Source organism: Trichomycterus rosablanca, chromosome 18 (genome assembly GCF_030014385.1).
Source record: "Trichomycterus rosablanca isolate fTriRos1 chromosome 18, fTriRos1.hap1, whole genome shotgun sequence".
Lineage (NCBI taxonomy): Eukaryota > Metazoa > Chordata > Actinopteri > Siluriformes > Trichomycteridae > Trichomycterus > Trichomycterus rosablanca.
In genome coordinates, this window is record NC_086005.1 from 9,735,912 (window position 1) to 9,795,869 (window position 59,958).

The window sequence follows — 59,958 nt, forward strand, 5'->3', positions numbered from 1 at the left end:
AACCTAGTGAGTTCTCTACATTGACAGCTTTTCACATCATCCTACACGCACTCCCGAGAAGAAGGCTGTCTAAATTCTTAGATACCTTATTCTTAGCGATATTCTGCCTCAACTGCGAGGGCAATCCCAGCAGGCTTAAACTTTCTCATAATATGACGGACAAAAAAAAAAGCAGCGAGTGGAGTCATTTTCAGATGCAATTAATTCTCATTACATTTTATTTAAGTGTCATTTATTTGCAATTTTGGGGTTTAGATTGGTCAATAACAGGGCTGGCACCAATCCGATACTCTGCATCAATCCGATATTGGCCCAAATCACTGGATCAGATATCGGAAGGAAAGAAATGTATAATCTGATACTGTTGCTTAATGTAAATAACACTTAATGTAAATAAGGCCATTGTTTGTATGTAAAGCAAATAACACACGAAGATACACTTCAACAATGCGCCGTTTATTGCCACTCACTCTGCAACTGCCGTAACAAGGTGCATCTTGATGACGATGACTCATCTGCAAGAGCCATTCACAAATTAAAACACACTGATCTACTTAAACCTTTAGCATTGTAAAAAAAAATCATCTACTACTGCCACATCTAAAAACACTGTTTAAACACAATAAAAATCACTTTATAAATGATAAATCACTCACCTGAGATAAAGAAAACCTATCTTCTCACATCCTCAACGATTAATCCATCAGTGTTATGAAATAAAACAAACGACACCATTTCCCGTTTAGTCACAGATGTCCTCTTCAAAATACAGCAGGGTTTAATCTAAAAATGTGACAGAACTTTAACAGAAAATCTCAACCAAACTCTGCGTCAATTCTATTTGGTCCATCATGTTTGACAACATCTTCCAATTGTAGACACTTTGGATGACACGCCGTAAAGCGAAGTGTGTCACGTGAACAACAGCTCGAACGTAAGTGAAACCAAAAATGCTGCTAAATGTTGTGTGTAAAAGTGAAAATAAGAACAGCTGTTTTACATAAGTGTGATGTTGTAGGTTCTGTATTTATTTCTTTAAAATATTTGCTTCACAGTCTGAGCATTGTTATTTAGATAGCTAGTTTAACCATGGTGCATTGAGACATGTATTATTACTGCTTAGTTGTTTGAGAGAAGAAATGACTATCACATTGGTATCGGTATGGGCAGATACTCAGCTGCAGTATTGGTATTGGACATAAAGTGGTATCGAGCCAGCCCTAGTCAGTAACAATGTAACAATTTCCACACACGGTGGTGTGATAGAGCAGAGGTCCACAACCACCGGACTTGGGTCATTTATTACCGGGCCGCACAGAAAGAATACAGAATTAGAGATCGCTACATCAGCAATGAAAACACTGCTTTTATTTCCAACACATGGGCGTTTATCATCTCATATCACCCCCAGGTGAAAGCAGCGTCTCGTTACAGCGAAAAAAGCTCATTTGTGAGCAGTACAGTTATTCTATTTTAAGTCCGTGGAATAATATTTTATATGAAACCGGTCCGTGGTGCAAAAAAGATTGAGAAGCGCTGTGCTAGAGGGTTGTGTGGCCTTGGCCTATTGGTTTAAATGGCCTGAGGCTAACTCTGTTAGCTTGGTATGATAACACTGTGGCGCTTGACAGGGACAGCTGATGACATAATTGCTGTCTGGGTAGCACATCTAAATTATGTATTCATTCATACACTGCCTATTTGACCACCATTTCATCTCACACAGGGTCACAGTGGGTACAATTTACTAGGCAAAAGGTAGGAAACACCACAGACAAAATGCCAGTCCATGACAGGGCAGCATCTAAATACTGCCTAAAGTTTGATGTCAGTTAGAACCCTTTTAGGCAGTAGGCAGCAAGGCAGCTCAGTTGGTTTTCAGACAGACTTCATGGTATGACAAGTGTGGTGTGGTGGAACACCAGCAGCCTTCAACTTTACCCCACAGAACGTTTTTGAAATGGAATTTCCAACCAGCCAGTGACAGGTGTCCACATACTTTTAAACATCGAGGATACAGTTTTGAATTTCATTGAAATGTAGAAGGTAGCCACTCACTTACAGAGCACATGCTGACAGATGGTAAATAAAGACACTTAATAAAGATATTCAGTGTTTATTAGACTTTAGGGACGATGGCAGGTAATGCGTGTTACACCTTCATAAATCCTTAATGTTCTGTCAACACATTTACATCCCTTGTCAAAGAATAACGCACACACACACACACAAACACCAGATGGTGTGTCAGTTCCCAGATACACTGCATCTTTGACTGGGAGCATCACAGCAGCATTCAGGCTTAAACGTTTAAAAGAAAAAAAGAAGAAGAAGAAGAAGAAGGCAGGTTGTCTTCAGAGTCAATCCCACAATTCTGTTTCGAAATCCAACCCCCTCACTGTGTACCCATACCTTGACCCCTGGATCTCCATCACTCCGCTATATCCACTCAATCCTCGGCTCCTTTCTTCAGCACTCTCTTAGCCTGCATCACTCCTTTGTAAGCATTGATTTGTGCACCGCTCCTGAAAAGCCCATTTTCTCTGAGTTCACTTATTCTAACCCACATGGTTCCTGGGTCAGATCCCTCACACATGCTCCTGTGTATCTCTAAGCAGTACAGGAATAGTTCCATAACACCCAGGTGTTCAACGGGGGCAAATCTGACGTGACACTACACCTCTCACGCTGTCTACAATCTGGACTAACTTAAATTAGTTTGACCTTCAACTGCACTGCCATATAAATAAGAAATATATATAATAAAAAAAGATTGTAATAAAATCTCAATGCAATAACTTTAATAAAATGTGTTTAAATAATAATAATGTAGTTTTATCCATATTTTAGGTAGTTGTGCAAATGACCAATTTTCTTTTAATCTTAGTTAAAGAATCAGTTGAGTTTATTTGTTTTTATTAAGGTTATTGTATTATTTCTTGTAACGTGGTAGCTTTGCCATTTTGAACAGCTTTTACTGAATAAATCTCTCCAGATTCCCTGAATCTTTTCACAGTATTATAAACAGTAGATGGAGACAGACTAAATTATTTGGCAATTCTGAGGTTTGACACAAGGTGGTGTGCCACAACCCATCATTGCTTGCATCCTTAGGTGGATCCTCCTTTTGAACCCGATCCCGATTCCCTCAACTGCTACCAATTTATCTGCTTACTGGAACGCTGTATGTTGCAGATTTGTGTTTCTATTTACAAACTACAATGAAGTTGATCTGTAAAAGCACAGACTGAGGCAGGGTTGGGATACCAATTTTAGCCACAGTAATGTTATTTTAACTGGCTTGTGATAAAGTACTAAAGCTTAAACAACAAAACAATGTTGAATGCATTTTAGTTTTTGTAAATTTGGCTAATTGTGTACCCTGGGCAGGGGGAACTTATATTCCACTGAATTTAGGTAAACATCATTATAAAAAGAAAAAAGAAAATCTGTAACATACATGAACTTTGGATTGCACCTCAAATACACTGATGAGCCGAAAGACTATGACCACCTGCCTAATACGCTGATAAAACAGCTCTGATCCTCAAAGGCATGGAATCAACAAAAACTCTGAAAGTGTCATTACCAGTAGGCATTACCCGTAGATCCTTTTTTTTCTCCTGTATGCTGTGATGTTGATCGTTCTACAGTGCCTCCTGGTGTCATCTATCCTCTGGATAAACGATGCAGATCCGCCCTTCTGACCACATAATGTAGTAAAAAAAATGAGAAACATTTGACCAGGTGACTTTTTTGCATGCATTGCTCCAACATTGAGTTTTGGTACTATCTTTCCCATTGTAGGCACTAGGTTAGGTTACGTTGGGCACTTTTACTGGAAAGAACTATACACAGAAGGGTTCAATGCACTACATTACATGTGTCAAATTTAGGCCTGCCACATCATTTTATGTAGCCCGCGAGAGCTTAAAAGACGTATGATGGCTGTAAAATACACCGTAAAATCATTTATAAACTGCATCTCTCATAATGCATGCTGATTTTTGACCCACAAAGTGACTGCATCCCGCCACTAGATGCCAGTGTTTCCACATCAGCATTTAACTGAAACGGTTTTGTTGTGAAATATTTACAATCCCAAAATGTACAAGAAGAGAAAATTGAAGCAGAAAAAAGAGAATTTAATGAAAGATGGGAAAGTGAATACAAGTTTGTGCTTCAAGAAGAGAAACCGGCACGTCTCTTGTGTTATGAGGCCGTGTCTGTGGTAAAGGAGTACAATATAAATGTACATTTTTGGCATTTAGGTGATGCTTTTATTCAAAGCGACCTACAGAACTGTGATGGTATATTATCTAAGCAATTGAGGGTTAAAGGCCTTGCTCAAGGGCCAAACAATGGCAACCTGGCAGGGGTGACGTTTGAACCAGCAACCTTTCGATTACTAATCCAGTACCATATATATACATTGATATACAGTGATATACATTATAAATATACAGTATGAATTTGGCATTCTGACACCAAACACAGAATTTAGCCTCCAAGAAAAACAAATTGTCCAAGACTTAAAAGGCAGACTGCAATCACAGCAGGATACTTTACAATCGGCCCTTTGAGGGCCACCATAATGCAGATGTGGCCCTCAGTGAAAATGAGTTTGACACCCCCCTGCACTATGTTGTACCACATGCACATCATTACCAGTATTAAAAGTATCTACAGTCGACTAGCTTTTGGTTAGTCCATACTACCAAACGACATGGCCTTTTTTAACTCCTGGCATCAGTGAGTCTTTGCCACCCAACACCCTGTTAGCAGAATGTTGTTCCTGCTATTCTAATGTCAGAATACCAAAGTCTTTCTAATACTCTTATAGAAACCCGTCCCCAAATGGTAAAGGCTGTTTTAGATACAAATGAGAGGGGGGAGATCTCAATGTTAATGCCTATGCTTTTGAAATGTGGTGTCCAACAAGCTCATAGACAGGTGTCTATATACTTTTGGTTGTATTGTGTATTATATTGTGCAGTTCTCAATGGTATTTAGATTTCTTATTTAGCTTTCTAAATAAGCCTGTGTGGTGATGAACCAAGGAATTCCAGGCTTCCCCTTTAGAAATGAGTATAACCTCTTCTGTCTGGTGGAAAATTATACAAACCTGTGAGCTGTGTTCTCATTACATCTCATTACTGCTACTCTCACAGGACTACCGAGCGCCAGAACAATACACAGGAACACATCCTGCCATGATTCCTACTAGTTCTGGACATTCAGAATGGATTTAACTGAACCGTGGCTATGTCTAGAATATCACGGGCCAAAAATTGTATATTATAAAACATTAATTTAATAAATGGCTGTACCACCGTATACTTTGAACAATAAACACCAAATCGGAAAAGCGTTTGCTTGGCGTTGTTTTCTACAATACTAGGGAAGAACTTTTGCTTGTTTGATCAGACACAGATTTAGAGACATGAACTGCTTGTGTCAGGTCTTGTCACATCATCTCTATCAGGTTCAAGTCAGGATTTTGACAAGGCAATTACAACTTTTTTTTTCAGCCATTCCGATGTACACTACCTTCTTGTTTCTACACTCACTGTCCATTTTATCAGCTCCACTTACCATATAAAAGCACTTAGTAGTTCTACAATTACTGACTGTAGTCCATCTGTTTCTCTGCATGCTTTGTTAGCCCTCTTTCATGCTGTTCTTCAATGGTCAGGACCCCCACAGAGTAGATATTATTTGGGTGGTGGATCATTCTCAGCACTGCAGTGACACTGACATGGTGGTGGTGTTAGTGTGTGTTGTGCTGGTATGAGTGGATCAGACACAGCAGCGCTGCTGGAGTTTTAAAGTACCGTGTCCACTCACTGTCCACTCTATTAGACACTCCTACCTAGTTGGACCACCTTGTAGATGTAAAGTCAGAGACAATCGCTCATCTATTGCTGCTGTTCGAGTTGGTCACCTTTGAGACCTTCATCAGTGGTCACAGGACGCTGCCAACGGGGCGCTGTTGGCTGAATATTTTTGGTTGGTGGACTATTCTCAGTCCAGCAGTGACAGCGCTGCTGTGTCTGATCCACTCATACCAGCACAACACACACTAACACACCACCACCAGGTCAGTGTAATTTCCGTTGCTGAGAATGACCCACCATCCAAATAACACCTACTCTGTAGTGGTCCTGTGGGGGTCCTGACCATTGAAGAACAGATGGACAGATGGAAACAGATGGACTACAGTCAGTAATTGTAGAACTACAAAGTGCTTCTGTATGGTAAGCGGAGCTGATAAAATAAACAGAAACAAGGAGGTGGTTTTAATGTTATGGTTGATCGGTGTATACCTGCTTTTTCAAACAACTTTACCTCAGTTTAATCTTTTGGACAGATGACCTTATATTTTCACAAAAATTCATTCAGGTCCTATCGTCGGACTAGCACCTCGATGTCTGCTGGAATAATGTTCCAACCATGCATGCTGTATTTGTTGTTGTCACACAAAATGATACCTGTATTGTCCATGTAGTATGGAAGGTATAGAAATCAGTAGTGTTTTTTTTATTATGTAAATGTCAGACAAGCACTAATATTTTTCCTACAAGTGGTTTTCTTCTTTTCAACTCCTCTGCTTTGCCAAGTGTCTTTCATATTGTGGAGTCATAATAAATGACCTTAGAAGAAGATATAGGTGTCTGCAGTTCTTCAGACGTTCTTTCTGTGATTTACAGGACTCCTGGGGAAATTATAGACAGCTCCAATTAAGAAAGTTTCTCTCACTGAAGATAATGCCGCTCACAATGGTGCGATGAAATCCATAAGTCTTTGGCATCCCTGCATCCTTAACAGAGTCCTTAAAGAGTGTTTTCCTAAGTATGTTTCAACTTGCTTTAGTTTTTCCGAAACCGAAATGCTCCTGTTTTGACTTGTAATTGGTTCAGACATAGATTCAATGTTATTTCTTTTTTAATCTTTATACCCGAGTCAGCTATCAGATCCATCCGAGCAAGGGAGCTCAATCCTGGACATCCGATACGTCTTTAATTTCGTACAGAATTTCAACATGTATTCTTCATTTCTTTGCACAGTCTTTTTTATTTCCAATTTCACCTCTCCTACCTAAAGTGCTTCAGAAGTTACATGCATCTTAAAAAGCTTTGGCCTTCTTCTGTGTAGTAATTGCTCAAAAGGCTAATTGGACTGCGAACGCGATCTGCTGTAATGCAATTGGGATTTCCCCACAGTCTTGAGTCGAAAATAACAAGCAAAAAAAAAAAAAAAAAAAAAGTAAAAATAAAAGCTTTTAAATTCCAATTGCCACTAGACATCTGAATGGCCTTGGCCTGAATGCATTTCCATAATTAATACAAAAAGTCCCGAGGAAGGTGCCTTTCCTTGATTGAAAGGTTTTTATGCATTTTTCCAGCTAAATATATGCACCGTTAACTTGGCATGCAGGGAGGACAACATTTGGAAAAGGAAAAAAAACAAAAAACTGCTATTTTCATTTAAATTCAAAGTACAGCTCTATTTTGGTGCCTTTCTGTTTTGTACACAGAAAAGCACCATATAAATAAAAGTGATGCCTTTTCATGGGTTTCCAATACTTCTTTTGTTTTGAACATACAGCCTCTGAGTCAATGTAGTGCCCAAAACACCCAAAAGCACATTGAAAAATAATGATATATAAATGCTTTTTGACTGCATGAGCAAACAATTCTTTTGAAAGCCTTTCCAGAAAAGTGGAGACTTTTATAGACACAAAAAGTGGAGAAGTGGGATTGCAACTCTATATTCATTTCTATGGATTTACAATATATTGTCCAACATGCTCAAACTCATGTGTCCACATTCTATCTTGAGAGTTTCTCACTTGTAAATCAGACGTTGTTCATTTGAGTGCTGTCGTCCAGTTTATAAGAACAGCATATACATTACAGCAGTGGTCCCCAACCACCGGGCCACTGACCGGTACCGGTCCATGGGTCATTCATTAACGGGCCGCACAGAAAGAATAAATAATTAAAAAATGCTATGAGCAATTATATTTCCAGTACTCTTGGGGTTTTAGTGTCTCTAATCACCAGTAGGTAGGAGCAGCGTCTCGTTGCAGTGAAAAAAGCTCAGGGTTCCCACCGATTTTCCATTCTACAGTTCTTCTATTTAAAGTCCACGCGCCCCCGCCGGTCCGTGAAATTATATCTTTATATCTACAAGCCATAGCCTAGTGGTTAAGGTACTGGACTAGTAATCAGAAGGTCGCTGGTTCAAGACCTTACCACCACCTCCAGGTTGCTGCTGTTGGGCCCTTGAGCAAGGCCCTTAACCCTCAGTTGCTCAGACCGTATACTGTAACTAATGTAGGTCGCTTTGGATAAAGGCGTCTGCTAAATGCCGAAAATGTAAATGTAAATGTAAATATATCTTATATGAAACCGGTCCGTGGTGCAAAAAAGGTTGGGAAGCGATGCATTATAGTGCATCTGTCTAATATGTACACCAGCCACACAGATGAAGTTTGTGGGTACACAGTTACAGACTGTAGCCCATCTGTTACTCTGTATACCTCCGGTACCCTATTTACCCCATTTACTAGGGGCCTTTATACAACTTCACAGGACCTCTGTTGGCCTTGCAGCATTGACACTGAGGCGTTTAAAGCACTGCTGCACCTGCTCCACTCATACAAGTACAACACAAACTTTCATGTTGTAGTTGTGACCATGTTGGCGCCATTGCAGTGCTGAGAATGGTACGCCACCCAAATATCTGGCCCTTGGGTGTCCTATAGGTGGCAAGAGATTTATAAATAGTAAAAATAGTAATTAAAGCCGCTCAGATGGTGCAGCGGTAAAAACACATGCTGGAACACCAGAGCTGGGATCTCGAATACATCGTATCGAGTCTCAGCTCTGCCTGCCGGCTGGGCTGAACGGCCACATGAACAACGATTGGCCTGTTGTTCAGATAGGTGTGGGAGATTAAAAGCCAGATAGGGACTCTCTCAGGACTAATGCAATTACGACCTCTGCTGGTTGATTGACGGCGCCTGCACAGAGACAGGAAAAAAACAGTGCTGTCAGGGTGTGTCTCACCGTACACAGTGCTGATCTGCATTGCACTCATCATAGTGTAGGTGACAAGATGCATACGGCTGCTGCCCACGTGTCGGAGGAGGCGTGGGTTGGCTTTTTTCTCCTCAATCAGAGTGGGGATCAGCATTGGTGGAGAGGAAGCATGACTAAATCGGGCAATTGGACGTGCTCAAAGGGAGCAAAAGGGGGAAAAAAATGCATAAATAAATTTTTTTTTTTAAAGTAGTATTTAAAAATGGATAGAAAAACTAGGAAACATCTGATGCAATAATATTTCGGGCAATTTTTTAAATATGTACAGATTGTTGAATAAATTATTAGGGTCACATTGTCTGAAAAGATGGTTCAACCATCTTTCAAAATCTAAAATATAATTGACTGACATGGCCTGACTTGCAAATTCTAGCTCATCCCAAAGACGTTTAATGTGATTGAGATCAAAGCTTTGCGCAGACCACTTGAACCTCATATGATGTAATAATAGCTTATTAACATTTACAAGGGAGGTTATTAGAATGTGTGAGTGAACAATGCATCCACTTTCAGCTGGTCTGTCTGATAAACTGTCCAGAGATTGGGCTGCATTAAGTGCAAGGTTGCCTTCAAAGTCTCTGGTGGATGCAGCCCAGGTCTTGGATTTTATCAGCAATGACGTGCTGATAGAGGACACAGACAGACTGGTCATGTCTGGCCACAGAGCTCCCACTGAGCTTTCTCAACACCAGCTCTGATTAAAGCAAATACCAAGAAATAAGATGCCCAAATTTCCTCCTGTGCCTGGTTGCCTGGTTCTTGAACCTTGTGGGACCTGCTTGTTCCTGGAATTGACTGACTGGCTTTGTTTGTAATTACCTATCAAGCTACACAGTCTGAGGAAAGAGAAAATAAATAAGTATTTAACCCTTTTAGTATTCTGGAATGTAATATAGTTACAGTGTAAGTATTTACTTCAAATTAAAGCACATATCGTCTCAACTTTATTAAGAGTAACATAAACAATATTTATATAAAAGCCCTAACCAGAATAGATAAATAGTAAACAAGAAGAGAATTATTATTATTACATCATCATCATACACTATATTGCCAAAAGTATTCACTCACCCATCTAAATCATTGAATTCAGGTGTTCCAATCACTTCCATGGCCACCAGCGTACAAAACCAATCACCTAGGCATGCAGACTGCTTCAACAAACATTAGTGAAAGAATGGGTCGCTCTCAGGAGCTCAGTGAATTTCACTGTGGCACCGTGATAGGATGCCACCTGTGCAACAAGTCCAGTCGTGAAGTGGTAGGCCACGTAAAATGACAGAGCGGGGTCAGCAGATGACAGACCTACAGACCTCCAAACTTCATGTGGCCCTCAGATTAGCTCAAGAACAGTGCGTACAGAGCTTCATGAAATGGGTTTCCATGGCCGTGCAGCAATGCAAAGCGTCGGATGCAGTGGTGTAAAGCACGCCGCCACTGGACTCTAGAGCAGTGGAGACGTGTTCTCTGGAGTCACGAATCACGTTTCTCCGTCTGGCAATCCGATGGACGAGTCTGGGTTTGGCGGTTGCCAGGAGAACGGTACTTGTCTGACTGCAAGTGTAAAGTTTGGTGGTGGTGGGGGTGGGGGTTATGGTGTGGGGTTGTTTTTCAGGAGTTTGGCTCGGCCCCTTAGTTCCAGTGAAAGGAACTCAATGCTTCAGCATACCAAGAGATTTTGGACAATTTCATGCTCCCAACTTTGTGAGAACAGTTTGGGGATGGTCCCTTCCTGTTCCAACATGACTGCGCACCATATTAATAAAAATACTTCATAATATTATTCATTTCACTGTCATGTTTTACCACTGATATATCCTGACTAGGGTTGTGGCGGGTCTAGTGTCATCAGAATCACTCGGCATGATGCAGTAATACAACTGATGAAAGTGGAATGTAAGAAAAAATAAGTACAATAATAATTATATATTAATATACACTTTTTATTTTATTGGCAAAAGTTGTGCTATCCTGGTCAGGGTCGTGACAAGACAGGGAGCAAGGCGGTAATACCCTAAACAGGATGGCAATCAATCTCAGAGCTTTGGTCCTCCCTTCACCTCTGACATAACCTGTACAGAAGCCTGGCCGACCAATAGCACTGCTGAGATTCAACCTGCATCTAGGCTAGCATAATGTACCACTGTGCCACCTATGAATAAAAATACTTCATAATACATTTCATTGTCATGTTTTACCACTGATATATCCTGACTAGGGTTGTGGTGGGTCTAGTGTCATCAGAATCACTCGGCATGATGCAGTAATACATCATGGACAGGACGCCAATCCATCGCAGGGCCTCGGGCATTCCCCCAGACACTGCCAATCAGGTCTGTATTTTGATGCTCAACTGGCTAATAGCACCAGTGGATATTTAAACCCTGGATTCCAGCAACAATGAGCTTGTGGATTTTTCTGCTGTGCCACAACGTTATAATAATTATTGTTAATGTTGCTATTACTATTATGATTTAATTACTATATATATATATATTTATTTATTATTTTTTTTTTTTTGGCTGCTTCAATAATTCAGAGTTGGCACAGCAGGACTTGGCAGTTCATAGACCAGGCGCCTGACAGAGCCCTTTCTATTTTTATCCGGGCTTGGGACCAGCACTAAGAGCACACCAATAAGTTCATCTTCCAATGTGTAAGCCGTTTCAGCCTCCACCTGCACCGATCAGCCATAACATTAAAACCACCTCTTTGTTTCTACACTCACTGTCCATTTTTTCAGTTCCGGTCCTAAAATCTGATTGGCTGAGCCGCGTTCGAAGCCGTTGTAAAATCCCCGATAAACGCACACCTATGACCACCTCACATCATTCCATATTAATACGCCACTGAATAGAAAAAGTGAATGTTATTTTCGCCCTCATGTTGCCTAGCAACACTGTTAATCGAACTACCTGGCGTCGCGGAAGAATGCTTTATTGTAAGTTTATACACAATAAATACATTTATGAATGAAACATTGTTGTATTTATTATATTTTATGTTGACCGCCGTTTTATAAAAGCAATAAGCCACTCGAGACCGTGCGTTACTGCTATGATTTTAGCACGGGGAAAGAAGTTTTAGGCACTCCGCTTCGCGTCGTGCCAAAAACGTCATCCCCGTGCTAAAATCACAGTAATGCACGGCCTCTCGTGGCTTATTGCTTTATGGAGTACTTTGAGAGAAGCTCATGACTGATATAGTGGCCATTGCTGGCAAGATGAACTCTAGATGAAGCCGACTGTGATCCTGCAGCTCCAGAGGCTCCTCAAATAACACGAGAGGTTTCCTTTCATGCTGCTGTTTACCTTCAGGCTAATCCATGTACTACAGTCCCATATTTGATCTGGTAGATTTCATAAATCCCATTCAATCAGGTTAAGTGTCATTTAGGATGCCGACGCTCAGCGCTGCTTCTTAACCGAGGGCATTGTTGATGCATTATTCAGGTGAGATCTGGGAGCTGCTTAATGGACGAGAATGTAAATGATTTAGTTTGCAGAGACTCATTAGAACAACCACCTTCATGGTGGAGCTTCTTTAGGCAGATAGTCTCCGACCGGACTCATTCATCCATGCAAAATCTGAATTTGTAAATGAAGCGAATATTTTAAAATGTAGTTGTGAGCACTTGGAGGCATTTTAGATACTCATCAACAATTACTGGTTCATAAACAGTTCATGATGGAAGGTGGTTGGGGGGGAGGGGCTGTAACAGGACTCGTCTCAATTTACTAAAGGTTTGTGCATCTTAAAAAAAAAAAAAAAAAAAAAAAAAAAAAAATATATATATATATATATATATTAGGGCTGTCAAACGATTAAAACTTTTAATCGCGATTAATCTCAGAATTTCATATAGTTAATCGCGATTAATCGCATTAAAAAAAAATCTGTGTAAATGTTATAGAAAACAAGGATTTTTAAGTGAAATGTTACAATTAAAATGGTGAACACATTTTATGCTAAATGTACTGATGTTAAACGGTGACATGTCCGACATTAAAACGTTGGTTCTACCAGTCAAGTCTCAACATGAACTAGAATTTGCGTTAATGGCACTATTTATCTTAATCGCGTTAAATTGAGATTGCGTTAATGCGTTATTATCGCGTTAACTTCGACAGCCCTAATATATATATACATACAGGGGTTGGACAAAATAACTGAAACACCTGGTTTTAGACCACAATAATTTATTAGTATGGTGTAGGGCCTCCTTTTGCGGCCAATACAGCGTCAATTCGTCTTGGAAATGACATATACAAGTCCTGCACAGTGGTCAGAGGGATTTTAAGCCATTCTTCTTGCAGGATAGTGGCCAGGTCACTACGTGATGCTGGTGGAGGAAAACGTTTCCTGACTCGCTTCTCCAAAACACCCCAAAGTGGCTCAATAATATTTAGATCTGGTGACTGTGCAGGCCATGGGAGATGTTCAACTTCACTTTCATGTTCATCAAACCAATCTTTCACCAGTCTTGCTGTGTGTATTGGTGCATTGTCATCCTGATACACGGCACCGCCATTGGATGCACATGGTCCTCCAGAATGGTTCGGTAGTCCTTGGCAGTGACGCGCCCATCTAGCACAAGTATTGGGCCAAGGGAATGCCATGATATGGCAGCCCAAACCATCACTGATCCACCCCCATGCTTCACTCTGGGCATGCAACAGTCTGGGTGGTACGCTTCTTTGGGGCTTCTCCACACCGTAACTCTCCCGGATGTGGGGAAAACAGTAAAGGTGGACTCATCAGAGAACAATACATGTTTCACATTGTCCACAGCCCAAGATTTGCGCTCCTTGCACCATTGAAACCGACGTTTGGCATTGGCACGAGTGACCAAAGGTTTGGCTATAGCAGCCCGGCCGTGTATATTGACCCTGTGGAGCTCCCGACGGACAGTTCTGGTGGAAACAGGAGAGTCGAGGTGCACATTTAATTCTGCCGTGATTTGGGCAGCCGTGGTTTTATGTTTTTTGGATACAATCCAGGTTAGCACCCGAACATCCCTTTCAGACAGCTTCCTCTTGCGTCCACAGTTAATCCTGTTGGATGTGGTTTGTCCTTCTTGGTGGTATGCTGACATTACCCTGGATACCGTGGCTCTTGATACATCACAAAGACTTGCTGTCTTGGTCACAGATGCGCCAGCAAGACGTGCACCAACAATTTGTCCTCTTTTGAACTCTGGTATGTCACCCATAATGTTGTGTGCATTGCAATATTTTGAGCAAAACTGTGCTCTTACCCTGCTAATTGAACCTTCACACTCTGCTCTTACTGGTGCAATGTGCAATTAATGAAGATTGGCCACCAGACTGGTCCAATTTAGCCATGAAACCTCCCACACTAAAATGACAGGTGTTTCAGTTATTTTGTCCAACCCCTGTATATATACACACATATACACCAATTAGGCATAACATTTAGGCATAACATTATGACCACCTCTTTGTTACTACATACACTGTCTATGTTATCAGCTCCACTTACCATATAGGAGCACTTTGTAGTTCTACAACTACTGACTGTAGTCTGTAGACTGTGTATTTGGGGGTTGGATCATTCTCAGCACTGCAGTGACACTGACATGGTGGTGGTGTGGTAGTGTGTGTTGTGCTGGTATGAGTGGATAAGACACAGAAATGTTGGAGTTTTTAAACACCTCACCATCACTGCTGGACTGAGAATAGTCCACCAACCAAAAATATCCAGCCAACAGCACCCCATGGGCAGTGTCCTGTGACCACTGATGAAGGTCTAGAAGATGACCAACTCAAACAGCAGCAATAGATGAGCGATCGTCTCTGACTTTACATCTACAAGGTGGACCAACTAGGTAGTAGTGTCTAAAAGAGTGGACAGTGAGTGGACACGGTATTTAAAAACTCCAGCAGCGCTGCTGTGTCTGATCCACTCATACCAGCACAACACACACTAACACACCACCACCATGTCAGTGTCACTGCAGTGCTGAGAATGATTCACCACCTAAGTATTACCTGCTCTGTGGTGGACCATTGAAGAACAGGGTGAAAGCAGGCTAAAAAGGTATGTAGAGAAATGGATGGACTACAGTCAGTAATTGTAGCACTACAAAGTGCTTCTATATGGAAAGTGGAGCTAATAAAATGGACAGTGAGCGTAGAAACAAGAAGGTGGTGTTAATGTTATGGCTGATCGGTGTATATATCAAATGTAATATTTGCAAAATGTTTAAAATTACATCATTATAGAATCTACGGAGGCGGTACAGCTTATAGAGCTGGTGCTGCACAATTACAGGAACTGGAGACCCAGTTTTAATCCTTACCTCTGAGTCACTGTCTGTATAAGAAGTGTGTCGGCTTTTAGTTCCCCATTTCTGCGTTAGCTGGGTGATTTAGTTTCCTCCCACCTCACAAAGAACATGCATGTTAAAAAGACATCCAGCATGTTGTGCAGCACCTACGTCAACTACATCTGACCTCACATTTCTGTACTACGGTGGTACATTAAAACTGGACATCAATTGGTTCTGCGAGTGGCGTTGAGTTTAAAAGATTTCAAGGTATTTTTCCCATAAGGATGTTTGGGAAACCTGTTAATGTGTTCCATGATCCTGTGGAACTGCATACATTTTAGGCTAATGTAAAATAATGGGGTTGTTTTTGACACTTATACACTGAAAATAACACAAATATAATATATAGAAACAGTTAAATACAATAAAACCTGCTCTTTACCTTTACTTGTCTCCTAATCGTGGAGATGCTTGATCTTGGAATATCGTAGTCCATTTAGTAAAGGCAGTGCCGTTATTTCCTATGGAGTGTGGCACTGCACAAAGCTTAACGTGACGAGGAATTTTATTAGTGGGAGAACTTATTAGTAGTAATAATTAAGAGAGGTTTAGTGTTCTTGTGTCATTCTTTTAATACATGAAGTTATGTAAAGCTTTTTTAATGATAAGCATTTTAGACAATTTCTTAGAACCCTGAGCTGTAACAAGTTTAAAAGTGAAACAGTGAGGAAAAAACATCTAAACACAGATACATGTGGATGCTTTCAGACTGGATTTGACGGTTATTCCACCCACACAAATGCAGATTCGTCTCATATTCGCACTTTGATGAGGTTTTACCACACTGCTCAAGCCAAGCGCTGAACAAAACGGCAGTCACACACACGTCAGGTTTAAGGGAAACGTCGAGTTTAAGGATATGAATTTCTCAACAAAGGGCATCAAGGTTTAAAGACTGAGTTTAGGAAACGTTGAGTTACAAGGTACCACTGTATTTTGATTTACAATCTCAGATCTTGTCATGGCTGTTCAAAAAAATGCTTTAAAATACTACGAAATATGTATTCAAAAATAATTTCACAACAAGTAAACATCTTTTAATTTTGGATCAGACCTGAGTGTTGAGTCTGGTTGTGATAAGCGTAGGAGATAAAAAAAAAAAAAATACTGCATCACATCTGAGCAATAAAATCTCCGGTTTAAATTTAGTTTGGTGTTTAAATAGTTATTTTTCACAGCTTGTGTTCCGACCCACATTGACGAAATGAAGGGTTTGTGTTGTACATATAATTTTAGAACATGAATATCTGCTTGCCTTTAGACTTCATTTCCAATTTGGCTCAGCATGTGTTTTGTCTTTACTCGTAACAGAGAAACACTCTAGTTTTTTTTTTTTTTTGCTCTATTTTCTCAGATGCATTTTTGCCATGTAGGAGAGAGAAATGAAGCGAGAGCGAATGTCATAATGTGTTGATTTTCAACATGTGAAACGGTGCGACTTTATGAAACATTGATGTCACCCTCATTTCTTTGGCAAAGAGCTTGGAGTGGTAATAATGTGTTTCCTTCGACGGCGGTATGCCGGACCAACGACAGCACGACTGCAGGCCATAATTATCCTGTTTGTTTGGAAGCTAATGCTTTTTTATTATTTAAATCTCTTTGGGGCGCAGAGAGAGCAGGGAGGCGCGGCCCAGTGCTATTTTCTTGTCATGTCACGTACATCAGCGTTAATGCACCCAATCTGTAATTTGTTGCTGTTTTGTCTGCTATATTCTGGTCCTGAATAAGAGCAGAAAAGACTTCACTCGTGAGAAAAACATGGACCGACAGCGTGCTAAAACACTTTAAACAAATTCAAACCTCACACAATATTCACCACGAAAAAATTAACTTAAATTGTACTGATATTTATGATTATTTATTCATTTTTTACATGCACTTATCTTTAATGGCTGCTTTTCTTTGGTCTGGAGTCCTAACAGAAAAAAAAAAAAAAATCACTAAATCTGCTAAAAGCATCACTCACACACACTTACACTCACTCATATCTAGAGAAAATTTAAAGCAACCACAGTTCTTGGTTCCATCACACCCTTTTCCAGAGTGAACTAGCGTTCTAATCTGGCACCACAGAATACTTGGTTTTTCAGCGTGAACTGTGACATCATCTGTGGGCGTTTCACAGGGTAGAGGTTTGGACACTTCACATGAGACATTATAACATTATATAGAATTTAAACCACCTTCATCTTTTAAAGTTCACCTGATTACATTCTGAGCCAGTTTGCCGCTGATTTTCGCTGATATTTTTGAAGCGATTAACTGTGTTATATGACGTGGTAAAAGTGACCCGGACAGTATGAACAACGCTTAACGTGAAAAATAAAGCGCAACGTGGCTTGTTGTACTAAAACAATGACCGATGAATTTGGGCAGTACAGATCACTTATAACCAGTAATAACAAAGCCAAGTTTAGTATTTCTGTTTAGTACTTTTAGTACATTCAGCCACGTTACGCTTTATTTAGGTGAAGCTTTTAGCAGATTCAGAACCCCGAGCTGCAGAACCACCACACGTGAAGTTAATACGGCTAAACCAAGACACGTGTTGTATTTTAGACTGGGTTTGATGGTTATTTCACACAAATGGATGTTCGTGTCATGGAACTTTAGTTATGTTTTTATCGCTCATGTCGAGCACTGAGCAAATCAGCTATTTGTGCCGAGGGTTGCGAAACGCAAAACGCTTCTCACGTCAATGAACTAAAGAAAAAACAACTGCGACAAACACGTCTACGTCTTCTTATCACCAACAGCTAAACGATGCTTTTTGCATAAAAACGAACATCTGTAACAACAGCACAAATGCTCGCAGGTAATCTACACGCTCCGCCATCATGTTACTACTCTTTACTTTCGTTGTGACGCAGGCTTGGTTCCCAAAAACTGGTGGAAACGTGGGTCGGTTCTCTACAAAACACCAAGGTTTGAAAAAAACCTGAACAGAACCGGTTCAAGAGTTCTTTTGGTGGAAAAGCACTAATAGACATGGGGAGAACATGGCATACTTCTTACCCACAGTAACCACGAGGACTGAACCCAATTCACCAGGACACTGGAGTCCACAGTACAAATGAAACCAACATGGAAAAAGGGGGCCAGTGATAGCTCAGTGGTTAAGGTACTGGACTAGTAAACAGAAGGTTGCCGGTTCAAGCCCCACCACCACTAAGTTGCCACTGTTGGGTCCCTGAGCAAGGCCCTTAACCCTCAATTGCTCATCGTGTTCCGCTCATCGTGTAAGTCGCTTTGGATAAAAGCGTCTGCTAAATGCTGAAAATGTAAATGTAAGGCTAATAAACACCCAGTTAGATCTGTTTCAGGTCTCACCACAGCATCGCTATTAGATTGATTTTCAGATGTTGATGTGGTCAGTAAAACTATACATTTTACTTTGACATTTAGCAGATGCTTTTATCCAAAGCGAATTACAGAACTGTGACAGTATATTGTCTAAGCAATCAAGGGTTAAGGGCCTTTCTCAAGGGCCCAACAGTGGCAACATGGCAGTGGTCGGACTTGAATCAACAACCTTTCGATTACTAGTCCAGTACCTTATCCACTAGGCTAAAACTGCCCTCTTCAGCTTTCTTCTTACAGACAGATAACAGAATTTTTAGAGAGTGTAGAATACATGGTTTGCTTATTCATGGCAACTTACTCTAGTTCTGAAAGCACCATGTCACTTTTGGTGTGATGTTCTTGCCATGAAATGCTGCGCTTGCTTTTTACCAAACATAATGAGATCCTTGTTGTCCAGTGTACTGTAATTTTTCATCTGTCAATAGAACAGAATCCCAAAAAGTTTGAGGATCATCCAGGTGCTTTTAGCAGACACTTTAATTCAAAGTGACTTGCACTACTGTGACAGTATAATGTCTAAGCAATTGCGGGTTGAGGGCCTTGTCAAGGGCCCAACAGTGGCAACCTGGCAGTGGTGAGGCTTGAACCAGCGACCTTTCAATTGCTAGTCCAGTACCTTAACCACTAGGCTACAACTATGTTTCTCTTTCAGTATTAGCGATTTCCTTTTAGCTACCAGCCCATGAATCCTATGGGGCTTCCGTAGTGCATGGAATAGCGTGCTTGACTCTAGCTGTCCGCTATTCGGTACCGTAACAGAAGAAGTTAATAAAGTGTTCTGCTCCCGACAATATGTGAATATACCGTGTATTTATTTCTTTATTAAACGAGTGCATCACTACGTTGTTTTGTAAACCGGAGTGATCCTTGACTCACACACCATATAAACAGTAAAATTGTACAGTAATGAACGCAGCTCTGCTCCCACCGCCTCGTGAAATGCTCACATTGCAGACATTACACGTCGCTGTTGGACTTGTTTCACTTAAACAAAAGATCGGGATTACGATCGGGTTTAGTAAAGCCGATTCCGATCAGTTAAAAAATGCCTTGATCGGCCCCGATCCCGATCTTTGAGATCGGATCATCCCTAGTTTGAACTGGTAACAGTTCTGAGCAGCTTTGGATAAGCACAACTGCTAAATGCCACAAATGTAATATTGTAAATTTTTGCATGCTGACTTTATCTGAGGCTAAAACATCAGCATTTTAAAACGTTTTAATGTCTGCTTTTCTTTGGTCTGGAGCCCAACCAGAAAAAAAAAAAACAATTTAGGAACAATTTTTTCAACAACCGGTTAGAGCTGTTTCAGTATATGACAGTATATTGCCTAAGCAATTGAGGGTTGAGGGTCTTGCTGGTTCATGCCCCACCACTACCAGGTTGCCACTTTTGAGCCATCAGTTGTTTGATTTGGTCACAGATTGTAAGCCACCTTGGATAAGCACGAATGCTAAATGGGACAAACGTAACTATTGTAAATTTTTGCATTTCGACTTTAACTGAGGCTAAAATATCAGCAGTTCTTTAAATGTTTTGTTTAGGATCTCTTGTACCCTCCTGAAATAAGTTCTCGGAGAGATCTCAGCAGGATGACTCAAATACTCTGTTGGGCCCAAATTCCCATGGAGAGGATTCAAAATCATGCAGAAAGACTTTAAAGAAAAGTGCTGTGGGCTGGTGTCCATTCTAATTCTCAGCGGTTTATAATAGAACGTTTAACAAGTTCACAGCCAGATGTTTTGACCATACAGGGAATTTTTGGCTATAAATACATGAACTGTTTTGCAGAATTTTGACAGGTCATGATGTTTTGTGTTGTGTTTCCTGTTAAGGAAATGAATTTGAAGAATGTTGCTCATTAATAGCTGATGTCCAGAGCAGGTCCAGCAGAGGGGAATTGTGGGAAACCCAGCAGAGTGAGGCATTGTTGTAGCTGTACTCTATTAGAAAACTCATCTCAGACTGCTAAAGCCTTTTGCTTGTGTAATACACACTGTCCATTTCGGGCCCGTCCCACTGGTACCCCTGTACTGCTCAGCATGCTCCATCTTATTGAGCTCCTCTGATCATTAGGACTTGTGTAGGTCCATTGATTCTTCCCAAATACATCTGGCTTGGTTTTAAATTGCGGTCTTTACCCCCGTTTGGTCACCGAGTTTATGGATTATTGGTGGTGTGTGGTGTGAATGAATGAATTCTCTGCGGACGGGTACACACTATGCAGAGCAGCACTACCGTGAAGCCTTGGGGTTTTGCTGAAACAACAGGATCAGTGTGAAATTCCCTTTTGTATTTGCATTCTGATATGAACATTAGAGTGTGCAAGGTAAAAGATGAAAATGCACTTCAATATTTATTGCAGCGCTATCAGCGTTTGTTGCTAGGAAACTAGCTGTCTATAGGAAGTGGAATTTTAATGATTGCTGGAAAACTGGAAGCCTCATGAATTACAGTGGAATTAAGTATTCAAGCCTCTTTGGTCTTTAATTTACCTCCAGTGCATACATCCACTTCAAACGTACACATAATATTTAGAAGCGTATACAGAAATTGTTTTATTAACCAAATCGCTATGAGTATTCCATTAGTAATTTAGACATGTCCACTTCCTTTCTCACTGCATGTTTAACCTCATCCATGCTGGCCAAGAACAACCTCAGAATGGCGAACATGTACTTGCCCTCTGACTTTTATGTAGAATAAACACGCTACACTTTAAATATTTCTCTACTATTAGTGCCAGAACCACAACCAGACAGTAGAAGCCCGTGTTTGTTTGTTTATTAGGATTTTAACATCATGTTTTACACTTTGGTTACATTCATGACAGGAACGGTAGTTACTCATTACACAAGATTCATCAGTTCACAAGGTTATATCAAACAGTCATGGACAATTTTGTGTCTCCAATTCACCTCACTTGCATGTCTTTAGACTGTGGGAGGAAACCGGAGCACCCGGAGGAAACCCATGCGGACATGGGGAGAACATGCAAACTCCACACAGAAAGGACCCGGATCCTGGATCCTGAGGATCGAACCCAGGACCGTCTTGCTGTGAGGCGACAGTGCTACCCACTTAGCCACCGTGCCGCCCAGAAGCCCTTGTTGCAATGACGACAAAGCTTACCTATCCAACTTCCTGACTGCATCTGACAAGCATCTGACCAGGCCGGTAGCACAGCTAAGACTCCAACCAAGGTCTCAGTGGTGGTGGGCTAGCGCAACACTGTTCCACACAAATGCTTTCAGACACTCTATTAAAATACATGCACGATTATTATGATGAACATTGAGAAGCTTCATAAAATTTTTAGGTACAAAATTATGTATCAACACAAGTAGAACTGAATTTAAACGTTCTTGCCAGTAGAACTGGTTCTATATTCAACAAGTAAAACGTTAATGAATGCACAAATCAACACACATGATACAGTGTGCTGTCAGACTATTTATCAGCAAAGTAAGAGAGAAGCCAGCAGTCCATAGCAGTACGTCTTAAAAATGATTGCAGTGCAGTTTATTGCTTATTGTTTACTTTGTAACTGTTGCTCCTGCTACTTTTATTTTGACATCCAACAAAATGAAAACAATACTACTAAGAAATACACTTATCAACCATAGCATTAAAACCACCTCCTCGTTTCTACAATTACTGACTGTAGTCCATCCGTTTCTCTACATACCTTTATAGCATGCTTTCACCCTGTTCTTCCATGGTCAGGACTCTCCCAGGACCACCACAGAGCAGGTATTATTTAAGTGGTGGACCATTATCAGCACTGCAATGACACTGACATGGTGGTGGTGTGTTAGTGTGTGTTGCGCTGGTATGAGTGGATAAGACACAGCAGCGCTGCTGGTGAGTTTTTAAACACCTCACTGTCACTGCTGGACTGAAAATAGTCCACCAACCAAAAATATATCCAGCCAACAGCGCCCCATGGGCAGCATCCTGTGACCACTGATGAAGGTCTAGAAGATGACCAACTCAAACAGCAGCAATAGATGAGCGATCGCCTCTGACTTTACATCTACAAGGTGGACCAACTAGGTTGGAGTGTCTAATAGAGTGGACAGTGAGTGGACACGGTATTTAAAAACTCCAGCAGCAGTTGGGCTGGTGTGAACTATGTAGTGACTTTGATAAGGGCGTTCGTTAAAGGCAGATGACCCCAAATGATTCCTGTTCTCTTCCTAATCACTTGGACAGCGCTCGAATTCACTGTAGTATGATCCACCTCACAGGTTACCAAAGTCAAATAACCTGCTGGTAATGTGGTAGTTTTCAATCCTAGCTTTTTATGTGTATTGGCTAACACTACTGTCATGTAACTGTATGCCACTCAAACGACTTTGATGACCTGGGACCGACCAGCCATCTCCCTCTTGATCACATTTGAGAAGTTTTCACTGAGGTTCAGAACTAAAGCCTGGCCATTTACACTTTGATTGAGCTCGCTGTGTGGCATGGACCATTGTCCTGCTGGAGAAACCAATCCTCAGACTTAAGGAAACATTGTCAGAGCAGAAGAAAGCAATCTTTATTTGAGCATAACCTTGTAACTGGCTTGATTCATGCGTCCTTCACAATGGCAAATCTGCCCAATTATTGCTGATACAACCTTAGATCATCACAATAACTTCACCAAATTTCATAATGGGTGCAGGATGCATGGCTTGTAGGCCTCTTCAGGTCTCTTTCTAACCAGTAGATGAGAGGGTGTTTGGCCAAGCTGAAAATTGGACTCGTCAGAGAAGACGACCTTACTGCAAGTCCTTTACGGTCCAATTCTTATGGTCTTTTGCAAACTTCAGCCTGGTTCGTCTTTGCTTTTCTGGGATAAAGGGCTTTTTTAATGGCTTTACTTCAGCCCTGCCACTAGGAGCCGGTTTTAAACCTTCCTTGTCTGGCACTTTACTCTACCAGCTGTTCTTTTTGTAGGTCACTTAATGCTACAGTTGTTAAGTGACATTCAAATGGGTTGATCATCCTGGTCAGTGCAATATCTGTAGCTTTGTTTTCCCAGTGTCTGCTGTTTAAACTTGTTCTTAAAATCAGTCCTCTTGAAAAAAAATTAAGGATGGAAACAAACTGACACTATTTGTTAGCAAAGCTGAAATTAAACTTTTATTGTCCCCACACCAAAATGGCTTTAAATGCAATTTACCACCAGTCCACACTATCACCCATAACTGTGAATTGCTAAAATATTTATTTATATTTAAAAATTCATTAAAAAGAATGAGTACAATCTCATTGTTATTATTATAAACTCATCTATTCATTCCTTCATTCATTGATTAGAAAAGCGCTTCTCTAACGTCAATAACAGAAGCAATAACCTCTGAGGTCCAACATCCACCACGTTAAAAAAAACTCATTACAGCTACAGATCCTAATAACACTTTACTCTTTGACCTGTCCTGCCAAACAAAGCTGTGATTAGATGTACTGAGCTCATAACCGCAGCAGCTCCTCCTGCATAAGAACTTCAATCCAGCAATATGTTCCACATGGATTAGTCTAAAGTATTGATCCCCAGTCATCACCTACACATCATTCCTGCAATATAGACCTGGAGGCGGCTACGATTCCTCCTAATTATCTTACCATGGTGCTTAAACAGTACCAGTGTTTGAGAGAAATGAAGGTTCCTTAGTAAAGTGGGTATTTTGCTTGACTAAAAAGACTGAAATGTATCTAATCCATCTTCCTCCTTTAACTAATATCATTCAGCTAGGGTTTTGAAAGTAATGCATGAGTAAATAACCATGCAGCAAAGCTACTTCAGTACATTAGACTTTGAGAAGACCTAATAATCATAAGCTAAGCTGCATTGTAGCTTTTTAATTTGGTGAACAATCAGATTTCCGTCTGTTTAAGATCTGCGTTTGCTTTGTATTGATCTTGTAAAATGTTCAATTAAGTGCATGTTATAGACACACATTTGCACCACCATATCTAAGCCTACATATTCCTCTTTATTATTTTCATTCTTTTATTTATACCTATATGTAGATCAGTAATAATCCATATTATTATTATCTACACCGATCAGCCATAACATTAAAACCACCTCCATGTTTCTACACTCACTGTCCATTTTATCAGCTCCACTTACCATATAGAAGCACTTTGTAGTTCTGACTGTAATTACTGACTGTAGTCCACCTGTTTCTCTACATACTTTTTTAACCTGCTTGCACCCTGTTCTTCAATAGTTGTGACCCCCACAGGACCACTACAGAGTGGGGTGACAATGACATGGTGGTGGTTGAGTTGGTCATCTTCTAGACCAGACCTGGGCATTGTACGGCCCGTGGGCCACATCCGGCCCGCGAGACATCCCTAACCGGCCCGCATGAGGTTCGTGGCAATTAAAAATTAGACGTAAATAAATGTACAGTACATCACACATACAATATAACAGGATTGATTTTGACGAGAGCGCGGTGTCTTTAAATATCCTCAAGTTTCGTTTTACGTGTGTGAGCGAGTGTATCGGGCTTCACCGTTCACCGAGTTTTTAACAAGACACGAACTTCTGAAGTATTTATTTACTGAAGTCAGGTGTAACGCTGGTTAACGATCACAATTTAGGCTCTAAATCGCTGTTATGGTACTAAACTCAGAAATACATGAAGCTTCACTAACTAAACTGCAAAAGCAACAAGGATAAAGTTTAACACATCCAGAACTGAAGCAGTCAGGACCAGCTTTGTGATTTTAATAAGAATATTCAACAATAACAAAGGACTGAAAAACAGCAAATGAGGTGATTATACTAAAAAAAAATAGTGTAAAGTTTAAAAACCTGCACATTTTGTTCACATTTGTTTTCTTTGTTTGTTTTTTTTGCATTTGTTTGTTTAAATAGTAAAATAACGTAACAAGCCGTAGCCTAGTGGTTAGGGTACTGGACTAGTAATCAGAAGGTCGCTGGTTCAAGCCCCACCACTGCCTGGTTGCTGCTGGCCCTTAACCCTCAATTGCTCAGACTGTATACTGTAACTTTATTGTAAGTCACTTTGGATAAAGGCGTCTGCTAAATGCTGAAAATGTAAATAAAGAGATAAAATTAATATTGAGCAGAATTAAGTTCACCTTATTGGTCCGGCCCTTCACAACAGTCCCAGTTTCTTATGTGGCCCCTTCGAAAATTTTATTGCCCACCCCTGTTCTAGACCTTCATCAGTGGTCACAGGACGCTGCCCACGGGGCACTGTTGACTGGATATTTTTGGTTGGTGGACTATTCTTAGTCCAGCAGTGACAGTGAAGTGTTTAAAAACTCCATCAGCGCTGCTGTGTCTTATCCACTCATACCAGCACAACACACACTAACACACCACCACCATGTCAGTGTCACTGCAGTGCTGAGAATGATCCACCACCTAAATAGTACCTACTCCGTGGTGGTCCTGGGAGAGTCCTGACCATTGAAGAACAGCATAAAAGGGGGCTAACAAAGCATGCAGAGAAACAGAGGGACTACAGTCAGTAATTGTAGAACTACACAGTGCTTCTATATGGCAAGTGGAGCTGATAAAATGGACAGTGTGTAGAAACAAGGAGGTGGTCATAAAGTTATGCCTGATCGGTGCATATGCACATTGTACATACGCTACAACATACTTTATTTGTATTAGTTCTTTTTCTTTTGTTTGTTCATCTACTGGGGGCCAATATTTCCCTCGGGATAAATACAGTATCTATCTATCTATCTATCTATCTATCTATCTATCTATCTATCTATCTATCTATCTACTTATCTATCTATCTATCTATCTATCTATCTATCTATCTATCTATCTATCTATCTATCTATCTACTTATCTATCTATCTATCTATCTATCTATCTATCTATCTACTTATCTATCTATCTATCTATCTATCTATCTATCTATCTATCTATCTATCTATCTATCTACATATACAGTGCCTTGCAAAAGTATTCAGCCCCCTTGAACTTTTCAACCTTTTGCCACATTTCAGGCTTTAAACATAACGATATGAAATTGTAATTTTTTGTGAAGAATCAACAACAAGTGGGACACAATCCTGAAGTGGAACGAAATTTATTGTATATTTTAAACTTTTTTTTAGAAATAAAAACCTGAAAAGTGGGGCGTGCAATATTATTCAGCCCCTTTACTTTCAGTGCAGCAAACTCACTCCAGAAGTTCAGTGAGGATCTCTGAATGATCCAATGTTGACCTAAATGACTGATGGTGATAAATAGAATCCACCTGTGTGTAATCAAGTCTCCGTATAAATGCACCTGCGCTGTGATAGTCTCAGAGTTCTGTTTAAAGCGCAGAGAGCATCATGAAGACCAAGGAACACACCAGGCAGGTCCGAGATACTGTTGTGGAGAAGTTTAAAGCCGAATTTGGATACAAAAAGATTTCCCAAGCTTTAAACATCTCAAGGAGCACTGTGCAAGCGATCATATTGAAATGGAAGGAGTATCAGACCACTGCAAATCTACCAAGACCCGGCCGTCCCTCTAAACTTTCAGCTCAAACAAGGAGAAGACTGATCAGAGATGCAGCCAAGAGGCCCATGATCACTCTGAATGAACTGCAGAGATCTACAGCTGAGGTGGGAGACTCTGTCCATAGGACACAATCAGTCGTACACTGCACAAATCTGGCCTTTATGGAAGAGTGGCAAGAAGAAAGCCATTTCTCAAAGATATCCATAAAAAGTCACCTGGGAGACACACCAAACATGTGGAAGAAGGTGCTCTGGTCAGATGAAACCAAAATCGAACTTTTTGGCCACATGCAAAACGTTATGTTTGGCGTAAAAGCAACACAGCTCATCACCCTGAACACACCATCCCCACTGTCAAACATGGTGGTGGCAGCATCATGGTTTGGGCCTGCTTTTCTTCAGCAGGGACAGGGAAGATGGTTAAAATTGATGGGAAGATGGATGGAGCCAAATACAGGACCATTCTGGAAGAAAACCTGTTGCAGTCTGCAAAAGACCTGAGACTGGGACGGAGATTTATCTTCCAACAAGACAATGATCCAAAACATAAAGCAAAATCTACAATGGAATGGTTCACAAATAAACGTATCCAGGTGTTAGAATGGCCAAGTCAAAGTCCAGACCTGAATCCCATCGAGAATCTGTGGAAAGAGCTGAAAACTGCTGTTCACAAACGCTCTCCATCCAACCTCACTGAGCTCGAACTGTTTTGCAAGGAAGAATGGGCAAAAATTTCTGTCTCTCGATGTGCAAAACTGATAGAGACATACCCCAAGCGACTTGCAGCTGTAATCGCAGCAAAAGGTGGCGCTACAAAGTATTAACGCAAGGGGGCTGAATAATATTGCACGCCCCACTTTTCAGGTTTTTATTTCTAAAAAAAGTTTAAAATATCCAATAAATTTCGTTCCACTTCAGGATTGTGTCCCACTTGTTGTTGATTCTTCACAAAAAATTACAATTTCATATCGTTATGTTTGAAGCCTGAAATGTGGCAAAAGGTTGAAAAGTTCAAGGGGGCTGAATACTTTTGCAAGGCACTGTACTAGTATGATCCTACAGTGAGTGAATTCTGTTAGTGTTTGGGAGGGGTAAGCGTTGGATAAGTCCAGATGCTCCTGTATCAGTGTGGAGCTTCATCTTAGCTCCGTCTATGGATTTATTGGTCAAAGTAATTGCACTAAGGAGCTATTGATGAGAGGTATTTCTCTTCTGATAGCTAAAGGCTACTGCATTGATCTGTTCAGACAGGGAGTGGATATGAAAAACGTTAGATTTACTGTAGATATATCGAATATACATGTACATATATTTGCTATGGTGCCTCATGTAATGCTAATGATTGCTTTACAAAGAGACAGATGTAAGCATAGAGTGTTTTTATACTTGCAATTCAGTTTCCGAAACAAGTCGATTGAAACTTTGAGATTTGTACATTTGAGAATGTGTGAAGGCAACTCTTGAGCCAGCGTGTGGTTCCAGGTATCTCTGATCAAAGTAAAGCACAGGAATAAGCTTTAAACTTCTTGTGCAACCATCACCATAATGTTAAATTCTTATTGAAGTTCACAAACAACCAGTTGCTGAAGAAAAAAAAAGCATATATGTCATATAAACACATCAATCACTAAATGAATTCAGCTTAATAGTAGCAACGTTATGCCTGAATAAAACATGGAGTGTTTCAAGCATTTGTGAATGGTAATAAGGAACACATGAACCTCCTATACAGTACATTAGAGGTAACGAAGTAAGAAGGGTACTTTCCATTCATCATAATCTGTGCTAGCTGGAAGCATTGTATTTATTTATTTATTAGGATTTTATCACGTTCATGACAGAACAGGTAGGTAGTTACTGGTCACACAACATTCATCAGTTCACAAGTTTAATGTCAAACACAGCCATGGACAATTTTGTATCTCTAATTCACCTCACTTGCATGTATTTGGACTGTGGGAGGAAACCGGAGAGGGTTGAGAGTTTGAATCCCAGCTCTGCCATGCAGCCACTGTTGAGCCCTTGAGCAAGGCCCTTAACCCTCTCTGCTCCAGGGGCGCCGTACGATGGCTGACCCTGCGCTCTAACCCCAGCTTCCAAACAAGCTAGGATACGCGAAGAACGAATTTCGTTGTACTGTACACATCTGTATATGTATATATGACGAATAAAGCCATTCTATTCTACTTTATTCTAATAATAAGACTATTGCTGTTTAATCCCTTACCCAAATGCTCCCAGAATTGACCCTAATTAAGAATTCAAATAACTAGACCAAGTGTGAAAAAACAAATTAAAAGTCTGGAGAAACTTCTTATATACAGTATTTTGACTTAAATGTGAATGGAACTGAAGTCTTACCAGGTCAGTATAGAACACTGTTAAAAGTTTATAAGCCAGTGTCTGCTTGTGAGGGCAAATCTTAAAGAAACAGCAGTATTTAGCACATGATGCTGTTTTCTGTGAACAAAGAGGGAAGAATAAACTTCAGGAGTGCAAATCTGTGGTCAGATGCAACAAACAATGAGCAAAAGATAGCTTGATGGAGAAAAGTAGGTGGTTCAAACCCAACAACACTATGCTTAATGTGAAGTTAAAAATACACGTTTCAATTATTCTGTAACAGAAAAGAACAGCTGTATTTAAGAAGTAAACAGACTTCAGATTGCCATGAAATACAAGTGTATGTCATTTTAAAAAGATGGCTCGTCTATAAACACTTTTTTTTTTTACCGCCAGTGTCTTTGTATGAAGATTTCATGGCTGTTAATGTGTCTAAAGTAGCTAAATGCACCAATTAAAAGTAATGCATGTATGAATTGAGAGATCCGTATAGGCTGCAATATCTGATCTGTATGTATAATAACATGGTACATGATTTTCTGTTTCATAAAACCGATAACCTCTGCTCTCAGGAGGCTAATGTGAAACTGAGGTGTTTACTGGCGTGCAGATAAAGAATGGCTGACAGAGAGTGGTTCTGTCAAAGAGACCTGACAATACTGCCATCAAGTGGCACTATAGATAAAGCCAGGCAGCACTGATGACCATTCAAAGTCAATTAATCATGCCCAGACGTGCAATAAGCTAGTGCTAAACTAGGTAAGCTAGTCTCCGGAGACCTATGGGTCGACTGCGTGACTCATTTCTTTAAAAGGGCACACGTGGACTGTAATGAGAAGAAATTTCAAGCCTGGTGTTAATAAAACACTGCACCTGTCTTGCTTTCGCATCCATCTGTCAGAGACGAGAGCTCTCTCATTTCCAGCCCAAATATCGCAAAGGCCCGGCGTCTGTCTAAGCCGGTGTCTGCGCCTCCTCGCACCTGAATGCTGGAAAATGTCAGCGTGGAAGGATCGAAGCAGGAATGGTAAAAGGTCAGGTGCTTTACGCAACAGCTGGACCCTGCTATTTGGAGACCGAAATGTTGGCACATGCCAAGAGCAGAGGCAGATTCACACTGGCAGGTTGGCCTCAGTGGGACGGGTTTCACATCCGGTCCTCATTACGATACATACGGCACACATTTCAAACAGATGTCAAATAGCACAGACATGGTGGAAGTTTAACACCCTGTTCTGTGTGTTAGGAAAAAGTATGAGGTGAGAAGTCTGCTCATACCTATCACATTGTCACATTTACGAAATGACTTCAGTGTGTGAATCTGGTTCAGGGGGTTAGGAATTACCCTACTGCTGCAATCCTGGTAAAAACACAATGTTGCACCACTCAAAAGTCTTTTTGGAACTTTTTAAATACCATTTTTGTGAATGCTTGATTAAAAAACCGAAGTGGGATTCCAGAATTGTCAAAACCCTCGAATGGGATCAGATATCAGCATGTAAAGTTGGATCACTAACGTTCTATTGAAACCGAACCAAGATCACATTAAAAAACAAAAATATTAATTGGTTTTTTGTTAAACTCAATTACAAATTTGCCAGTATAATCACATTCAGCACTGTGACAACAGTTTAAGGAAGGCCTCTTAACGATTCATCCTGACCGTGCTTGTGTGCTCAAAGCAAGGCTGACCAGAACATGGTATGACAAGTTTGTTGTGAGGGAACTCCAGTTCCAGTGGCCTGACCAAAACCCAATAAACCCTTTTGGGATTTCAAACAGACATTCAGAGTTCCAATCCCTTTTGAGATCAAATGAGAACAAATTCCCGCAGATGCTACTAAATGGAGGAGAACAGAGGCTGTTGGGGGAGTGCATTGCTAGAACCCTCACATGCATTGCAGAGGTAGAGATAGGATGATGTTGGCTCAGAGGTTTAGGTACTGAACTTTAATAAAAAGGTTGCTGATTCAAGCCCAGGGCTCTAGACTAACTTTTTGCACTGGTTGCACTGGTGCGCCTAACTTTTTTTCTTAGGTGCACCAGCACAAAAGTTAGGTGCACCCAAATTTTCGACCGCATCGCATTTAACACCGCAGTTTTACAGGTTCACTTTTTTTTTTAATCGTTGTCCATATAGGCAATATTGACTTGTAAATGATTAACAATTTGGTCAACATGGCCTCATTTGATGATCTGTTTGCTGCTGCCTGCTGCTGAAAGGCAGCAGAGAGAGGGGACACTTGGGCAGTGCATTTATCCCGGCATGTAATGGGTTTTATAGATGCATTGTGCTTTTTCAGCATTTCAATTCGAAATGTATTACAACCAGTCACAAATATACTATTGCTCTTCCTACACTCTTTACAGTCAATGAAAGTATTATAGTAGACTATAATACAAATTATAAAAATAATAATAGAGTAAATGTGTGTATGTATGTGTGTATATCTGTTTATATGTGTGTGTATGTGTGTATATCTGTTTATATATATATATGTGTGTGTATGTGTGTATATCTGTTTATATGTGTGTGTATATTTGTGTGTGTGTGTGTATATCTGTTTATATATATGTGTGTGTATATTTGTGTGTGTGTGTGTATGGGGCTCTAGAGTGTAATCTTAAATGCAGTGCATTATATTATCAGCTTTACTGTATCGTTTACACAGAGTCCCAAAATCGCTTGCGGTGCAATCACTGTGTGATTACATGTATACTGATATTTCATTGTCTTTTAGTTATTTTTATATTTTACTTAACGAAAATATTGTCGTGTTTTTACTTTCATTATCGCCGCACTTTACCGCTAGCATTAGCCACTTGCTACTGTAGAGGGTCGGCTCACTTAGCCGCTGTGCGGTGGGGATGTTACGGGTCTTTTGCTGTGCGGTGGTGGAGGTGTGGGAATAAAAGCACACGACATAGTAGAGTCACTTTAACTGTTTAGTCAGGACTTCCAAGAGCGTTACAGCACTTTATACCGCCTAGTTCCAGCACCCGAACTTCCATCCTGGGGCTATACGGCGAGTCTCATATACGAAACTAAACAAACTGCACATAACCAGGTGCTGCATTCTGATTGGCTGAGCTGAATGTCACATACCGCCGCTACAATATTGTCCCGCCCTTCACTATCTCTGATTGTGTGTTTGTTGTTGAACCACGGGAAGACTTTCAGAGTCGCGGAGACTTTTTTTCCCCCTCGAACGGCTGGTCGCACCGGTGCGACCTAAGATTTTTTTTAGTCGCACCATTGAGAAATTAGGTCGCATGTGCGACCAAATTGGTCGCACACTAGAGCCCTGAAGCCCCACAACTGCCAAAAGGCTCCTAAGAAAGGTCCTTAATCCTCAGTCACTTGCATTGTTTTCAGTCATGCCTGTAAGTCGCTTTGGATAAAAGCATCTGCTAAATGCCATAAATGTAAATGTAAGATTATATATAATGATGAATTCTTTGGTTTTTCAGATATCATTACCATAGTGAAAGAGATATTTATATCAAGTGAGATTAACTTCATTTTTCGTCCTTTAAAAATAACAGTTTGAGGATAGCAAAATCCTCAGTTGTATTACTTTAATTGGAAAAACTGCTTATAAAACAGTTTTAAAAAGAGACATTTTGATGAGCATTCATTTAACTAATCTTGTTTCTTCTAATAAGATTTAACTTATAAAAGCTAAAGTCAAAAGGGTACATGAACATGCATATTATAGTCTTAAGAGTGATAACTTCTCAACTGTTCTATTTCTGCAAGTGAATAACTGAAAAGCATACCTTTGTCACAAAAGTTAACAATCTTCTGTTCTTTTTTACAATTACTGTAAATGTTTAATAGTTCAGGTTAAAATATAAATAAACAATAATTAGGGATGCATCAATACCATTTTTTCCCAACCGAGTAAGAGTACAAGTACATGTATTTTTGTACTTGCCGATACCGATACCAATACCTATTTAGAATGATGGAGTTAATGAGTTAATGGAGTTAATGAGTTGGAGGTTAATAAATATTTTTGCAATGTTGGTGTTTTGTTGTTATGTTTTGTAGAGAACGATGAGGTCAGAAATACTGTAAAACGTGTGTGTGTGTGCCGGTGTATTCTGATATAAACTATATTATCCCCCTGTCCCACCTGTTTACACTCCTCTCCTGCATTTCCCCTCACACCGTATCCTGCGTTCTCATTGGCTGTTCGACATGTCACTCATTCCCAGTCGCACATCTCAGATCAGATATCTGACGTGCTAGAAAACTCGATCCGGTCACCGAGCACTCGGCGAGCCGGTCGGATCGAGTCGTTGGATAGTTTACACTTAGCGATCGAGAGCCGAGTTGCTCCCGAGCCGGCAAATCTAGCGCCGACTAGTCGCCGAGCGAAAAATCAGGGCAAAAATCGTGTAGTGTGAACCAGGCATAACGCAGCAACGTGCACTAGGCACACGGTATCGGATGTTTAGTATCGGAGCCTCGTTTGCGAGTACGAGTACAAGTTCATGAGCGCGGTATCGGGCAAATACCCGATACCAGTATCGGTACTCATGCATCTCTAAAATAATCTATAAAGATTACAAAGACTTAACTTTATTACAGCTGGTGACTGCTCTGTGCTAGTTGCAGCCACATACATTACAATAGGGAAGACTATGGAGCACTTAATAGACCTCAAAAAGCAATATTAGACTAGGAGTCAGCAAGTTCAAGTATTAATAGCATGTGTACAATAAGTACAAAGTACATGGAACAGTGGTCTCTTTATGCTGAAAAGACCACTAAAAGCAAGTCATTAATTTAAAGCTGCTGTAATACACGAGTCACTGTCCACAGTAAAGTGAGCTTTATATCGTCACGAATTTTATTTATTGTAAAAAAAGGCACCTATGGTCAAAAATCATTCTTTAAAGCCTGAGTGAAGTTTGGTTTTGATTATATGGTTTGCTTGTTTATTTATTATGATTTTAACGTCATATTTTACACTTTGGCTACATTCATGACAGGAAACGGTAGTTACTCATTACACAAGGTTCATCAGTTCACAAGGTTATATCGAACACAGTCATGGACAATTTAGTATCTCCAAGTTACCACACTTGCATGTCTTTGGGAGGAAACCGGCACACCCGGAGTAAACCCTCGCAGACACGGGGAGAACATGCAAACTCCACACAGAAAGGACCCGGACCGCCCCACCTGGGGATCGAACCCAGGACCGTCTTGCTGTGAGGCGACAGTGCTACCTACTTAGCCATCGTGCCGCCCATTTTGATTATATGGATAAAGTAAAAGCTTAAAGAAGATTTTTGTGGTCAGTTGAAACAGATCGATGTATTTGACCATAATGAGCACAAGGAAAAAGTTCTAGCATTTAAACCCTACAACACTGTACTGCTCATCAATGACTCAATATTTATTATTTTTCCTTGCAGATTGTTTCTATGCCTAAACAGCCACACAAGCACATGTGCAATAGCAAGCATCAGCACAACACTTTTGGACTCTGGTGCAGTAGAAACAAGAAATTATGAATTATGTCTTACCATTCGTGTTTGGAGAATGCCAGGAAAATACCACCAGCATTAAGTGTGGCAGAGGAGAAACAATAATCTAGGAATAGTATAAGTTATTTGTTCCATACTACAATGTCATCATAGAGAACTGTGCATCTAATTGATTGACAGCAAATTAGGGAATGCCCTGCTGTGTTCTGCATGAACAATACATTTGGTTGAGTTTGGTTTAAAGAAACTTGAGGCCTGATGATAGTGCTGACCTCAACCTAATCTAAAGCTGATGGGATGATTTGAAATGCTTAAACTGACATTGACATAAATTTTTTTGGTTGTCAGTAAGGATTGATGCTGTTGGGAATTGATGGTCATTTAAATAATCCCATAGTAGGCGCCCAGGTGGCGCAGCGGGATATTTCGCTAGCAAACCAGCGCCAAGATTCTGAACTCCTCGGTTCGAAACTCAGCATTGCCACCGGTCGGCTGGGCGCCACCTAGCGGGAATAACTGGCAGTGCCTGCAGCAGACACTAATTGGCCACCGTGTCTGCTAGGGTGGGATGACTGGACTATGTAGGTGGGGTCCTCAAACACTGTGTAGGTCCGCTAAGGACTGCGCACAGGTCGGAGGAGGCGTGAGCAGAAATATACCCTCCTCGAATGCAATCAGGGATCCCCCAGCAGTGGAAGACAAATTGACTACACTAAATCTGGAAAAAAATGGGATAAAATGCTGAAATAAATAGAAAAAAATAAAAAAAATAAAAAAAATTATCCCATAGTGTTAAAGGATGATCTTTATATAAACTAAATCACAGTGTATGAAATAAAATATGGTACATTTATAATAATATCAGGGAAATGAATTCTTGTAATCACATTCCAAAACCTAGTAAATAAAAACTACACAGAAGAGAAGATCTGCCAAAGCAGACCAAATCCATTTTAATGTTTATGGCTTTGAACTGCAAGTATAGATTTGCCCAAGATGCCAATATCTGTTTACTACATGATCTCTTCTTTATGGCTTTACCAGAGATTTTATGGTATTTTAAATACAGAGAAGTAAAGGTTACCTCCTACTGATTTCTGTTCGTTTCCCCACTGCATGCTTTCTTAAGTTCATGATCAGAGATTGTTTGGCCTATTTTGTTTACACAAAAGTGGTTCAGTTTATTGTACTTTTGGGACATCTGCCAGAGTTGCTTGCTTGAGATCATGTTCCAGAATTTCAATGAGACCAAGGCCAACACTTTGGATCACTCATTTAAAAATACATATTTACCTCAGATATAGAGACTCTGGTATTGATTTATTTCTGTGTCACGCATCATTTACATTCATTTATTCATTCACGGCAACTTACGAGTGAGACAAAAATACTGTTCGAATTACAAATGCTTTGGATATTTCATCCACACCTATTGCTAACAGTTATAAAACCAATGGTATAAAATAAATGATATTCTTTCAACTTTCTGGCAACAGGTTCTTTCCCGTTTCAGCAAGGTTTATAAAGACTTGAGTAATGATTTGAAAAATTTGGTGTGGAGGAACTCTAGTGGCCTCCACAGAGCCTTGACCTCATGAAACACAGTTGGTATGAATTCAATTGTTGATTGTAAGCCAGGATGAACTTATTGAACATCAGTGCCTTTCCTTGCAGAATTTTTTGACGGAACTGCCACACATTAGCCCAGACATATTCTGAAATCTTGTGCAAAGTCTGCCCAGAAGACTGGAGTTTGTTAAAACATTAAAGGGGGTAGCAACCTCAATGCCCATGGTTTAAAAATGGCATACATAACAGGTAAATGATCCAGTTGGACTCAATGGTTGAAAGACATTGAGCAACTTAAATCATTCACTTGGTAGTGCAGAACGTTTTACTCTCATTGACCATGACCCTCTAACTTCTTAATATGAATAATTATAGTGTGGATGTAATATACACCGATCATACATAACATTATGACCACCTCCTTGTTTTTACACTCGCTGTCCATTTTATCAGCTCCACTTACCATATTGAAGCACTTTGAAGTTCTACAATTACTGACTGTAGTCCATCAGTTTCTATACATACTTTTTTAGCCTGCTTTCACCCTGTTCTTCAATGGTCAGGACTCTCCCAGGACCACTACAGAGCAGGTATTATTTGGGTGGTGGATCATTCTCAGCACTGCAGTGACACTGACATGGTGGTGGTGTGTTAGTGTGTGTTGTGCTGGCATGAGTGGATAAAACACTGTCCCTGCTGGACTGAGAATATATATCCAGCCAACAGCACTCCATGGGCAGCGTCCTGTGACCACTGATGAAGGTCTAGAAGATGACCAACTCAAACAGCAGCAATAGATGAGCAATCGTCTCTGACTTTACATCTACAAGGTGAACCAACTAGGTAGGAGTGTCTAATAGAGTGGACAGTGAGTGGACACGGTATTTATAAAACTCCAGCAGCTCTGCTGTGTCTGATCCACTCATACCAGCACAACACACACTAACACACCACCACCATGTCAGTGTCATTGCAGTGCTGAGAATGATCCACCACCCAAATAATACCTGCTCTGTAGTGGTCCTGGGAGAGTGGATCAGACACAGCAGCGCTGCTGGAGTTTTTAAATAATGTGTCCACTCTATTAGACACTCCTACCTAGTTAGTCCACCTTGTAGATGTAAAGTCAGAGACGATCGCTCATTTATTGCTGCTGTTTGAGTTGGTCATCTTCTAGACCTTCATCAGTGGTCACAGGACGCTGCCCACAGGGCGCTGTTGGCTGGATGTTTTTGGTTGGTGGACTATTCTCAGTCCAGCAGTGACAGTGAGGTGTTTAAATACTCCAGCAAGCGCTGCTGTCTGATCCACTCATACCAGCACAACACACACTAACACACCACCACCATGTCATTGTCACTGCAGTGCTGAGAATGATCCACCACCCAAATAATACCTGCTCTGTGGTGGTCCTGTGGGGGTCCTGACCATTGAAGAACAGACTGAAAGCAGACTAAAAAGTATGTAGAGAAACAGATGGACTACAGTCAGTAATTGTAGAACTACAAAGTGCTCCTATATGGTAAGTGGAGCTGTGCAATCCTAAAATTAATATTTAACAACTAATACTGACTGTACAATACATTCCTCTAAAAGTATAAAAGTTAAAGATGTGTAGATGCAGAGGCATTAACAATATGAAAAGTTCAATGCAGAATATAAAGAGAATGTAAATTCAAATATACTGCAAGTCATAATATATTTGACATTCTGAACCATGGGTAAATACCACATACGTTTACTAGGATTTACTCTGGAGTTAATATAGATTATCCAGTTAGGCACAACAGATGAGAGGCTTTAAACATGCATAGAATTTAAATTAAAAGGTATCGAGCAAACAAGATAGACAACAACAATCCCCAACGTTTTTCCAGCTTTGTTTTTCAAGCTTTTGATTCTTTGCTCATGTGCATTGTTGTATTCCACATACAGTGCTTCCAGATTTGGCCTGGTGCCTCGCTACTTTACAAATTCTCAAGGACAAAAACAACCTAACAAAACAAGTGCAAAACAACTTCAAAATAATTCTGCATCAAATGTTAACCACCACACACTTGCCAATGCATTTACTAGATGCATTCAGATTAAGAAGATTGATATCAGTATAGAAAAATAAAGAATTGCACAGGATGGCACAAGATTAGGTGATGACTATAATCACAGAGGTGTCACAAAGTATTATTTGCGTGAAATATAGAAGGGGATTCTTGACAGAGATACAGCAATCGATTGCAATAAACAGCTGAAGCAGAGACAGAAATGTAATTAATGATGGAGAAAGGGAAGCACAGATTTTTCCAGATGTACCAGCAGTTGTCTTTGTAGTTCAGGATGTTGACGGGCATAATGACAAATCCCACAAGGAGATCAGCCACAGCCAGAGACAGGATAAACAAATGGCTGGGAGTGTGGAGCTGCTTAAAGTGAGAGATGAGGATGATCACCAGCAAGTTCAGGAACACTGTGCATACCGAGGAAGATGTTGGGCCCATCTCACACCTCCCTGCTGCAGATGTCGTTGTCAGGAAAGCAATATTGATTAGAAAGGTTTCTCTGAAATCTGCTGGTGTTCATTTGGAGTTGATAAAACAGGGAGGATGAGCAATAATAAGTTGGTAAATTTGCCATTTGTGGCATGCTTTTTATTCCTAACCATGAACCCACCAGCATCCATTATTCATCTGATTTATTTTTTCTACATTATTTAATTTACTTTAATGCTGGATGACTCAGCATCAAACATGTTTCTGGAGAACCTTCCTGAAACTATATACACTGATCAGCCATAATATTAAAACCACCTCCTTGTTTCTACACTCACTGTCTATTTTATCAGCTCCACTTACCATATAGAAGCACTTTGAAGTTCTACAATTACTGACTGTAGTCCATCTGTTACTCTACATACCTTTTTAGCCTGCTTGCACCCTGTTCTTAATAGTCAGGACCACCACAGAGCAGGTATTATTTAGGTGGTGGATCATTCTCTGCACTGCAGTGACTGACATGGTGCTGGTATGAGTGGATCAGACACAGCAGCGCTGCTGGAGTTTTTAAACACAGTGTCCACTCACTGTCCACTCTATTATACACTCCTACCTAGTTGGTCCACCTTGTAGATGTAAAGTCAGAGACGATCGCTCATCTATTGCTGCTGTTCGAGTTGGTCATCTTCTAGACCTTCATCAGTGGTCACAGGACGCTGCCCATGGGGTGCTGTTGGCTGGATATTTTTGGTTGGTGGACTTTTCTCAGTCCAGCAGTGACAGTGAGGTGTTTAAAAACTTCAGCAAGCGCTGCTGTGTCTGATCCACTCATACCAGCACAACACACACTAACACACCACCACCATGTCAGTGTCACTGCAGTGCTGAGAATGATCCACCACCTAAATAATACCTGCTCTGTAGTGGTGCTGGAAGAGTCCTGACCATTGAAGGACAGCATGGGGGCTAACAAAGCATGCAGAGAAACAGATGGACTACAGTCAGTAATTGTAGAGCTACAAAGTGCTTCCATATGGTAAGTGAAGCCGATAAAATGGACAATGTTTGTAGAAACAAGGAGGTGGTTTTAATATTGTGGCTGATCGATGTATTTATGTACTTATTTCCTTTGAATTTTGTAGCAACAGTTTGGGGAGGACCATTTCCTATTTCAGCTTCACTGTGCCTGAGACATAATTTAATTTAATGAGTTTGATTTGGTGTAGAGGACCTCCAGTGGCCTGCACAGAGCTCTGACGTCAACCCCAATAAATGTCCACTGAATGAGTTAGACTGTTAATTGCAAGCCAGGCACTCATCCATCAGTGCACAAACACTTCAACACATGCGCAAAGCCTTTGTAGAAAAAGAGAGGTTGTTAGGGGAGGGGAAATAAATGCTTTTTTTTATCAAACAAGCTCATAATCAGGTGTCAACATACTTCAGGTCATAACATGTAGATAGAGTCAAGCAAAGGACTTAGTCGTACAAAATGCCAGGGGAAATCCATTTAACAACCTGTGTGCACCACTATACAACAAATAGGTCCAAGCAAAATGAAAACCAGACATTACAGTGCCATGATATTTGTGTTCCCCGACAAGTGATGTGATGATTTGTATTTGTCCTGTAAACCATTAGTTCCGACATGGTCATGTTGTGCCGTTTGTTTATGGCAACCACAGCTTTAGGTCTAAATATAGTAGTAATATACAGTAGTAGTATATAGTTGAGAGCTAGCTTACCAGGCAATTTCTACAGGTTCTACTCTCCTGACCAATTTTAGGTCCTCTGTCTAGCTGCGGCCCTTGTTTTCATCTAAACACATTGGAATGTGTTAAGTGCATGATTGATGGCAACTGAGTTAAGGGGGTTCAGAATAAGATTCACACTTACTTTCTATTAAGAAAAAAAGAATGCCTTTATTTATCATATATACATATTCAGACGTATAGTACAACAAAATCCTTTCTTCGCATATCCCAGCTTGTTTGGAAGCTGGGGTCAGAGCGCAGGGTCAGTCATTGTATGGCACCCCTGGAGCAGAGAAGGTTAAGGGCCTTGCTCAAGGGCCCAACAGTGGCTGCATGGCAGAGCTGGGATTTGTCCAAGTCGTCAGGTCGCTGTACAATTCACACGACATGACTGGATCTCTTGTAATCGGGAGTCTTTCAAGTCGGTGTGGCTTTCACACTACAGGACGATAGGGGGTTTTACACTACACCATCTATCACCAATTGGAATCGCAGTCGAGCTTCTCTGGTCTCCCAAATTACGTTTCGTCACGAAAACAAACGCAAGAAATGACAAGGGGTTTAATGACACCACGTCTAAAAATGCACGTCAACAAATAGCGAGCAATCAAAGTTTGTGTAAAATCAAGGAGAAAATAAATGGATCATAGTGAATTTGGCAACACGACCAGCATGGATTGTTTTGTTCTATAGTGAGTTGGAGGTTAATAAATGTTTTTTGTAATGCAGTGTTGGTATTATGGTTTGGCATGGACGATAAGTTCACAAATATTGTAAAGCTTGTGTGTGTGCCGATGTATTCTGATAGAAACTATATGATCCCCCTCACCACACTTATTGCCTTTCGCAACCAACTGATCCAGATATTTAACATGCTAGATATCTCTCCTCAATCTCGCTCAGATCGAGTTGTTGAGCAGTTCACACACAGCGATTGAGAGCAGAGTTTAGATCGCCGAGCGAACGCCGAGTTGCTCCCGAGCTGCCACATCTAGCGGCGACCATTCGGCGAGCGAAAATCAGGGCAAAAATCGTGTAGTGTGAACTAGTCATTAACCTTTCAGTTAACAGCCCAAAGCTCTACCCACTAGGCTACCACTTGGACCATGCACAGCACTTCTGGTTTACATGCTTGAATAAGACCACAATTATTGTTGATTCAAGTCTGTGAAGAGAGTGGTTGTTGACAAAGGACTTCACAATATTTGTAAAATATTTACTTTTTGGTGTTTGCAGGGCAGTGGTAGCTCTGTGGTTAAGGTACTGGACTTGTAACCATAAGGTTACCCATTTAAGCTCCACTATCATCAAGTTGCCACACTGCTGGGAACCTCGATTGCTTAAACTGTATTCAATGATAATTGTAAGTCGCTTTGAATAAAAGCATTTGCTAAATGCAGTTCATGTAAATGCACTTTGATATGCCAATTTCCCCTGAATGGGTTTTGGTCCAGGCCCCCTGTATCAAGAGGTTTCTATTCTTTATGACGGTGATTGTTTTCTAGGTTCCTAGTCCTTTTATTCAGTGAAGTACTTTAATAAAACATAATCTGATGCTTAGACCAGGCTCGATTTATTGTTGGATAACTCAGCTGTCTTATAGAGATATTTCACTAAACAAAAACAACAACATGAAAACATTTACATTTTCGGCATTTAGAAGACGCTTTAATCCAAAGCGACTACAGTACTGTGACAGTATACAGTCTAAGCAATTGAGGGTTAAGGGTCTTGCTCAAGGGCCCAACAGTTGCAACCTGGCAAAGGTGGGGCTTGAACCGGCAACCTTCTGATTACTAGTCCAGTACCTTAACCACTAGGCTATCGCTGCTACATGAATTAAAAAAGCAGAGCCCTCTGATCCATTTTGTAGGCGTGTACAACTTCTGGTGTTTGCAGCAGGGGTGCCAGTACAAATCATCTATCACCTGACAAGGTAATTCACAAGACCCCACTATTGCCCAAGAGCATTTTTATACTACTGGACAATTTTTGTTCCCTATGGTTTCCTTCTGCCACCCGTTTACACAAAGCATTTGGATTTATTAATTATTTATGGCGGTTACGGTTTGCAAGCCAAATATGTTAGTTACCTGGGCCAACTAAAAGCACAAGAAGCTAACTTACTATGAAGAACCCTGCAGGTGCTAAAGCATGTTAAGGTGCATTAAGTTGTTAACCAAGATAAATTAGTGGCATATTTAGCACCCAGCAGCTTAAATTTATATAGAGATGCACTCGTGCATTCTTACATGGAATAAAAAATAAGCCAGAAAGAGCTGTCGAAATAAATAATAATGTCATTTGTTTTTTCAAAAATGTGTCAAAAGGTTGGCTATTGGATACCGGCTGTGACTGATGATACAGCTGATGACTTCTTAGTGCCTATATTAAACACCTGACTAGCAGTTCAAAATTATGCCAGATTTAAATAGAAATTCAAACTGCTTTACTTCAGACAATCAAATAAATAAAAAAAAAAATTAGGTCTGCAATAAACATGAAGCTGCTGAAACATTGTCCATGTTCTAATGGTGGAACGCAGTGTTAGTTTTATGTCAGATGTAACAGAACCGTCTTCCAAAAAGTTCCATCTTTGACTCATTAGTCCACAGAATATTATCCTTCAGTCTTGAGGGTCATCTAGGTTTTTTTGTCCAATATAAAATGTAGTTTGATGATCTGAAGCATACACCGATCAGATATAACATTATGACCACCTTCCTAATATTGTGTCGTTCTCCCTTTCGCTGCCAAAACAGCCCTGACTTGTCGAGATGTGGACTCCACTAGACCCCTGAAGGTGTGCTTTGGTATCTGGCACCAAGATGTTAGCAGCACATCCTTTAACTCCTGTAAGTTGCGATGTGGGACCTCCATGGATCAGACTTGTTTGTCCGGCACATCCTACAGATGCTCGATATGATTGAGATCTGGGTAATTTGGAGGCCAAGTCAACTCCTCAAACTGGTTGTTGTGCTTCTCAAACCATTCCTGAAGCATTTTTGCTTTGTGGCAGGGCGAATTATCCTGCTGAAAGAAGCCACAGCCAACAGGGAATATGGTTTCCATAAAATAGTGTACATGGTCTGCAACAATGCTTAGGTAGGTGGTGTGTGTCAAAGTAACATCCACATGGATGGCAGGACCAAAGGTTTCCCAGCAGAACGTAAACAGAGATAATCAGTGTTATTCACTTCACCTGTCAGTGGTCATAATGTTATGCCTAGTCGGTGTACATGTGACAAATATGCAAAGAAATAAAAAATAAAAAATGTAAACAGGCAAACTGAAACTTTGCTTGAATCCATTTAGTGGAAATGAAGCTACAAAAGAAATAGTAGGGATTCACAGGGCTGTTGAAAAGTGGTTATTTTAAAGGGACTTTTCCGAGTGGTCTAAAAGACCTTGCTTTGGAGATTGTGTTATTTATGTAAATAAAATTGCAGTGGCTACTATTGAGTAAATGTAGGTCAAGTTCAAGTAGGAATGACTTTACATTTAGTGCCATTTAAAAGTGACTATAAAATGTGAGGAAAAGCATAAAAAATTCACATGAACCTTTATGTAATATCAATAAACATCAGTGGTAGTAAAAAGCCTTATATCAAGAAATTTTGTGACCTACAATTTGGCACCATTATAGGAGCCGACCTTTCAAACAAATCAGTTAGCGAGTCATTTAAAACAAAAGGGGAAAAAAGCATCTGGACCAAACAAAGTCACAGCTGTAAAGGCATTAGGAGACAAAAGAATGATCTGTCCTTGCAGATAATTGCACCCACTCACTCCCAAGCTCTTCTGGAAGCGACATCAATACAAGAACTCTATCAGGACATTTAGAAAATGGGTTCCTATAAGCAAGAAGAAGCACACAAGGATAAGATTACAATGTACAATGCTGAGCAGCAGCTGGAGAGGTATAAGGCACATTGCCATTGAACCATGTAGTAGTATTGGACACTCCTTCTAATTATTTAGATTGTTCAGCCACACAGTTCCCTTATTGCTTATTTTGTGTCAACAATTTGGGGTAAGCCTTTTCAGCATAATTATACCTCAGTCCACAAAGCAAGGCCTATAACTGTGGTTTGATGTAACTTTAAGGACCTTAGGTATGAATTGTAATTTTAACTTGTTCACCATCAGTGTTTGACCAACAAATGGAGACAGACTAACATTTTGTAAACAGCCTTTCTAAAAGAGTGAAGTAATCGGTTACTCTACCAACAGGCAACTCCATATTAATGGCTGTGGTTTTAAATTGGAATGTACAACAAGCTCATGGTAAGGTGTCCATATACATCTGGCCATTTAGTGTGCAAAGTAAGTCAAATTTGAAGTAAATGCATGCAGCAAAACAGTATTGCAAGTTTAGACTGATTTATAGTTTAGATAGAGCAAGAACATTTGTCAATATATCAACCATTTTATCCTGAACAGGGTTTGCGACAGGTCCGGTTATACTGGGAAGCACTGGGCACAAAGCAGAAATAACCCAGACAGGGCGCCAATCTATTGCAGGGCTTTGGCCATTCCCCTCTCAGACATGACCAATCATGTCTGTCTAGAGAGATTCCCAGAGAGAACCCAGATCTCATCAGTGTAGGGCTAGCATAATTGTCCTCAGTGTTATCCGGGCTCCAAAGTTTAAAAATAAAAAAATAAAAAAATAAAAAAGAACTTATTGCATTTATTTTATGCCCAATATGGCTTACACTAAAAAAAAAAAAAAGAGAACGTTTAGCCAGTGCACTTTGCTGAAATCTCAGTAGAACTTATTGCATCATCGCTGATGTTTACTTGACACCTCTAATTCAGTGGAGTGCAGTAAAAAGCCATTATCACGTTTAGACCTGCCATGTAAGTGCTAATAGGGTCTTAGGAGACCTGCAGCTAGAAAACAAATAAATATTATCAAAAGAGACTAATCTTTTGTTAATAATTACCTCATAATTAAAGGCACAACTTGGTCTCAGCTGGATTTAAACTGCATTAAGAAAAGTTTAGTAATTTTGTGGATCTTACACGTTCATGGTGATTAACAAGTCAATGCCTGTACATTTATTTATTAGAATTTTATGGTCATGTTTTACACTTTGGAGATACAAAGTTGCTGATAATGTTTGACATTGTAGCTACATGTCCTGTAATTAATATAACCAATTTACCTAACTGCCTTTGAACTGTGGAAGAAAACCCACAAAGTGTGAACATGCAAACTCGACACAGAAAGGACCTGGAGAGCTCCACCTGGAAATCAGTCCTTGGATCTTCTTGCTGTGAGGCAACAGTGCTACCCACTGAGCCACAGTGCCACCCCACAAGTGTACAAAACACTTTAATTCATTTTTCTCGCCTCTCAAAGCATCGTTTTTACATACAGCCTGTGCATAAATACACTTAATTAAAAATGACAAAAAATTACACATACGTTCAACTGTGCTTCCAATGATTAATAAATAATTAATTATCATTTAAATGACTAAGTAATAAAACCTGTTTACTGTAAGCTCTAAGCCAGTGGTCTCCAACCACCGGGCCACAGACTGTCATTTGTTACCGGGCCGCACAGAAAGAATAAATAATTGGAGAAAACGCTGCTTCCATTTCCAACATCCTATCTTTGTTTTGGTTGCCATCACTGCAGAAAATCCCACTTCACAAAGTTATGGAGTAGACTGGACATAGGGAACACATTTTGTGGGTGTTATTGTCTCCCATTACCCCTAGGTGGGAGTGTCTCATTGCAGCAGAAAAAGCTCAGGGTTATTGGTATTATTATGCACTTTGTGTTTTAAATTATGCTTGTCGTATAGTTTTATTTTAAACCCTCCTGGCCCCGCCAGTCCGTGAAATTATATCTTATTTGACACTGGTCTGTGGTGCCAAAAAAGTTGGGGATCGCTGCTCTAAGCGATAAACAGCATGCTATGTACTGTCTCAGTATAGTAAGAACACTATAGGTAATGAACTAATTCAACATACTATTTAACAATAGCATGTGATTTGGAATGCAATAAAACGGTGAATTCTGATGATTGTTTGATCAGTTCTGGATTAGTAAGTAGCTAAACACCACAAATATAAACACATTTAAAAAGGAATTGGATAATGTTTAATTATATTCAGACCAAAATTCATTTGCAGGCAAGTAGAGGTTAAGTAGTCATAAGGAATAGAAGTAAAATTAGACATTTTGTTCTCTACCACATTCCCTGTTCCCTGTATTATTCCACCGTATGTGTTACTTTCAGAAACACACACGGAGTCACAGTTGCAGCTGGAAGGAGGTGATTTCCAGTCCGGCCTTTCCTTACTCAGACACAGCTGATGTACATCATAATGCAGGTATTTGCTGTTGTGAGCTAACACATTACAGTTCTGCGTACCTGACCGTTCGGTGTTGAAACAATTTTAAATAGCTAATTAACTCCCCCCCCCCCTTTTTTGTGACTGATCCCATAGTGATTCCAGTCAGGGGTCGCCACAGCAGATTTGGTCCGCATACCAGACTAGACACAGTTTTATGCCGGATAACCTTCCCGCCACTCGAGCACCCTGTATTTATGTATATACATAAATCCTGGTAATTTTACTTGGAGTGAAAATGTACCGACGTTTAAAAAATGAAAAAGCGCCTAGAGAATTTATGATTCTGTATAAATAATTTTAAGGGTTTAAAATTAACCAGAACTTCCTAATAAATCTTGGAGATTTTGCAGCCTCTGCAGTACAATTATATACGAGAAAAGCTTCCTGTGCTAGACGCTACATTACATAAAAGAAGAAAAAATATGTCCACCACATCCTACAGACCGTGTTTATTCATTGCTGTGTTCAGCGGAGTCAGCACCCGAGCCTATACACAGCTCTAGATACCTTTAGATGCTCAATCCTATCTGAAATGTTAAAGACCCCAAAAACAAATCAGCAAATAAGGGGGCTACAAGTTTAAAGTCTTATAGATTCAATCGTATTTGGCATATGGAATGGGATCTGCGCACACTAACCAGCGAAACGGATTCAATGTTAATTACGATGTTAGACTTTCTGTTGAGACAACACAACGACCGGCCGCTGTGAAGTGGTCACAGCTTTGTCAATCGGATCCATTTCGGAATTATAAATGCTATGAAAACAAACATCAAACACGCCCAGTGTTTTTGCCGTTTCAGTTTGTGGCTCGCCGTCGGTGAGAGGCTCCATTTGTCACAGCTCTGACAGCTCCAGCTTCACTCCTTACCACAGTAAATCTAATTGAATACAAGATCAATAGAAGTGAGCGCAGGGCCGGGAATAAAAGCACCAGGTCAGCAATCATGCAGAGATATTTTATGAACTGTACACGCCGCTGAATATCGGAGACTGAAGCGGACACTCATTAAAGCACAGATAAATGATAACATGAAACAGAGGAAAAGAGCTGGACAGACTTATAAAAGATACACAGCCATAAGTATGTGGACACCCCTCCAAACTAATGAGTTAAGGTGTTTCAGCCACAATTTACAGAATACATGATGTTTGCAACTTTGCATTAAAGTTTAGGGAAGACCCTTTTCTGTATATATATATATATACACATACATTGTGTGTGTGTGTGTGTGTGTGTATGTATACAGTGTATCACAAAAGTGAGTACACCCCTCACATTTCTGCAAATATTTCATTATATCTTTTCATGGGACAACACTATAGACATGAAACTTGGATATAACTTAGAGTAGTCAGTGTACAGCTTGTATAGCAGTGTAGATTTACTGTCTTCTGAAAATAACTCAACACACAGCCATTAATGTCTAAATAGCTGGCAACATAAGTGAGTACACCCCACAGTGAACATGTCCAAATTGTGCCCAAATGTGTCGTTGTCCCTCCCTGGTGTCATGTGTCAAGGTCCCAGGTGTAAATGGGGAGCAGGGCTGTTAAATTTGGTGTTTTGGTACAATTCTCTCATACTGGCCACTGGATATTCAACATGGCACCTCATGGCAAAGAACTCTCTGAGGATGTGAAAAATAGAATTGTTGCTCTCCACAAAGATGGCCTGGGCTATAAGAAGATTGCTAACACCCTGAAACTGAGCTACAGCATGGTGGCCAAGGTCATACAGCGGTTTTCCAGGACAGGTTCCACTCGGAACAGGCTTCGCCAGGGTCGACCAAAGAAGTTGAGTCCACGTGTTCGGCGTCATATCCAGAGGTTGGCTTTAAAAAATAGACACATGAGTGCTGCCAGCATTGCTGCAGAGGTTGAAGACGTGGGAGGTCAGCCTGTCAGTGGTCAGACCATACACCGCACACTGCATCAACTCGGTCTGCATGGTCGTCATCCCAGAAGGAAGCTGACGCACAAGAAAGCCAGCAAACAGTTTGCTGAAGACAAGCAGTCCAAGAACATGGATTACTGGAATGCCCTGTGGTCTGACGAGACCAAGATAAACTTGTTTGGCTCAGATGGTGTCCAGCATGTGTGGCGGCGCCCTGGTGAGAAGTACCAAGACAACTGTATCTTGCCTACAGTCAAGCATGGTGGTGGTAGCATCATGGTCTTGGGCTGCATGAGTGTTGCTGGCACTGGGGAGCTGCAGTTCATTGAGGGAAACATGAATTCCAACATGTACTGTGACATTCTGAAACAGAGCATGATCCCCTCCCTTCGAAAACTGGGCCTCATGGCAGTTTTCCAACAGGATAACGACCCCAAACACAACCTCCAAGATGACAACTGCCTTGCTGAGGAAGCTGAAGGTAAAGGTGATGGACTAAACCCAATTGAGCACCTGTGGCGCATCCTCAAGTTGAAGGTGGAGGAGTTCAAGGTGTCTAACATCCACCAGCTCCGTGATGTCATCATGGAGGAGTGGAAGAGGATTCCAGTAGCAACCTGTGCAGCTCTGGTGAATTCCATGCCCAGGAGGGTTAAGGCAGTGCTGGATAATAATGGTGGTCACACAAAATATTGACACTTTGGGCACAATTTAGACATGTTCACTGTGGGGTGTACTCACTTATGTTGCCAGCCATTTAGACATTAATGGCTGTGTGTTGAGTTATTTTCAGAAGACAGTAAATCTACACTGCTATACAAGCTGTACACTGACTACTCTAAGTTATATCCAAGTTTCATGTCTATAGTGTTGTCCCATGAAAAGATATAATGAAATATTTGCAGAAATGTGAGGGGTGTACTCACTTTTGTGATACACTGTATATATACTATGCATGTATGTGTGTATATATATATATACAGAAAAGGGTCTTCCCTAAACTTTAATGTGTGTGAAATAATTCTTATTTTGTCTTTGACATTTGTCTTTCCAGTAGCAGGGGAAAGTCTATAAATATATTTAATGTGAAGACTGTCCCTGGTTAATGACATGAACATGGTCTCTACTGGGAGACTCAAAAAGCAGCTTTAAGGTTTCTAAGACAAAGCTGCTGTGGTTGCATCAGTCCATGTGTTTTTTTAACACCTTTAATGAATGGGTTTCACTGGAGACTCTGGAGAGCTTCCGTGACTAAATCCCAAACCTGTGATGACAAGGTGTAGCAAATATTTGGTCAAGTCTGAACTGAAGTGAATCATAAGTAGATCTTGTTGAAAACCTCTAACCATTTTTAATGATGCACCCGAACATTACATCAACTATTTCTACTAAACGGGAATCAGTTTGATGGAACTGAGCAGCACACATCATTAACACCACTAAATATCAATTCAGAGAGGAGCGTTTATATCAGATATACAGACACCTGGCACTGCTATAAGACTGGTATAAAAAGTATTTGTAGCATTTTTAAGGTGAGTAATATGGCAGTCATTGCATTCCTGTTACACTGAAACATTCTGCATCATTAAACAAACGATATTACACAAACAGATGTATTGGGTATAGGTAAGACCAAAATTTATATTATAGTTCTCAGCCATTCAGAAGTAAACTTGCTAGGTGCCCAGGTGCCACAGCAGGATATTCTGCAAGCACACCAACGCAGAGATTCTGAACTCCCTCGGTTCGAAACTTGGCCTTGCCACTGGTCGGCTAGGCACCATCTAGCGGGCATAAGTGGCAGTGCAAGTTTCTATGTGGGTGGGGTCTTCAAACACTGTAAGGACCCTGATTAGCAGATAGAGAGGCATCTGTGCTGAATGCATGGGTGAAATAGGGTTCTGCTAAGGGCTGCACATGGGTTGGAGGAGGCGTGAGCGGCAATATACCCACCTCGACTGCAATAACCTTGGGATTCCCCAACAGCGGAAGACAAATTCACTACACTAAATTGGGGAGAAAATGCATAAATAAAATAGAAAAAAAAAAGTAGTACACTTGCTTTTCTATTCTGAATCGTTTTTCTGCTGCATAACAACTCAGCTTCAGCTCAGGGACAGACAACCTTCCATTCTTCTCAACAGTGTAACTAAACATTCTTTTAATAACAACAGAAAAGCAAAGTCACATCACACAAATTATCTGCTTGAGTTAAAATATTACTCCAGTAAAAGCAGAAGTATCTAAAAGAAAGTACCACAAATTATTATGGCTCTTACGTCCTATAATTATTTTTGTAACAAGACTCTTGCTCAATGAACCAATTTTAGAAGACACCAGTGTCACTCTTGGTACACCAATCTTGTAGAATGTCATTAATTAGTCTGACATTGATGTCTATTAAATTATCATAAGCACAAAACACTGATGGCAAACAATTTTCATTTGGTAGAACCATGTGGCTATAAAATAACTTCTTGCAAATAAAAGGAAATAGTGTTTGTATAAATTTAAAAACAAGACACATACACGTGTGTGTACATATTTCTATGTTGTGGTCATGTATTTACCCACAAAATGAGGATCAGTATATCATTTCTCTAATAATTTCATGTGTGATTGAAGTCAAGTCAAGTAAAGTTAGTTCTCTAAGTCCTATCCATGTCCTTATAATTTTGACTCAAAACACAGCTGTCTCTGTTTGTAATATATTTTTTGTTTTGTACAGTGAAAACAAACAATTGTTGTCTACATATTTATATAACTTGCTTGAGAACATATGGTGCTCTGCCAAAGCCACGCCATGCTGCTTTGTTTACATTTGACACGGTGGCCAGAAGAAAAGGTGTTGTGAGTTGTGTTCATGAATATAAACATTTATCTTGATGCTTTAAACAAAACCAGGTTTCAGACTGTAGCTCACTATCCCACCCCAAGTTAAAGGATGAGGGAATTCTAAGAAATGTGAATCTAGTAAATGACCAAGAAAGAGGTTCTCTGTTCACACAGGTATTCTGCCAGTAATTTTGAAAGACTGCAAATTGATATACGAATTGCCAAAAAGCCAATAAGTAATAGTGCTTAAAGATTAGAAGAGCAGTATAATTTGGAAAGGCCTCAGACTGAAGGAAAAAGCATTAACAGAAATAAAAGGGATTAATACAACTACTGATATACAGTGCAAAACACACTTGAAGTAAATTAAATCACACATCAACCAAAATAAAAACCAAATAGTGCCAGGACTAAGCGACACACCTTAGTGATACAGTCCAACTATTAATATAGACCCACCACTCTGGCTCAGGCCTAATGGTCTTGACTAATTGCTGCTCGTAAACATTATTAAACGATCATACACACTGATTTATAGTTTGGCTTCTTAAAACACATTATAAACAATAAGCAATGAAGCTCAAAAACAACAAAACAGTACACAAGAAAACAACTGATTCCAAAATTCTCAAATTCTGTAAAAACAGCAGCTATTAGTATCTGCCAGACAGGGCAAGACTTGCTAACAAAACCATTTCATGTGTAAGGCCTACCTGTTTGTTAGTGCTAATTACTTTGGTACTTTAAAGAGTATAGGTTGTTCTAAAAGCACTTGTCCTCAAGCCCACAATAAACCAAAACATAAATTGGTGAGGATTTACTGTATGAAGCAAAACCAGGTTTTAAGTTGTAGCTCACTATAACACCCTCCAGTTAAAGGATGAGGGAATTCTAAGAAATGTGGATCTAGTAAATGCCAAGAAAGAGGTTCTCTGTTCACACAGGAATTTTACCAGTAATTTTGGAAGACTGCAAATTGATATATGAATTGTTTATTACAAATCTGGTATATAAATAAAACACACAAAACTTTCTGATCAATAGTGCTTAAAGATTTAAAGAGCAGTATAATTTGGAAAGGCCTCAGAGTAAAGGAAAGACCATTCATTGAAATAAAGAAATAAAAGGGATTAATAAAACAATGGATTTACAGTGCAAAATACATTTAAAGTAAACATATCACACATCACACATCAACCAAAATAAAAACCAAATAGTGCCAGGACTAAGCGACACACCTTAGTGATACAGTCCAACTATTAATACAGACCCACCACTCTGGCTCAGGCCTAATGGTCTTGACTAACTGCTGCTCATAAACACTATTAAACAACCATACCTACTGATTTATACAGTTTGGCTTTTTAAAATCCATTACAAACAATAAGCAATCAAAAAGCAATAAATCCTGCTCAAAAACTGTAAAAACAGCAGCTATTAGCATGTACCAGACAGGGCAAGACATGCTAACAAAACCATCTCATGTGTGAGGCCTACCTGTTAGTGCTGGTTACTCTGGTCATTTAAAGATGATAGGTTGTTCTAAAAGCACTTGTCCTCAACCACACAATTAACCAAAACATAAATTGGTGAGTATTTACTGTATAAAGCAACAAATATGCTAAGTTTTATTCAGTAAGTAGAAAAAAAGCACAAATAGCATATTGGCTCTTACATATACAACAGTACACACTGAATAGTTAAAACAGCAAGCTGCTAAAATGCTTAATAAAACGAACAAGCATCGACTTACATTAAACTGCTGCAATGTCCAGCTCCACAACCAATCTTCCACAGATTTAGGGTAATTAGGATGTTAAAACAGGTAAACTCCAAAGATTAAAACCATTCATTGCAAACAATCATTCATATAAGCGCGGCAAACCGTGAGGTAAAAAGGCGCTATGTTTTGTTTTTGTTTTTTTTTAAAGGGCAACGTACTTTTAAAGGGGTAACCGCATTACTGTACAGCTAAATTTACTGTAACAACATGAGTGGGTCCCACTCGTCACACCAGAAGCTACTGCCTGGATTTTAATGAGAAAACTTTTTGTTCAGGAGTTATTTTAAACGAATCCGAGTCGAGTCAGGAATCATCAGAGACGAATTGTAGTCAAGTCTGAAGTCTATTTGTAAGTGAGACTCGGACTCGAATCTCTGACTCGAGTCTTCATCTCCAGTTCATAACAGAGCGCGCGCTGTACCCTGATTGGTGCGCGTGCTTCCCGCTTTTTTCATTTAGACGTTAGGTTTTCATGAACACAAGCTAAAAGAAACAGCGGATTTCAGATAATGTAGCTGAGTAAAAGAAAGATTATTATTTTATTTATTAGGATTTTAACATCATGTTTTACACTTTGGTTACATTTATGACAGAAACAGTAGTTACTGGTTATTAGTTCACAAAGTTTAATGTCAAACACAGTCATGGATAATTTTCTCCAATTTTCTAAAATTTTCTCCATTACCAGGGGTGCACAGGTGGAGCCTACTTTAATCTACCTGGTTTGATCAGGTGTGTTCAGTTTTACACCACCAGCTCTGTACTACAGAGATCTGTTTATGCTGGTGAAGTAGTATGCCCATATTCTCAGATAAATACAGATCAGTCAGGTCACTCAGGTAAACCCATAATCAGAAGCTGTTAAAACTGTAATGATCTGATTTGTAATTAGCTGGCTGGGGTTAAGACGGGTCAGGTTTAACCAAGAAACAAAGGATGCAAGGGAGAAATACCTCAAAAATGGGACCAATCCCTTGCTGAGCTACGACCTCCCCCAGCTACATTTAGGAGACGCTTTTATCCAAAGCGACTTCCAATTACGACTGATACAGCTTGAGCAATTGAGGTTTAAGGGCCTTGCTCAGAAGCCCAACAATGGTAATGTGGCAGTGGTTGGGCTTGAACTGGTAACCTTCTGAGTACTAGTCCAGTACCTTAACAGTTGAGCTACAACTGCCCTTTTTAAGACCTACGAAAGGTGAACAAATTAAAGCCTTCAGATCAGATGGAATCTCCAATTCACCTCACCATGCTGGAGACAGTCTTTGGACTGTGCGAGGAAACCGGAGCTCCTTGAGGAAACCCAGGGAGAACATGCAAACTCTACACAGAAGGAACGCAGACCACCCCACCTGAGGATGAAACCCAGGACCTTCTTGCTGTGAGGCGACAGTGCTACCCACCAAGCCACCGCGCCACTCATAAAAGTAAGATATTTAACTTTGAAATGTAGTAAAGGCAAAGTAAAACGTTTCCCAAAATAGAAATACTTCAGTAAAGACATGAAAAAACTACTTAAGTACAGTAAGGAATTATATTTACTTATTATATATTATATTTGTTACTATCCACCACTGCTAATATCACCTTGTTTAGCAGTGGGTACAGTGTTTCTACCATAAAACAAGGCCATAATCTCAATGTAATATTTAGATATGCTTAAAATGCCCCCCTTCCCCCAATATAGTGATGTTGAAATTATAAACACATTCCACTTACTATCTCTTCATAATGTTAGGATCTGACAGTGTTTACATCAGTTTATTCCCCCCTAATATTCAATTCAATTCATCACATGAAAATCTTCTTCCTCTTAAAGCTTCTTTGAGCGTCCAAAAAGGTGGAAATCAGATGGAGCTAAATCCGGACTATAATCGCTCTCTCAGTCTCTCCAGTTACTTCTCTTCCTGCCCTCACCATTTCCGATGAAAATATAAAGGTGCGGAAACATTTTAAAGATTCCCTAGATTCCTCTGATTCCCTAGATTTGTGTGTAGTGTTCCTGTAGAAACTTGGTGACAGCTTGACTCTGACAGTATGATTTAAAAACAACTTTTAGAAAAATGCAGGCTAATTTATAGCAAAAAAATATATTTGGACACTAGAAAGAATCAGTAACGACAATGCCATAGCTCTTAAATACCTTTATTCATTCCGCCCATTCATAGATCACATATATAGTTAAATTTTTCTCTTAAAGTATTTGTTTGGGACTAGCAACTTGCAGCCAGCGCTCGCTGCTGTCCTTTTCATATACAGATGAACTATACACAACATATACATACATTGCAATATCGGTATAAATAGTTTAGCTCGATATATAGAGATTAAAACCATAGTAATAAAAACATTAAACAGTTTATGCACATCCAGTTGCAATACAATGCTGTAATACTCTGTAGTTGTGTAGCTACTTCTCAATACTTTCTCAGGCTGGAATGATGGATAAAGAATGACAGTTATATTTATGTCTGAATGACATGACCATTAGAAATAATAATTCAGCAAATACCTGGTTCAGTAAAGTCATGACCTGTCTTTTAATACCAATTAAAACAGTCTCTTAACCTACTATATGTAGGCCGTAAAGTGCCCTTTAGTGATCACTGGACCACTGAGGACATCAGGAGGCCTTACTGGGCCAATAAAAACACTTCAATGTTACATAACATAGAATAACAACTAAATAATGTTGTTATTTTCATTATGTTCAGACTGTTCCTACTGAAGTAAGGGGCAAGATTAATACTTTTCCTATATCTTCACTGTTATTTTTTATTGCTTTTCATTCATAAAACAACCAAACAACAATTTAAGCAAAAGAGGTTTTTCTTTTTCTTTTAACTTGTTGTGAGTCTTTATGCATAGTAGCATAAAACAACAACAATAATAGGTAGTTTTTTAGTTGAATCAATTTCCTGAGGCAACTCTCTATATTTTATCATATTTTATCCAGGCTTGGGACCGGCACTAAGAGCACACTCCTGATGGTTAGGCTATTTCAGCCAACCCGACCTTGGACATTAGCCAATCATTTCAACTCTGGATCAGCGGTAGTGGGCTAGATTACGTTACCACTGCACCATCTGAATGCCCTTATTATTATTAGTAGTAGTAGTATTCAGTACATACTAAGTACAGTGTATCACAAAAGTGAGTACACCCCTCACATTTCTGCAAATATTTCATTATATCTTTTCATGGGACAACACTATAGACATGAAACTTGGATATAACTTAGAGTAGTCAGTGTACAACTTGTATAGCAGAGTAGATTTACTGTCTTCTGAAAATAACTCAACACACAGCCATTAATTTCTAAATAGCTGGCAACATAAGTGAGTACACCCCACAGTGAACATGTCCAAATTGTGCCCAAATGTGTCGTTGTCCCTCCATGGTGTCATGTGTCAAGGTCCCAGGTGTAAATGGGGAGCAGGGCTGTTAAATTTGGTGTTTTGGGTACAATTCTCTCATACTGGCCACTGGATATTCAACATGGCACCTCATGGCAAAGAACTCTCTGAGGATGTGAGAAATAGAATTGTTGCTCTCCACAAAGATGGCCTGGGCTATAAGAAGATTGCTAACACCCTGAAACTGAGCTACAGCATGGTGGCCAAGGTCATACAGCGGTTTTCCAGGACAGGTTCCACTCGGAACAGGCTTCGCCAGGGTCGACCAAAGAAGTTGAGTCCACGTGTTCGGCGTCATATCCAGAGGTTGGCTTTAAAAAATAGACTCATGAGTGCTGCCAGCATTGCTGCAGAGGTTGAAGACGTGGGAGGTCAGCCTGTCAGTGCTCAGACCATACGCCGCACACTGCATCAACTCGGTCTGCATGGTCGTCATCCCAGAAGGAAGCTGACGCACAAGAAAGCCAGCAAACAGTTTGCTGAAAACAAGCAGTCCAAGAACATGGATTACTGGAATGCCCTGTGGTCTGACGAGACCAAGATAAACTTGTTTGGCTCAGATGGTGTCCAGCATGTGTGGCGGCGCCCTGGTGAGAAGTACCAAGACAACTGTATCTTGCCTACAGTCAAGCATGGTGGTGGTAGCATCATGGTCTTGGGCTGCATGAGTGTTGCTGGCACTGGGGAGCTGCAGTTCATTGAGGGAAACATGAATTCCAACATGTACTGTGACATTCTGAAACAGAGCATGATCCCCTCCCTTCAAAAACTGGGCCTCATGGTAGTTTTCCAACAGGATAACGACCCCAAACACAACCTCCAAGATGACAACTGCCTTGCTGAGGAAGCTGAAGGTAAAGGTGATGGACTAAACCCAATTGAGCACCTGTGGCGCATCCTCAAGTGGAAGGTGGAGGAGTTCAAGGTGTCTAACATCCACCAGCTCCGTGATGTCATCATGGAAGAGGATTCCAGTAGCAACCTGTGCAGCTCTGGTGAATTCCATGCCCAGGAGGGTTAAGGCAGTGCTGGATAATAATGGTGGTCACACAAAATATTGACACTTTGGGCACAATTTGGACATGTTCACTGTGGGGTGTACTCACTTATGTTGCCAGCTATTTAGACATTAATGGCTGTGTGTTGAGTTATTTTCAGAAGACAGTAAATCTACACTGCTATACAAGTTGTACACTGACTACTCTAAGTTATATCCAAGTTTCATGTCTATAGTGTTGTCCCATGAAAAGATATAATGAAATATTTGCAGAAATGTGAGGGGTGTACTCACTTCTGTGATACACTGTATATGTTAAATAACACAAGGTAGCAGCAACCTATAAGGTCAAAAATAAAAGTAATAAGTCTAAGTAAATGAGGATGTACAATAAATGTGGTGAACTTTGTGGTGACTGCTCAACTTTACATGAATTGTTTTGGATCTGACCAGATTGGCTGTGTTCGGTCAGTCTAATTACAATTCAATTTAATTACTTTGACAAGGGTGACATGCATTATTCCTCAAACTTTGTTCAGATCATCAAACCTGATGATAATACAAATCTGCCACAAATATGCCATAACAATGACAACCAGGAGGGGGGGGGGGGGGGTACTTTTCCACAGCGCAGAACATTTTTCACAGTTTAGTCACTATCATAAGAAATTGATTACCAGTTAAACAGAATGGAATGAAATAGACCTGCATTGGAAAACAAAAAATCACAACATAATGCAAATAACAACTGACCAAGATTTGAATAATTGATTAGCACTAGGCATGTGCTGATGTTAGAGATCAACATGCAATGTTCAACAATTCACAACACATGCAAAATAGCGTCTTCAACCATTTTTGCCTTCTGGAATCAGTGAGTCTTTTGTGCCCAACAAGGGTTTGTGGTTTCTCTTTATTTCTCTTTCCTCATGGCTGCCTGTTATTCACACCCAGACCTCAGACCATTATGATTTAAAGTCACTTAGGTCTTTACATCTGCCCACATCTGTAACTAGTAACTAACGAATAACTGTCATCAGCCCAACATCTAATATAACCCTGACTGTGACATGTGTTGCCATTCACAGTTTTTCAAAGGGTGGTAAATAATATATTATATTTACCACCTGATTTAATAACACAAAACATTTCTTTACATAATCATACAATATATTTGATATTATTTTAAGTTAATTAATTCATTTTTATCTTGACTAATATTGATGTTCATATTTTACGTGTAGTAGTTAGATTGCTAACATTAAATAAAGGTTGTAGAGGTAGATAACATCTAATCTAGGTGAGTACTAAGCAAAATTAAACTGTGTGACATTTCAAAATACACTCTTATTATTATTATTATATATAATTATATAATTTTGGCTCACTTACAGAAATGAGCCAAAACATTAAGACTATTCCATAAAAAGGCCTATTTTGCAACAACTGTGCACATAGCAGGTCAGAGCTGCTTTGACAATATATTAGGTGGTCATAATGTTTTGGCTCACCAGTGTATATTACATACGGCAAGTTAGGGCTGCCAATGAGGGGCCAACACTGAGAGGCCAACCACTTTTATGGTGTCAAAATGTTTGATGGAATGTTTAAAGTACAGTTACATGATTTTTTTTTATACAGTACGATTATTATATTGTAAACCA

At 40.0% G+C, this 59,958-nt stretch overlaps 1 long non-coding RNA gene and 1 pseudogene across 1 annotated transcript; both read right to left on the bottom strand.

Moving 5' to 3' along the window:
- Nucleotides 1-216: 216 nt before the first annotated feature.
- On the bottom strand, nucleotides 217-53,939 carry LOC134332950 (uncharacterized). Its single transcript, XR_010015322.1, has 3 exons — nucleotides 53,852-53,939; nucleotides 657-783; nucleotides 217-515 (listed from the first exon to the last, which is right to left on the bottom strand). It is a non-coding gene; the product is annotated as an uncharacterized LOC134332950 (long non-coding RNA).
- Nucleotides 38,781-39,322, bottom strand: LOC134332835 (trace amine-associated receptor 8c-like; annotated as a pseudogene).
- Nucleotides 53,940-59,958: the final 6,019 nt, after the last annotated feature.